At 43.5% G+C, this 72,089-nt stretch overlaps 1 protein-coding gene and 1 pseudogene across 1 annotated transcript; one reads left to right on the top strand and one right to left on the bottom strand.

The window, feature by feature from the left end:
* Positions 1-19,975: 19,975 nt before the first annotated feature.
* On the bottom strand, positions 19,976-22,920 carry Ipo11-ps1 (importin 11, pseudogene 1; annotated as a pseudogene).
* Positions 22,921-38,748: 15,828 nt separating this feature from the next.
* Positions 38,749-45,974, top strand: Serpina3m (serpin family A member 3M). The gene is given in 5 exon segments (NM_001270982.1): positions 38,749-38,833; positions 40,725-41,378; positions 43,136-43,409; positions 44,340-44,490; positions 45,448-45,974. Coding segments are annotated over 4 exon segments (1,260 nt in total). The 5' UTR covers positions 38,749-38,833; positions 40,725-40,741; the 3' UTR covers positions 45,646-45,974.
* Positions 45,975-72,089: the final 26,115 nt, after the last annotated feature.

The raw sequence follows: 72,089 nt of genomic DNA, 5'->3' as shown, positions 1-72,089 counted from the left end.
AGTGCTACCATCGATGCTGATATCCAAAGACTCCAGCAAGGGCTTGGAAGGCTTTCAACTTCCTCTCTTCCCTCGCAGAAGTGGTCCTTCAGAATCACAGAGGACTTGATCTGCTCTTTTTACAACAAGGAGGACTCTATGCAGCACTCAAAGAAGAGTGCTGCTTCTATGTAGACAAGACATGCATGGTGAAAGAGTATATGAAAAAGGTTAGAGAAGGCTTAGAAAAGAGAAAGAAAGAGAGAGAAAGATGAGAGTAGGCATCAGAATTGGTTTTCAACCTCTCCATGGCTTACCACTTTATTACCCTCCATTTTAGGACCACTAGTAGGACTGTTTTTGCTTATCTCTTTTGGCCATTGGGCCCTTAAAAGACTTACCGTCTTCATGATGTGACAAATAATGATTTAACAGTTAAACCCATACAGATTCATTATCATAGATTGACCATGGAGGATTAGGAAACACAGGATGAAAGCACTAACCCACCTTGGGCACTCACCCATCCCATCTCCACTCAACCTAAGAAAGGGCATTTTCACCCCAGGACCAAATAAGGAGAGGCTTCTCAGGCCCTCCACCTTCTTGTTGGCAGAGCCCCTTCTACCTTTGCTAAGGGATGTGAGACGAGACACTATAAGGAGATGCTTTTGTCATAAGTACAAAGCTCCTGAGCCCCCTGAGGGACAAGCCTGACTGCATGGATGACTAATGGAGATCATCTATGTTTTCTCTTCTGATGCCGTTTGTGAGACCCCTAATTAGTATTTTGCTTTTGGTTACATTGGGAACCATGATTTTCAACAAGCTCATGGCTTTTATTAAACAACTCAAGACCATTCAGGCTAGGCCTATGCAGGTCCATTGACGTCACCTTGAGATAAATGATCTCAGTGGGTTCTTTGCTACCAACCACATCCCCTGTGAGTTCAACTGGGCAGTCAATGATGGGTAAGAGAGCAACGTTCTCTGACCAATTGAGGCCTAAGAAAGGAGGGCATCCATAAGCTGCTGCCTTATCCAATGACGGGCCTAGAGAAATAAGAATGTCTTGCTCCAACCTAAGACAGACACAGTTCCTGAGGGGCTCTCTCATAGCTTGAAGTCCTGCCCAGGGTCACCTGGCCTGCCTAAGTTTTTCCTTGCCTAAGCTAGGTGTTTTCTGCTTCATGGGCCCTTGTATCTAGGCAACATACGTGGGGGTTAACACCAGCCAAGAATACTGGAGGTCAGGACTCTATCCCCACCCTAGCAAAGAGTTTTTACCACCACGGTCCTTCTAAGAAAAACGGGAGATGTTGGGAGCAGCCTCAAGACAGTGGAAGTAGCCTTCATGTTAAAAGCAATTGTATTCTAGTCTTACGTTAGATCAAAGCAACCATACCTAAGCCTGCACCTGAAGCTCTGCTTGAACTCAATAGACAGAATAAATCAGATTGTCAGGTTGCTTAGCACTGGTCGTCAGGTCACTAAGCAACCCACCCTACTGTTCCCCCTGCTGGCCAATTTACCCAGACAATATCCTGGTCATCGAGGCAGGCCCATTTTTTTGTGGTTACCTAACCCCTCCCCACATCTTGCTTATACCAGTATATCTTCTGCATGAGAAAAATTAAAAATTGTCAGCTTGATCAGACATCTTGACTTGCTGTCCGTACTTTGTGTCTCTTGTCCCCTATTCTCTCCTAGGTGGACTCCAGGATCCTGATAGACTGCCCTGTGGGACAGGGCAGGGTCCCCATTGGAGGAGTTAGAGAAAGGATTAAAGGAGTTGAAGGGGCTTGCAACCCCGTAAGAACAACAATACCAACCAATCAGAGCTCCCAGGAACTAAACCATGACTCAAAGAGTACACATGGACAGATCCATGGCTCCAGCTGCATATAGCAGTGGATGGCCTTGTTGGGCATCAATGGGAGGAAAAACCCTTGATCCTGCCAAACCTGGTACCCCCAGTGTAGGAGAATGTCAGGGAGGAGAGGCAGGAAGGGGGCATGGTTGGGTAGGGGGAAGACCCTTATAGAGGAAGGGGAGGGGGATGTAAAGGGGGCTTATGGATTGGAAACTGGGAAAGGGAATAACACTTGAAATGTAAATTAAAAATCCAATAAAAATTGTCAGGAAAAGTAGCAACATAACAAATGCAAATAAGGTTTAAATTTTACGAGTGTCACTGATTCATTTTAATATGCCAAACTTTGTGCTGAGATTTGTGGTATGGATGTTAAAACTTGCTATTATTTCCCCTTACAGCCACCATCTAAAACCAGTACAACATGAATTATAGTTGTGGGAATTTTTGCTTTTCAAACATGTGTATATTGACTCTTCTCTCAGTGGAAAGATTCTCTTATTCATCTAGCCCATTATACCTGCAAGCTGGTCAAGGTAGAGCTCCTATTTATGACTTGATTACTACTTGGTAAATTCATAAATTAATACAATTAAAATATACCCTAGTTGTGTGACAATCATTATTATATTTCTCTGAATGAATCTCTAACCCTGATACCATATATTTCACCCTTTTAATGCCAGGTTTTGACCATGTGATTTGTGTATACAAAAGTATCTTTACAGCCAGAAAAAAATAGTGTGGGCTATTTGGTTTTAATTTGCCTTATGAGAAACCTTCCTTTTGGGAAATCTACAGTACAATGTGGTCACTACATTGATTTTTTTTAGTCTACCCTTCCCAAACATAGCTGACTGAACTTATTTCTCAGTTCAACACTTTCTCGCTACAATATTTGTTTTTATCTTTTCATTTTCAGTCGATTTTGTTCAATATTTTCTAGAAACCATTATCACTTGTCATAATCTTTATTGTAATCTAAAAGTTTGTCTGTTCCCTGCTGCTCTTGATTGACTTATAAACCAAACAGATATATAAACTAATAGAATTCTAACTAAAATAAGCAATCTCATAGAGCATATGAAGCTCAAGAATAAGGAAGACCAAAGTCTTCAGTCCTTCTTAGAAGGGGGAACAAATACTAATAGGAGGTAGAAAGTGGAAGGGACTTGGGAGGAGGGGAGGAAGGGGAGGGCAAAAAGATGGCAGGATCAAGAGTGGAAGGAGGTGGGGATGATATACAGTAGGTCAGGAATTCTAACAGCTGTGTGCAATGAGGGATGGGGACCTGGTGGTAGCCATCAGAAAGTCCCAGATGCAAGGAAAACAAGAGGCTCCCAGGACCCAAAGGGAATAACTTTAGCTGAAATACCCAACAAAGGGGAGGGAGAACCTGTAGAGACCATATCCAGAGGTTAGGAAAGGAACCTGGTTAGGGTATGGGGCCACCCACATATCTCTAAATTTCTAACCAAGAATTGTTCCTGTCTAAAGGAAACACAGGGACAAAGTTTGTAGCAGGGACTGAAGGAAAAGCCACCCAGAGACTGCTTCACCTGGGGATCCATCCCATATACAGACACCAAACCCAGACACTATTGCCTATGAAAAGAAGTGCTTGCTGACAGGAGCCTGATAGAGCTGTCTCCTGAGAGCCTGTGTCAGGCTTTGCCTGACTAATACAGATGTGGATGCTGACAGCCAACCATCAGACTGAGCACAGGCACCCCAATGGAGGAGTTAGGGAAGGGAATGAAGGAGCTGAAGGGGTTTGCAACCCCATAGGAAGAACAATACCAGACAACCACAACCAGATCCCCCCTGAGTTCCCAGGGACTAAACCACCAACCAAAGAGTACACATGGGGGAGGAAACCTTGGCTCTATCTGCATATGTAGTAGAGGATGGCCTGATCTGGAATCACTGGGAAGAGAGGCCCTGGCATTCCCCTACACTGGGGCTCAATGCTCAATGCCCCAGGGTAGGGGAATGCCAGGGTCATGATGTGGAAGTGGGTGGGTTGGGAAGCACCCTCAGAGAAGCAGAGGGAGGGGGAATGAGATAGGGGTTTCTAGAGGGGAAACCAGGAAAGGGAATAACATTTGAAATGTAAATAAATAAAATATCCAATTAAAAATAAGCAATCCACTTGGTAGAAATGAAACATACATTTCAAATATCAGATGACTATGCATATGTTTTTCAAATATTGAAGAGATCAGAGAGGTCTGTCTCCTTAATGACTGTTGAGGGTCATATGGTAAGAGTTCCTTGAGAAGAGATGCTTGGCAATAGACTGATGCTGTACATTTTGTAGAGTATAATATTTCGTCTTCTGAGAGCCATGAATGACAAGCTCCATTTTCAAAAGGCCAAATGTTAATAATATTTAAGGACTTGTAGGTAAAAGCTATTAGGATAGCCTGTGCTCCTGCTGTTTGGGGACCCATATAAAGGCCAAGCTCAGGACTTTCATGGAAGAATAGGAGGAAGGATTGTGGGCCCTGAAAGGGATAGGAACTCCACATGAAGACCAACAGAGTCAACTAACCTGGACCCTTGGAGCTCTCAGAGTTGCAACCACCATCCAAACACATGGCATTCAGCTATGTATTAATCCAAAACATTTTCCACAGAAAACAGGCCAATCTGTTTGTGTAGGAGAAGACCTGACTCAGTGACTGAGTTTCTTGCTAAGAGAGAATGTAGCCATACTTTCTGGCCATGAATTTACCATGGATTTGTAGTCCTTGACCCCCAGGCATCTCCTGTCTGATGTGAGCATGGCAGTGATTCTACCTCTCCCAGAGAACTCTGTAACAGTCCTGTCCCCTCCTGGCTCCTACATCAGCACCTGGACTAGGCAAGGTCTCAGAACTTCCTCTCTGTGGAGGGTCAGAAGGAACAGGCTCTACTCACTTTCCAGGACCATAGCCCATGGCGCCTGCAACTTCCATAGCCATGGAGACATAGATAAGCAAGGAGAGATTTATACACTGCAGAAATGTCTCAGATTCAAACCTGGTGACATAAGAACAATTTCTCACTGCCCCCATCCCAAGATTCCAAGTCATAGCCAGGAATATACAGTCCTGGGAAGGCTCCTTCCTCTGTCTAGAGAACAAAGGTGTCATGGACCTTACCTGCAGAGCCAAAACCAGCTGCCAGTATCTGTTAGGTGAGTCCCGAGTATGCGTTTGTTACCTTCCTGGCGTGTTTTTTACTCCTGTACACTGATGCCCATTTTTATCTAGAGAATTATCCTTCCTCTCAGGAAATGCTAGGCCAGACATGCTGTGCTCTGTGCTTAGACTGGGAATGGGTAGACAGGATGATTTGTAGTGACAAGGACTTACAGTCTCTATCTTGCAGAACCATCTCCTGTTGGGGAAACCCCTGACAATATTCTTAGCAATAGGCCTACTGGATGTGCACATTGTAGCTTCTGTTTTGGTAATATTTCAAAAGTCAGTTTGGAATAGGTAAGTAGTCAAGGCAAAAAGATAGTGTATCTGCTGTGATCCACTTGTCACCAGGAGGAGCTGCAGCTGACCTTTGTTCTAGACTTCCCAAGTCACTTCAAAGGGAATACACACCTAAATCTTTGCTTCCTAGTTTCTTTATGAAAACTCATAGATTAATAATCACATATTGAAGGAACTGAGGTAGCAAAAGTCCATTTTGTTCTTAAGACTCCATTCTAAGTTAACTTGTCCTTAGAGAGGCATGGCCCCCTCCCTTGAGGTCTGAGAAAAATCACAAAATGTCCCTGGCAGTTGCAGAATAGACACAGAAGCTGCAGCTAGCTGATAACAACAGAGTGGGCTAAGAAAACCTAAGTCTTTCCCAGGTCAAGGTGCTCCTTTCTGATCTATACTCCCTCTTTGTGGTTAAAACGGGTATTGTAAATAATTAGCTTAAAGAACAACATTCTCTTACCTTCTCATACCAAGGCTTAGAAACCCCCACTTGCAATTCTTTTCCTTTATAAATCCCCTTCATCTATACCTGGGGGTTCACTCTCCTTCCTGTTCCATTAGGAAGGTTGGTGGCCCAACTCCAGTTTGAATAAAGACCCGGATGTGTTTACACCAAAATTGTGGTTCCTGGTGAACTCTTTGGGGTTTGTACAATCTGAGCACAACAATATCTCAATGTCGACAGGTCTTTGTCTCCATCTATATTACCATCCTTTCTGCCAAGAATGGGCACATTCTAAGTAGAAATTTGCTTTCCTCAGACTTCTGAAAGGAAGCTGCCTGTGTCTGGCAGTGGAGGAAATCGGAAAGGAGTCTGTGTCTGCAGAGACTGACTGACTGCCAAGAATTTCAGTTTAGGAGGCAGATTGGTATGTACCAATGCAGGCCCATACAGACAGAGCCTCATTACCTTATCTTGTGCTAAGTTCCGCCTCTATGGAACACCCATGTATTGCCTGCCTGTGTGTCAGAACTGACGCCTGTGACAATAGAGTCTATTAACTTAGCAGGCAATTAGCTGCAACCCAAGAGCTAAGCAGGGCAGCAGATGACATCTTGAGTCCAGAGAGAAGCTTACCCCGTGTTGATGAGGCTGCCTCTCAGGTGTCTACCCATGCCTTTTCAACTTGTCAAGAGGTGTAACTTTCTTTCTTTTGTAAAGCTGTGCTGTGTTTGTGAAACTGCTTCCGTGCTGGAACATGGAATTTGGGTATTGGACATCTGTATTCTCTGACTTTTGTCACAGAAAATGGTTCCTGAATGAAGGATCTTATTTCCTTTAGGATGAGAGCAGTGGATATTGTGTCAACAGTGGGGCGAGAGACTCTCATCAGGCAAGTATTATGTGCAAAGCCACTGTCACTAAAATGAAAGTGCTGATCCTAACAAGAAAGATTTGGGCTGGATAAACAAAGTCTAATGGTGGGTCTCTGCATATCTGAAGAGAACATCATGTCTAGAACATGTCCTGTTTTCCAGGAGGTACCCTAATATTCTCACAAAATCTGGATACTTAAGGCAGAGGCACCTAGTTTTCTGTCAATGCCTGATTCAGTTCAATGCACTCTACCATGAGGTCATATGAAATATTTTTCTCCTCTGACATTTTGCTTCTTCTCTTGCCCACTTGCATGCAAACACACACACACACACACACACACACACACACACACACGGGGGGGGGGTGAGGGAGATGTGTGAGTATGGGAGAGAGAGGGAGATGGAGAGGGGGAGGGAGGGGGAGGGAGGCGAGACAGAGAGCCTTAGTGATTTGATTCCCCAATAAAATTTTTCTTTTTAATCCATGAAGTTGCCCAGTTTGATGACATCACTGATTCCTGGCTTGCATTTGTTTCTGACCCAGGAGAGAACACTGGGCGTCTTCCACAGGGTCCCATCCACTGAAGTACCATGTGCTGGTTAGATTTATGTCAATACAGCAGAAACTATAATCAAGTTGAGAGGAAGGAATCTTAACTGAAAAATGTCTTCATAAGATCTGGTTGTAGGCAAGACTGTAGGCCATTTTCCTGATTACATTAATGAGCCAAGCACAGTCCATTTTGGGTAGTACCATTCTCGGGCTGGTGGCCCTGGGGCTTTATAAGTAAGCAGGCTGAGCAAGCCATGTGAAGCAAGGCAGTAAGCAGCACCTCCCATGGTTTCAGTATCAGCTCCTGCCTCCAGGTTTCTGTCCTTCTTCAGTTCCTGACCTGACTCCATTCCATGGTGAACATTGTGTAAGCCACGGAAACCTCTTCTTTTTCAATTTGCTTACTGGACATAGTGTTTCAGGACAGCAATAGAAACCATAACTGAGGAATCCCCCTACTCTGTCCCCTCATCTCTCCAACCCTACTTGTTTAAGTGACATTTTGTAGCTGCCTCATCTGTGTATGTCTCCCTCGTTGGATCATTAGAGCCTGTTCTCTTTCTCTATCTTTCTGGAATGTTGGATTCTATTGAACAAAAGTCCAGTGGTCCCTCAGGCAGCTCCCTGTTGCACTCCTATGTGCCCCATGCTGAGTAAAGGGATGCTGTCTCCTGTGACGCTGAGCCTCTTGCTGACAAGTCTTTCTCTTTGGAACACCCTCAGACTGAGACTCTGTCCCCACAGCACTCAGAGCTTCTTCCCTCCCTGTCTCTCAGTTCCTAGACTCATGGATTCCTTTCCACAGTGGCATTCCTTTAGACACTTTCTCATGTCTCTCCACCCTCCTCTTTCCTCCGAGGTTCTCTGCTGCCACCTTTTCAAGTTTGCCTTTCTTCTGTTTGCTCTGTCTCTGTGACTTGCTCAATCCTGGACTCTTCCCATCCCACACTGGATGCTTTCACTCCACTTGCTTGTCTCCTTAGGGCTTTTTCCCACCTCAGAACTAGAACTCCCATTAACACTCACCACCTTTGTGACTGCAATATGCCTCAGCCCCTATAAAAGTTTAACATTCTCAACAGACAGGAAATGTCATATTTGGTTATCAGGTTCTCATTGACCTGGACGCATTCTATCAAGGTGCCAACACATGGTCTGAGAGCCCACGTTCAGGCATTCTTTGGCCTCTAGTTTGTCCCTACCCACTGTGCTGCATGACATATTTACCAGGTTTACCTGGCAGAAATCTAAGATCCTTCCAAAGCCATTCAACTTGTAGTTTTTGGCTCCCCCTTCTTTTAGGCATGATCTCAGATAACATTCCCCTCCATGGTCACTAACAAAGTCTTTAATCTTCCTTGTGAATCATCAGAAGCAAAGTCCACATTGGAGCATGGGGTCTGTTTTATTAAAGCATGAATTTGTCTTTGGCTCCACTCACCCAGCCTTTAGACTCCTTTGGAAAGTTCCATCACATTCCTCTACTCTCAGTGAGACATGTCTTGGCCCTGTCATGTGCAGGAGAAATCCTACATTCTGCATTGCATGATGTGCTTCTTGTCAACCTTCTGGAAACATCTGTCCCCTCCTCCCCTTTGCTCTAATTTACCAAGTGTATCCTGCCTCAGGACCTTGGCTCTTGCTCTCAGCTCAGGAGAGCCCAGGTACTGTGTTCCTTTTCACAACTCAGTTTCTCATCCCCTTGAATTCTGGCTCATGAGGAGCTGCCTCACTTCTGCTCTTGCTGTCTCCATGGTTGTATTTCCTACATGCTCCTGAAATGCTGTGTTGATCAAGTTTTCCCAGGGAGAAGGTAATTTACAGGAAGTTACACTCCTGCCTCATGCTCTGCTTATGTTCCATAGTTTGCATCGAGTGGTTGCAGATATCCCAGCTGGTTCATGTACCCAACTTTGAGGATCTCATCCTAAGGATCCATGGCCCTGCCTCAGTTCACAAGCACTTCCCTGACTCATCACCATTTTCCACTATCATAAACTATTTCCCCTGCTATAGTGTTTCCTCTGTTTTGGTTTACATATTGCCAGAACGTGTTGTCATGTCCACATATTCCATGATGCCATTCTTTTTTTTTAATTAACTTGAGTAGTTCTTATTTACATTTTGAATGTTATTCCCTTTCCCGGTTTCCGGGCCAACATCCCCCTAACCCCTCCCCCTCTTCTTCTTTATGGGTGTTCCCCTCCCCATCCTCCCCCCATTACCGCCCTGTCCCAACAATCACGTTCACTGGAGGTTCAGTCTTAGCAGGACCAAGGGCTTCCCCTTCCACTGGTGCTCTTACTAGGCTATTCATTGCTACCTATGAGGTCAGAGTCCAGGGTCAGTCCATGTAGTCTTTAGGTAGTGGCTTAGTCCTTGGAAGCTCTGGTTGGTTGGCATTGTTGTTCATATGGGGTCTCGAGCCCCTTCAAGCTCTTCCAGTCCTTTCTCTGATTCCTTCAATGGGGGTCCTGTTCTCAGTTCAGTTTGCTGCTGGCATTCGCCTCTGTATTTGCTGTATTCTGGCTGTGTCTCTCAGGAGAGATCTACATCCGGCTCCTGTCGGCCTGCACTTCTTTGCTTCATCCATCTTGTCTAATTGGGTGGCTGTATATGTATGGGCCACCATGATGCCATTCTTGCATGTGACTTTTGACAGTCTGGAACTTTCTGGACTTCAGTTCATATCTGTGTAGGAAGTGCCAAGAGAAGCTCAGCCCTCTCAGAAGCTAAGCTTGCTGGGAGGCCTCCTGTTACCAGGGTGTCCTCCATCAAAAGGACCAGTCTGTTCCCATCTGCACATGACCATCTACCTCAGTGAATGTCCTGGTCTGTTGACAAGACTGAGGCTTCATTCTCACTATATTAACATTCATGAGCTCCTCATACACCATTCTGAATTCATTCACACATTTATACACTCATTCATTTATTGCTGCCCAGCATCCAATTCTGACCTATATGCAGAGGACAGGTGATGGGCCACAGCACATGGCCTTGATTGAGTCTTGGGTCTAGGAGGTGGAGGCAGACACATGGAGATTGTGGTGCTGTGGTACCTGCTCTGTAGCCAGGGTGATGACAGAACATCTGAAGTTGAGATTCCTATCCAATCCTTTTTCTTTTATTTCACCATGACTTCTTGGTAGTTGTTCATTGTGGATAATGCTTTCTCCAAGGGGCACAAATTTCTGAACTTCTGCTGAACCTGTACTGTGTGGCCAGGAATACTGAAAAGCTGCTCAGTTCCCCCACTGAACCCCTCCTTAAAGGGATCACCAGCAGGCAGGGGAGGAGCCATGTTAGCCTGCACCCTCCTGGCAGCATCTTGGAAGACAGTTGCTCTACATCTGTTCTAGCATTGTAGGTGTTGCAGAGCTGATGAACACTATGAACTCCTCCCGGACTGTCTCAGGCGGGTGTACCGTGGCATCCTAACGATCTGAAGACACTCTCTGGTGCTTCTGAGATAAGCCAACAGGCCTGTCTTCTACTGGTGAGCAGTGTTCTCTCCTCTGTGACCCCCAGGGTGTCCCTGTTCCGGCACCAGTTGCCCTGTCCTGCAGGGCAGTCAACCAGGGTCTGGGCTTCACCTAGGAGAGAATGGGGGACAAGAGACACAAAGAACGAACAGCAAGTCAAGAGGACTGATAAAGCTGACAATTTTTAATTTTTCTCATGCAGAAGATATACTGGTATAAGCAAGATGTGGGTAGGGGTTAGGTAACCACAAAAGAATGGACCTGGCTCAATGACCAGGATATTGTCTGAGTAAATTGGCCAACGGGGAGAACAGTAGGGTGGGTTGCTAAGCAACCTGACAACCTGATTTATTCTATCTATTCAGTTCAAGCAGAACTGCAGGTGCAGGCTTAGGTATGGTTGCTTTGATCCAACATAAAGCTATTACTTTTGATCTAACATAAGGCTAGAATACAATTGCCTTTTAACATGAAGTCTGCTCCCACCATCTTGAGGTTGCTCCCAATAGGACCCCATTCTCAGTTCAATGGTTTGCTGCTAGGATTTGCCTCTGTGTATGTCACACTCTGGCTGAGCCTCTCAGGAGACAGCTATATCAGGCTCCTGTCAGCAAGCACTTCTTGGCATCAGCAATATTGCCTAGGTTTGGTGGCTGTATATATATGGGCTGGATCACCAGGTGGGACAGACTCTGAATGGCCATTCCTTAAGTCTCTGCCCCAAACTTTGTCTCCATATCTCTTCCTATGAATATTTTTGTTCCCCAAGAAGGACTAAAGCATTCACACTTTGGTCACCCTTCTTTTTGAGCTTCATGTGGTCTGTTGATTGTATCTTCAGTATTTCAAGCTTTTGGGCTAATGTACATGTATCAGTGAGTGCATACAATGTGTGTTCTTTATTATTAGGTTACCTCACTCAGGATGATATTTTCTAGTTCCATCTATTTGCCTAAGAATTTCATGAAGTCATTATTTTTGATAGCTGAGTAGTACTCCATTGTGAAGATGTACCACATTTTTATCTATTTCTCTGTTGAATGACATCTTGATTCTTTCCAGCTTCTGGCTATAATAAGTTAGATTGCTATTAACATAGTGAAGCATGTGTCCTTGTTATATGTTGCAGCATCTTTTGGGTATATGCCCAGGAGTGGTATAGCTGGGTCCTAAGGTATTACTATGTCCAATTTTCTGAGGAACTGCCAGACTGATTTCCACAGTGGTTATACTAGCTTGTGCATTTTATGAACCATAAAAACACAGAACTTTCCCCATAAAATTTCATATACATAAAATATAGGCAAAGCAAAAATCTCCAGAACTTCCACAATGTAATTTGAATACACAGACATCAATCTAAAATTTATGAGTAATAATTTTCATTTTATTTATGGGTAATTGAAACTTCAAGTGTCCATGAGCCATTATTTTGCTTTGAATGTACTGGATCAATGTATCATAAATAAATAAAAGGAACATTAAAAATAAAAAAAAACCAACCAGACAAAAAGACAAAAGAAAACAAAAACATGGCCAAATGCTTACCCAAAGAAATGGTTGCCTCAGTCTGACAGAGGGTGAAAGTGGCTGAAGTTCATGTCTCCTCTGCAGGTATGTCTGTGTCATGAGGACATGAGGCAAAGTGCCAACACCTCCCTCCCCTCTTCCCCATTCTCCTACACTCTTCCAGTCTCCTCTCCCCTTGATCTTCCCATTGGTTCTCTCATCCTATCCACTCCTCCCCGTCCTATTGCCCTAGCCCCTCTTCCTTGCAGTGACTCAGTTCTCCTCCTCCCATAACCCATCTGTTCCCTCTTTTCACTATCCTTCCTGCCTTTTCATTCCTCTCTCATCTACTTTCCCATCTGAACTCCTGTACAGTGTGGACAAAGGCTAAACCTGGGTGGCCATGTTTACACAATCATAGGATTCAAATATGGTTCACACTACTGAGGAGTATGGATGAGTTAACCCTCGGGACATTCTCCATATCCACTCCCATAGCTGTGATAAGCCAGACACTTTTGCCAATTATGTCACTGGGCCATACAACAGGCTGCCCAGAGAGATCTAGATATTTGCTTGCCACCATACAACCACCCTGACAGGCAAATTCAAATCTGATACAGGAATCTGTCTTAGTTGAGGTTTCTATTCCTGAAACAAACATTATGACCAAGAAGCAAGTTGGGGAGAAAAGCATTTATTCAGCTTACACTTCCACATTGCTGTTCATCACCAAAGGAAGTCAGGACAGAAACTCACACAGAGTAGGAACTGGGAGGCAGGAGCTGATGTAGAGGCCACAGAGTGGTGCTGATTTCTGGCTTGCATCCCCTGGCTTGCTCAGCTTGCTTTCTTAGAGAACCCAGGACTACCAGATCAGGGATGTCACCACCCACAATGGGCCCTCCAACATTTTATCACTAATTGAGAAAATGCCTTACAGTTGGATCTCATGGATGTATTTCCTCAAGCGAAGCTTCTTTCTCTATGATTGCTTTAGCTTGTGTCAAGTTGACACACAAAACCAGTAAGTACTGTATCATAGAGTCAAACAATTTTTTTCTACCAGCCCAGAGGCCTTCCAAGCCTGAGGACATGTGGTAACCTGGCAGGGTTTAAAGGGCCTCTCCCTACTGGTCCTTCTAATAGCTATTCTTGGGGGTGACAGGCCTTTAGCATAGAGTCAGATGTCTCCAATGCTTCCTCTCAATTAATCGTCCCACTCTGAGAAACATGAACTAGATTCAGTCCAGTGCTGTGAGATTTCTTAGACATATTTTCTGGAATGAGGGGCAAATAATAGGCTTCCAATTCATCCAAGGTTCCTTCTCTGACTCTGAACTACAGGTTGGTGATAGGGGAGGGTACAAGTGCAAAGGAAGAGAGATCCCTGCCTTCTGATAGGGTTGTATGCCAATACAGAACAGAGATGAAATTACACAGGGCTTTTGCCCATCTCCATGTTTTTTGCCTCCTAACTCTGTGAGGCTGGAATGACCCTTCACCTTTCTCGATGCTTGTTTTCTTAAACGGAAAGATTCCCTTTTGCAATAGCACTTCCTCTATGTAGGGTGCTCATGATGTAGTAAAGTCATCTGAGTCTCCAAAGCACCTCCTGTGGACAGTCACAGAGGCAGGAAGGGCAACAGATCAGGATACAAGCAGACCACTCGGGAGAAGTAGGAGATGGTCAGAGCATGAGCTGGCCCTCCCTGACACAAAGAATGTTTTTCTTTCATCCTGAAGAATAGAGAAGATGGCCTTCATTGCAGCTCTGGGCTTTTGATGGTGGGGATCTGCCCTGCTGTCCTCTGTTACTCAGGTGACACACTTAGAAGGCAAACTGAAGTCCAGAAAGATGGAGACACTTGAAAACAATTGGAGAGTCTAACAATGGCCTCCATCAACATGGCCTTTGCATTCAGCCTCTACAAGGAGCTCGCTCTGAAGAACTCACATAAAGATATTGTCTTCTCCCCACTTAGCATCATAATTGCCTTGACCTCCCAGTCTCTGGTAGCAAAAGACAACACCCTGGAAGAGATTCTAGAAGATCTCAAGTTAAATCTCACAGTGACCCCTGAGGCAGATATCCACCAGGGCTTTGCATACCTCCTACACTTCCTCAGCCATCCAGAGGATCAGGTTCAGATCAGCATAGGCAATGCCCTGTTTGTTGAAAAGCACTATTCGGTAACGAATTGCCGTATTATTTCTGGGGGAGAATATTTCTCATGCTCTTAGCTTTACTGAGGTGCCTCTCACAACATCACCTAAAATATTTCTTGTAGAATAATTGTTTTTAGAGACAAATCTTCCTTGGCTAAGTTTCTCTCAGTGTCAGGGATTGATATAGGAAGCTGTGTGTAGTTTCAAAAAAGAACTAGGAGTGTTGTCTTTATAAGGTTGGGTTGCATTACATACTATCATAATAGATAGCTTCCTCATTTTTGAAATTTCTCTTTTCACATTATATAGTTTTTATATTACTTGTCAGGAGTCACTTTGTAATGTTCAACTGTATATATTTTTCTCAAGAGTGCTATTTAGGAAAAGAAATCTATCCAAGAAAGTTTTCTTGTTTTGAATGTATTCCACACTGTCTAACAACCTCATCCCTAATGATGCAGTAATCTAGCCCATTGGACATAGAGATGATGTAAAGAGTTACTTACTCATGCAAAATTATCTACACAAATAAATGGTGAAATTGTTTTACTGTTCTGACAGAACTTGACCCAAAGGGTTTCTTAAAACTCAGTTATATCCACGCTGGAGGATTTAATCTTTGAGATGCCATGTTCTCTTGTATCCATTACTGCTAATGAGTCCTGGACAGTATTTGTATCTTAGGGGAGACTGAGGAATGATATGAAGAATGACCTTAGGTATACGGTGAATTAGTAAAATGCTGTAGAATTCTGCCCCATGTAAAGGAAACCTTATCACTGACTTCGATGAAAGGCATGATCTGAGGCTTTTCTATTGCTAATGAATACTTTAGCCCCTAGGCAGACAGACATTGTCCTTAAAACAAACCATTTCTGTTGTCGTTTATTTTTTTTCAGTGTAATTGTCCAAAAGGATTTTGGACACTTTGCTTAGGTCATTTTGTAGTTTAAATTTACTCTCATTGTAGCATAAAATATTTGCTTGGACAAGTTAATTTCCATGAATTTCACCAAGTTTATACAAATATGGCCCCTTTATTTTTCTATGAAAGTATTCAAGAAGCATAACATTAATGAAGCCCTATGTAATCTATCTCGGGGAAGTCTTTCCTGTTTGTTTATAATGAATCTATTTCTTTTTTCTTTTTTTCTTTTTTATTTTTTATCTTTATTAACTTCAGTATTTCTTATTTACATTTCAATTGTCATTCCCTTTCCCAGTTTCCGGGCCAGCAAAGTTTTTTTAATTAGACAAAAAGGGTAAAATGTGGGATGATGTCATTATGCAGGTGAGGCAGGTACAAGATAGAATAAGGCCTGTTACTGGACAAGAAGGAAGGATGGGTGGGAGGAAAGTTTGAGGGAAGAGGAGGAGATGGGAAGGGGAGGAGGAAGCCATGGAAAGAACATGGAGGCTGATATTGAGATTCCACTCTGTACCTTTACAGATTGTTATGAATGTTCTTAAGGGATGGATGTGTACAGGGCTTTGTATGTTTAGGTGGGCAATTATAGCTTATCATTTGGATCAGAGGTTATTGTGTTGTGTGTTCTTTCTTGTGGTGAATTAAGTTTAAGAGAGTGTGTGGCAGCTGGGACACTAAGTCACCACAGAATTGAGATGTCTATTTCTGGCATGGTGGCAGCCTGACTTGGGAACTAGATGGGTAAAGAGATTGTTGCCAGGCTCAGAGAGAGGTCTTTGGCAGTGTGATATGGGATAGAGCAGATCAGGTGAGACACTTTGCTGACTGAGATTAAGATGTCTACCAGATATCTTGGGGCACTGTGGTGCCAGACCTAGTGGGGTGTAAAAGAAAGCAGTTTAATATAATTTTACAACAACAGGTTCTCTGAGCTTTAAGGATGTGAGGTGCTGGGCAGCCGAGGGAAGGCCCTGCTGCATGGGAAACTTTTGTGAAGTATGGAGTGGTGGGGTAGTGTAGATGCCAGGCTACACCAGAGTCCGTGAGAGTGGGGAGCAGAACTCCTGTGTGTCACTTTCAGTGTCTCCTCACTGCTGAGGAGAACTTGGCCAGCTTCAATCCCTCCTTACCAGTTCCCTAAATTTGCCCTTTCACTGTGAAGAGAAATTGAAGTATGTTTAGTTGTCATGTCATCCACTCCGTCTTTTGGGCCAAGGAGGGAATATCTGAGAGTGAGTTTAACGTCAGTAGGGCAATCTAGTGAGGTTCTGTGTCAAAACAAAAATTAAGAAGATGGCTATGCACATGGAAGCTCCCATACACATTCACAAACACAAAGAAAATCAACAATCACCTGCTCAAGGATGACTCAGGGGTAGGGTGAGTTCTTACTATGTGTCAGGCTCTGAGTTCAAGTTCCAGTGCACTCCCTCCCAAAAACAACCAATCTTAAGAGGATTGTGGACATAATTAGTCACTATATCTCAAAGGTCTGGGTCAAAAGCCTGTGTCGTCGCATGTCAAGATCCTGTGTCTTCCAACTTCAAGATCTGGTTCACAAGTGTGTCCTCCATTTCTAGATAGTAGTTCATTCCAAATGTAGTCAAGTTGACAACCAAGAGTAGTACCACAGTATATGTGCATATTTATATACAATATATAACTATATAAACCTATATATAGCTAGGTGTATAGTATATAGAAACAAATACATATATACACATGTATATATGTATATACATGCATATTACACACACATATATACATAATGCACATTCACACACACATACATACATAGATATTACTGATGGTTTCCTTGCTGTGAAGAGACACAATCACCAGGGAAAGTTTTATAAATTAAAGGGTCTAGCTTACAAGTTCAGAGGTTCAGTCCATTACCATTATGATGGGAAGCATAGCAGCATGTAGGCAGAAAGAGCCCTGGAGGAGCTGAGACTTCTATATGTCGATAGGAAGACAGACGGGGGAGGCTATCTGTACTGAACCAATATTGAGCATAAGAGGAGACCTCAAAACCAAGCTCACAGTGACACATATCCTTCAAATTACACATATGTTGTTTTTATTTTTAACATGTGATATATAATACACATATCATAGGCAAATATACATGATATGATGAATTTGCTGAGGTGTTCTTTTAGTTTTGCACAATTTTTATTTGCACAAGGGGCATTTGGCCTTAATCTTGAGCAATTAGAGGTGCGGCAAGCAGAAGGTAAAGGAAGAAATGAATAGAGGACCCTCAGAGCAAACTCGCATGTTTACCAGAGAAATGATTGAGGCTGCTGGGACTCAGGTAGACTGCGTAGGGTTGCTGGCAGGAGGAGTAGGATGAGCAGGACACCTGACATGGAGACTCCTCTCTGTTTTCAGTCAGCCTGGTCACTTTTACTCCATCCCTGGCCCCAAGCCAGCTGAGGAAGGACCAGGGATGCAGTTGCTAAGGTTTATCGCCTTCCTCAAAGTACATCCTCACTTTTCTGCATCTGAGTATCAAGCCCTACTGAGTGGTCATTTTCAATCATTAGGTCGATATAAAACCCACCATTGGTGTAATGCCCATCAGGCCAAGCTACATCCTCCCCCTAGCGGCTCCAATTGTCCAGCCACAGCTCTGATTGCCTCAACAAGGCCCTCTGAACAAGGGATATCCAAGTTAGATCTCATCCCATCCCACTCCTGCCTCCCAAGTACCCCAGAGCTTTTCCAGCTTCCCTGAATGTGCACTGCACCCTGAATACCATTGCCTAGTCCAAGGCTGCTCACCTGAGCCCTGCTGCACCAGAAACATCCATGTAAGGCCCACCTTCATGGACATCTGCTATACAAGGAACATACAGAGACGATGAGAAGGCCAGCTTAAGATCATAATCAACAAGAACAAGGACAATATGGCATTTCCAGAGAACAGCTACCCTACTACAGCAGGAACGGGATATCTTAACACAACCAAAGCCGTAGAAAATGAACGTACATCCAAACTTATAAAGATGGCAGAGGTCTTTAAAGAGGAAATGAATCGATCCCTTAAAATATAGAAAAGTGCAATTAAACAGATGAAGGAAATGAATAAAACTGTGCAAGACCTGAAAATAGAAATAGAAACAATAAAGAAAAACAATGCTGAGGGAATCCTGGCAATGGAAAACCTAGGGAAGAGAACAGGAACAACGGATGCAAGCAATGGAATACAGGCAATGGAAGAGGGAATGTCCGGTGTAGAAGATACAATAAAAGAAAGTGATACATCACTCAAAGAAAATCTTAAATCTAAATAATTCCTTACGCAAGACATCCAGGAAATCCAGGAGTCTTTGGAAAGATATAACCTAGGACACTAGGAATAGGAAAGGTAGAGGTCTAGGTCCAAAGCCTACACCAGGCATAGTCTCAACCTCTGATGCTGTCACTGTATCTCTTTGTGTCTATCTGTCTGTCTGTCTGTCTGTCTGTCTATCTATCATCTATCTAACTGTCTGTCTGTCTATCTATCTATCTATCTGTCTTTTTTTTGAGGTATCTTTGGAAAATTTAATTGGACCATATTTTCTTTCTTTGCTGAAAACATCATATATCCGTAGACATTATGGGTTCCATAGCTTACAGAGGGGTAGTGGTTTTCCCACAGTTATACACTGTACCCAAATTTCTATAGAAAGATAAGACATTTCCAATCTTGCTTTTGAGTATTTCCTAAGAGATGCTCTAAAGGTTCCTCACAATGGCGAGTAATGCAAAGTAAGGCGTCAGTTCTCCCCCTCGCATGCTTAGTGCAATGGAGGAATAGGAAGGAAGACTAGTTATGTCAGTGCTAGTACCCTGGGGGTTGCTGTTGGGTCCTCTGAGGTGCACCCATGGCACTGAAGTGCTGACGCACCCCTGCACTGAGATGGGTAAATACTGGGTAGCTTGTCACAGCCAAGCATGACTGTCACAGCGGAGGGGACTTGGGGTTATCTGGTTCTTCCTGGTGCTCCCAGGGCTACTGGCCTTCACATGTAGCAAAGAAGCCAGGGCTAGAGCCTCACCAGTGGTCTCCCACTTGGCACTACAGTACTGCGGGTTCACTTCCATGTGCCTTGCAATGTATGCACTCAAAGTAAAGTTAAAAGTGCCTTTACCAATTCCTATGTCAGACTACTAGAATGAAAATAAAAGCATTTGATTTGATGAAAACAGCTCCCTGGTGAGATACCCAGGTAGTGGGCAGCTGTCATGATGTTTGCCTATGCACAAATTTAATTCTATCATTTACACAGCATTCTCATTTCTCAAACTTGTTTCATTAGCTTAAAAAAATTAGGATAAGGCAAGTAATTCGGGTTGCTGAAAACATCTGGAACATCAACCTTCATCTTCTCGAGTGTTAAGAGCCCATGATTAAAATGTAATCAACGAGGTTCTTAACAAGGGGCAATGCAGCTACTCTCGATAAATGCACCTCTAGTAAACACAGGGCCCCTCATAAATATAAAATTAAATTCTTTTGAGGAATAGTTTTCTGACTTTAATATTTGGGATTTATACTTATTCTTTATATTTTATAGTAAAAATGTATGGTCTTGGTTTCTTTATATTCATACACAAATGACCTCCTCAGCAGGCTCACATCCGGATGGCAGGTTGGGGTATTCGGCCTCTCTCAGAGGCCACTTAGCACGCACTCTTAGAATCCCTGCAAAAAGTCCTGCAGCTGGGTGACAATCTCTGTGTCCACTGTCTCCATGAGGGACTGGAAGCCTTGCTCCCCCAGGATCTCCTGCTATGCTTTGAGCTTCTCATAGATGAACTGCTGCAGAGACACTGTGTGCACAGGGTCCTTCAGGGCCAGCATCTTTTTCCTCTTGTCTTGTTCTGTGGGTGGTTCTTCGTCTTCTGTTACCTTTGGTTCCTCATGATGAGGCATCAGCATACAATCTTTGTAAGTTCTTGTTTCAGGGTCTTCTGTCATGACATCATGAAGGGCCTCCACTGAGATATTTATAATTCCACAAAATTTATCTTGGATAACACTATTGTCAGAAGGCAGAAGAGAAAGTAAAGCCAAAGCTGAAAGTTTCTTTCTCTCGGGCTGTGTGATGTTGTCCATTCGATCAACCCACATTTCAATCACGTTTCCTAAAAGCTGGTCCATCTCCTGATTAAACTCATGTCCCATCTCATTGAGAAGTGAAGAAAAGAAACTGGCATTCTGTAGTAAGACTCGACCCATAACAGCAAGATAGATGGACATCACTACTGGATACCTCTCGCCTTCAATAACAACTCTGAAAACATAGGGTAGAATTTGTTGAAACATCTGTGGGCCTAATACTGGATTCACTTTAAGAGTATTTTCCACAACCTTGAGCGCTTGAACTTGACCTTCTGTAGTAATCTCTGGTAGCAACTCATAAAAGGACTGGCACAAACCTGCTGCATATGTCTGTAAAAATTCCGTTGATGATAAAAAGATATAGCCATTGATGATCTTAAAGCAGGTTCTGAGATTCTCTGAGCTTAATTCAAGAAGAGGTGACATGTTCTGAAATATACGAAGCAGTTCTGGTGTGACACATGGGCTGTTCTCCAATGTCACTAACCATAATTCCAGACCATCTTCCAGAAGGTAGACATGTGGAGGCTGGGAAACATTGGTACTCAGCTGGATAACTGGGAGCAGGAAAGGATACAAGTTCTTGCTGTCTGCTCCTAGTCCCTGAACAAGATGGATATGTGTTGTCAGAATAGCGCATCGTAACATGTTGTGTTCTTCACTCTGCTTCCAGAGAAGAGGGAAATACTGCACCAAACACCCTACATACGGCCGTATCTGTACATTGACTCTTTCAATCACACAGGAAAGGACGTGCAAAACATGCATCTTCGTATCGCATTCTGTAACTTGCTGCAGCAACTGAAAAAGCAGTGCGAACATGGTTTCCAGATACGGTAAAAGTTGATCTGTCCTAAATTCAAAATCATCAACAGTTAACTTCAGAGTTGTTGCTGTTTCAATTCGGACCACTAAATCCTGATCTTGAAGCAAGTTACAGATTGCTTCATACAGCCTGGGTCTCAAGTGAGACTTGAATTTCACAGAAATCCACTGACCAATGAGCCCAATCACCCTGCGTCGTAATGGCTTATACCTATTATGAGAAACTTGTAATTCTGGAAGAAGTTGGGTTTTAAACCACTGATCAAAGTCAACACTGTCAGACAGCTCAAAAGCAGCTAATCCCACAGCATTATACACAGCATCTTTGATTAACAGTGCATTCATATCTTCTACATTGGTTGGACCTTGAAGAGTTTGCATCATTTCTATAAGTACAGGACTAAGAGTTTGATTATATTCGTGGAATATATCTATAAATAATACTTCGGTGCAAGGCCTCAAACTGTATTTCCAAGAGTCTCCTCCCGTTTCTTCCACTGTAAAGCCTTCTGGATCTTCCTCCCACATAGTCAGTTCTTCTTCAGTTAATAAAAAACAATGAGAGACTAATCGCCGACATATCTCTGTCAATGTGGGATATGTGAAGAACGCCATCTTAATCTTATGGGCTTCAAGTGTTTCAGGGCTGCTATCTTCGAAATTTTTGGATGGCTTATAAGCATAATTTTTGACAATCATTTTAATAAGATTCACGCACTGGACAATGAGGCCGCTCAAATGTAACGCCTTCACCGACTTCAGTAAAAACATAGCTTACAGAGAATTCCAGTGACCTCTGAATCAGAGGAGTAAATGAAATGGGGTGCTGATCCAAGAAGTCCAAGAGCACTTTAGTGAAAAGGATGATGGTCTTCTCCAGTCTGTCTCGACACACATTGTCTGTACCTATACTCGTGCTGCACTCCAGAAACTGTTTTAGACGTTCAAATATTCCATGTAAAAAACCCATCACCTCCATATTCTTATGAGGTTCCACAAATCCATTCAGAGTTAACTTCCGCAGCACTTTTAGCGACAGTAGTGTTCGCTCTAGTGAACTCAGAACTGCAGCCTCATTGCCAGAAGAAACCTGCTGTAGGAATGTGTCCGTATGATGGTTCCACAGAGAACAGGCAAAATTATACATTCCAGAAGCTAAATCATAAAATAGCTTTCTGTCAGCAGCCAGGCGTTTGGACGCCAGTGTCTTGGTAACATGGTAGAAGGTGAGCTCTGTGCTGTCGAAGATCATCTTGGACTTTAACAGACTCTACCAGAGTGGGGATGAGCTCGGGCCACTGCCTAGGGCAGTCTAACCAAGCAACTTTCGCAATCAGCACTGCAATCTGGGTTGCAATCTGGTTTATTGGTTCATTAAAGTTGGTGATGAGCCCTGCTCCCAATGTTGACTTTTCTTCTTCTGAGAGAGCATGAGGTGCTACACGTCTCCAGTAACGATCAATCCCATGTTTAAAATAGAATACAGCAAGCCACCTTACATTTATATCAAGGGTGTGATTCGTAAAAATATTCAGCAACACTGAGTAGAAACCTGGCTGTGTCTCCCACCGTTTCAACCGCTCCTCGGCTGGCTTTAAGACAGCAGTATCCTGACTGGTGGCCTGTGTTAAGACCTGAAGAACTACAGAGCTGGCACTATTGAGATCCATGGAAGCCGCGTGCTGCCGTCCGGAACCACCCGGCCCACCCTATTCCACTTGTTCACACGAAGCGGCGTTGGTTGCTTCCGCGCCCCCACACTCCTAATCCATACAATGACGCCTACTGATGCCGAAAACGGCTTCTAGGAACGAGCCATCTTCCATGTCACCACTCCAAACGACGAGGGCGCACTAAAATTTCTATCTATCTGTCTATCATCTATTTATCCATCTGTCTGTCTATCTATCTATCATCTATCCATCCATCCATCCATCCATCCATCCATCCATCCATCCATCCATCCATCTCCTTTCAAATCAGGCTGAGGCACCAAAGTTGCCTGCCACAATGATCTTTGGCATGGTGCTAATAGGCAAAGCCTCTGGAATTTCAAGCAAGCCCTCGATTAAATGCTGTCTTTCATAAGACTTGCCTTGGTCATAGTGTCTTTTCATAGCATCAGAACAGTGGCTAAGAAAAAAAAAACTTTGACAATTTGCACAAAAACAAGGGATTTGTTGTTGCTGATAAGTTGATCCCAGATTCTTTGGAAAAATTGACAAAGGAAAGTAATAAGCTACATGATAATATTAACCAACACAAAGCACCTCAGGATAAGGTGAGGGATAACAATTCACTTGATAATAAAGTCAGCTGGCTTCAGATGTGAACCAATAGTCTATGGTTCTCTAAATGTATGTTAGGAGAGAATCTTCTCTCAAGTGGCCACAGAGCTCACATTGCAGAAAATCAAACTGAGGTTCTTTTTATTATTATTATTATTAACTTGAGTATTTCTTATATACATTTCGCGTGTTATTCCCTTTCCTGGTTTCCGGGCAAACATCCCCCTCCCCCCTCCCCTTCCTTATGGGTGTTCCCCTCCCAACCCTCCCCCCATTGCCGCCCTCCCCCCATAGTCTAGTTCACTGGGGGTTCAGTCTTAGCAGGACCCAGGGCTTCCCCTTCCACTGGTGCTCTTACTAGGATATTCATTGCTACATATGGGGTCAGAGTCCAGGGTCAGTCCATGTATAGTCTTTAGGTAGTGGCTTAGTCCCTGGAAGCTCTGGTTGCTTGGCATTGTTGTACATATGGGGTCGCGAGCCCCTTCAAGCTCTTCCAGTTCTTTCTCTGATTCCTTCAATGGGGGACCTATTCTCAGTTCAGTGGTTTGCTGCTGGCATTCGCCTCTGTATTTGCTGTATTCTGGCTGTGTCTCTCAGGAGCAATCTACATCCGGCTCCTGTCAGTCTGCACTTCTTTGCTTCATCCATCTTGTCTAATTGGGTGGCTGTATATGTATGGGCCACATGTGGGGAAGGCTCTGAATGGGTGTTCCTTCAGTCTCTGTTTTAATCTTTGCCTCTCCCTTCCCTGCCAAGGGTATTCTTTTTCCTCATTTAAAGAAGGAGTGAAGCATTTACATTTTGATCATCCGTCTTGAGTTTCGTTTGTTCTAGGGATCTAGGGTAATTTAAGCATTTGGGCTAATAGCCAATTATCAATGAGTGCATACCATGTATGTCTTTCTGTGATTGGGTTAGCTCACTCAGGATGATATTTTCCAGTTCCAACCATTTGCCTACGAATTTCATAAACTCGTTTTTTTTGATAGCTGAATAATATTCCATTGTGCAGATGTACCACATTTTCTGTATCCATTCCTCTGTTGAAGGGCATCTGGGTTCTTTCCAGTTTCTGGCTATTATAAATAAGGCTGCGATGAACATAGTGGAGCACGTGTCTCTTTTATATGTTGAGGCATCTTTTGGGTATATGCCCAAGAGTTCCTCAGGCAGTTCAATGTCCAATTTTCTGAGGAACCTCCAGACTGATTTCCAGAATGGTTTTACCAGTCTGCAATCCCACCAACAATGGAGGAGTGTTCCTCTTTCTCCACATCCTCGCCAGCATCTGCTGTCACCTGAGTTTTTGATCTTAGCCATTCTCACTGGTGTGAGGTGAAATCTCAGGGTTGTTTTGATTTGCATTTCCCTTATGACTAAAGATGTTGAACATTTCTTTAGGTGTTTCTCAGCCATTCGGCATTCCTCAGCTGTGAATTCTTTGTTTAGCTCTGAACCCCATTTTTAATAGGGTTATTTGTTTCCCTGCGGTCTAACTTCTTGAGTTCTTTGTATATTTTGGATATAAGGCCTCTATCTGTTGTAGGATTGGTAAAGATCGTTTCCCAATCTGTTGGTTGCCGTTTTGTCCTAACCACAGTGTCCTTTGCCTTACAGAAGCTTTGCAGTTTTATGAGATCCCATTTGTCGATTCTTGATCTCAGAGCGTAAGCCATTGGTGTTTTGTTCAGGAAATTTTTTCCAGTGCCCATGTGTTCCAGATGCTTCCCTAGTTTTTCTTCTATTAGTTTGAGTGTGTCTGGTTTCATGTGGAGGTCCTTGATCCACTTGGACTTAAGCTTTGTACAGGGTGATAAGCATGGATCGATCTGCATTCTTCTACATGCTGACCTCCAGTTGAACCAGCACCATTTGCTGAAAATGCTATCTTTTTTCCATTGGATGGTTTTGGCTCCTTTGTCAAAAATCAAGTGACCATAGGTGTGTGAGTTCATTTCTGGGTCTTCAATTCTATTCCATTGGTCTATTTGTCTGTCTCTGTACCAATACCATGCAGTTTTTATCACTATTGCTCTGTAATACTGCTTGAGTTCAGGGATAGTGATTCCCCCTGAAGTCCTTTTATTGTTGAGGATAGCTTTAGCTATCCTGGGTTTTTTGTTATTCCAGATGAATTTGCAAATTGTTCTGTCTAACTCTTTGAAGAATTGGATTGGTATTTTGATGGGGATTGCATTGAATCTGTAGATTGCTTTTGGTAAAATGGCCATTTTTACTATATTAATCCTGCCAATCCATGAGCATGGGAGATCTTTCCATCTTCTGAGGTCTTCTTCAATTTCTTTCCTCAGTGTCTTGAAGTTCTTATTGTACAGATCTTTTACTTGCTTGGTTAAAGTCACACCGAGGTACTTTATATTATTTGGGTCTATTATGAAGGGTGTCGTTTCCCTAATTTCTTTCTCGGCTTGTTTCTCTTTTGTATAGAGGAAGGCAACTGATTTATTTGAGTTAATTTTATACCCAGCCACTTTGCTGAAGTTGTTTATCAGCTTTAGTAGTTCTCTGGTGGAACTTTTGGGATCACTTAAATATACTATCATATCATCTGCAAATAGTGATCTTTTGACCTCTTCTTTTCCGATCTGTATCCCCTTGATCTCCTTTTGTTGTCTGATTGCTCTGGCTAGAACTTCAAGAACTATATTGAATAAGTAGGGAGAGAGTGGGCAGCCTTGTCTAGTCCCTGATTTTAGTGGGATTGCTTCAAGTTTCTCTCCATTTAGTTTAATGTTAGCAACTGGTTTGCTGTATATGGCTTTTACTATGTTTAGGTATGGGCCTTGAATTCCTATTCTTTCCAGGACTTTTATCATGAAGGGGTGTTGAATTTTGTCAAATGCTTTCTCAGCATCTAATGAAATGATCATGTGGTTTTGTTCTTTCAGTTTGTTTATATAATGGATCACGTTGATGGTTTTCCGTATATTAAACCATCCCTGCATGCCTGGGATGAAGCCTACTTGATCATGGTGGATGATTGTTTTGATGTGCTCTTGAATTCGGTTTGCCAGAATTTTATTGAGTATTTTTGCGTCGATATTCATAAGGGAAATTGGTCTGAAGTTCTCTTTCTTTGTTGTGTCTTTGTGTGGTTTAGGTATAAGAGTAATTGTGGCTTCGTAGAAGGTATTCGGTAGTGATCCATCTGTTTCAATTTTGTGGATTAGTTTGGATAATATTGGTATGAGGTCTTCTATGAAGGTTTGTTAGAATTCTGCACTAAACCCGTCTGGACCTGGGCTCTTTTTGGTTGGGAAACCTTTAATGACTGCTTCTATTTCCTTAGGAGTTATGGGGTTGTTTAACTGGTTTATCTGTTCCTGATTTAACTTCGATACCTGGTATCTGTCTAGGAAATTGTCCATTTCCTGAAGATTTTCAAGTTTTGTTGAATATAGGTTTTTATAGTAAGATCTGATGATTTTTTGAATTTCCTCTGAATCTGTAGTTATGTCTCCCTTTTCATTTCTGATTTTGTTAATTTGGACGCACTCTCTGTGTCCTCTTGTTAGTCTGGCTAAGGGTTTATCTATCTTGTTGATTTTCTCAAAGAACCAACTTTTGGTTCTGTTGATTCTTTCTATGGTCCTTTTTGTTTCTACTTGGTTGATTTCAGCTCTGAGTTTGATTATTTCCTGTCTTCTACTCCTCCCGGGTGTATTTGCTTCTTTTTGTTCTAGAGCTTTTAGGTGTGCTGTCAAGCTGCTGACATATGCTCTTTCCTGTTTCTTTCTGCAGGCACTCAGCACTATGAGTTTTCCTCTTAGCACAGCTTTCATTGTGTCCCATAAGTTTGGGTATGTTGTACCTTCATTTTCATTAAATTTTAAAAAGTTTTTAATTTCTTTCTTTATTTCTTCCTTGACCAGGTTATCATTGAGTAGAGCATTGTTCAATTTCCACATATATGTGGGCGTTCTTCCCTTATTGTTATTGAAGACCAGCTTTAGCCCGTGGTGGTCCGATAGCACGCATGGGATTATTTCTATCTTTCTGTACCTGTTGAGGCCCGTTTTTTTGACCAATTATATGGTCAATTTTGGAGAAAGTACCATGAGGAGCTGAGAAGAAGGTATATCCTTTTGCTTTAGGATAGAATGTTCTATAAATATCCGTTAAGTCCATTTGGCTCATGACTTCTCTTAGTCTGTCGACATCACTGTTTAATTTCTGTTTCCATGATCTGTCCATTGATGAGAGTGGGGTGTTGAAATCTCCCACTATTATTGTGTAAGGTGCAATGTGTGTTTTGAGCTTTAGTAAGCTTTCTTTTACGTATCTAGGTGCCCTTGTATTTGGGGCATAGATATTTAGGATTGAGAGTTCATCTTGGTGGATTTTTCCTTTGATGAATATGAAGTGTCCTTCCTTATCTTTTTTGATGACTTTCAGTTGAAAATTGATTTTATTTGATATTAGAATGGCTACTCCAGCTTGCTTCTTCTGACCATTTGCTTGGAAAGTTGTTTTCCAGCCTTTCACTCTGAGGTAGTGTCTGTCTTTGTCTCTGAGGTGTGTTTCCTGTAGGCAGAAGAATGCAGGGTCCTCGTTGCATATCCAGTTTCTTAATCTATTTCTTTTTATTGGGGAGTTGAGGCCATTGATGTTGAGAGATATTAAGGAATAGTGATTATTGTTTCCCGTTATATTCATATTTGGATGTGAGGTTATGTTTGTGTGCTTTTCTTCTCTTTGTTTTGTTGCCAAGACGATTAGTTTCTTGCTTCTTCTAGGGTATAGCTTGCCTCCTTATCTTGGGCTTTACCATTTATTATCCTTTGTAGTGTGGGATTTGTAGAAAGATATTGTTCTGCTGCAAGAAAGCTGCCTGGTGAGCTCGGGACACACGAAGGCAGAATTCCTCTAGGACCGGGCACGTCCTGTGTTTACCGGAAGTCCCACACCCGCGGATCCCGGCCCGCAGCAGCTCTCTGCTCCCAGACCCCCTGAGAGAAAGACCCAACCGCCTGGTCAGGTGGGCACTCCTGAGGCTGCAGAGCGGAAGAGACCACCAACACTGCCCACCCCTGCCCACATCCCTGGCCCAAGAGGAATCTGTGTAAGGCCTCTGGACTCCCGTGGGGGAGGGCCCAGGAGCGGCAGGACCCCTGCCTGAGACACCGCCGGAACCTGAAGGAAACAGACCGGATAAACAGTTCTCTGCACCCAAATCCCATGGGAGTGAGAGCTAAACCTTCAGAGAGGCAGACAAGCCTGGGAAACCAGAAGAGACTGCTCTCTGCACACACATCTCAGACGCCAGAGGAAAACGCCAAAGGCCATCTGGAACCCTGGTGCACTGAAGCTCCCGGAAGAGGCGGCGCATATCTTCCTGGTTGCTGCCGCTGCAGAGAGCCTGTGGGTAGCACACCACGAGCGAACTTGAGCCTCGGGACCACAGGTAAGACCAACTTTTCTGCTGCAAGAAAGCTGCCTGGTGAACTCAAGACACAGGCCCACAGGAACAGCTGAAGACCTGTAGAGAGGAAAAACTACACGCCCGAAAGCAGAACACTCTGTCCCCATAACTGACTGAAAGAGAGGAAAACAGGTCTACAGCACTCCTGACACACAGGCTTATAGGACAGTCTAGCCACTGTCAGAAATAGCAGAACAAAGTAACACTAGAGATAATCTGATGGCGAGAGGCAAGCGCAGGAACCCAAGCAACAGGAACCAAGACTACATGGCATCATCGGAGCCCAGTTCTCCCACCAAAACAAACATGGAATATCCAAACACACCAGAAAAGCAAGATCTAGTTTCAAAATCATATTTGATCATGATGCTGGAGGACTTCAAGAAAGACATGAAGAACTCCCTTAGGGAAACACAGGAAAACATTAATAAATAAGTAGAAGCCTACAGAGAGGAATCGCAAAAATCCCTGAAAGAATCGCAAAAATCCCTGAAAGAATTCCAGGAAAACACAATCAAACAGTTGAAGGAATTAAAAATGGAAATAGAAGCAATCAAGAAAGAACACATGGAAACAACCCTGGATATAGAAAACCAAAAGAAGAGACAAGGAGCTGTAGAAACAAGCTTCACCAACAGAATACAAGAGATGAAAGAGAGAATCTCAGGAGCAGAAGATTCCATAGAAATCATTGACTCAACTGTCAAAGATAATGTAAAGCAGAAAAAGCTACTGGTCCAAAACATACAGGAAATCCAGGACTCAATGAGAAGATCAAACCTAAGGATAATAGGTATAGAAGAGAGTGAAGACTCCCAGCTCAAAGGACCAGTAAATATCTTCAACAAAATCATAGAAGAAAACTTCCCTAACCTAAAAAAAGAGATACCCATAGACATACAAGAAGCCTACAGAACTCCAAATAGATTGGACCAGAAAAGAAACACCTCCCGTCACATAATTGTCAAAACACCAAACGCACAAAATAAAGAAAGAATATTAAAAGCAGTAAGGGAAAAAGGTCAAGTAACATATAAAGGCAAACCTATCAGAGTCACACCAGACTTCTCACCAGAAACTATGAAGGCCAGAAGATCCTGGACTGATGTCATACAGACCCTAAGAGAACACAAATGCCAGCCCAGTTTACTGTATCCTGCAAAACTCTCAATTAACATAGATGGAGAAACCAAGATATTCCATGACAAAACCAAACTGAGGTTCTTTTTTTTTTAAATTTAGAGAATACTTTATTAGTTTTTGTAATCAAACCCATGTAGATAAGACCTTACATATTTAATACAGTGTGTTACCCCTGTACAAATGGAAAAAACTTAAGTTCAACATTTCTAGACCAATATGGCTGTTAATTTCTGTACAGTGCCAACTCAACACAGTAAACGGGGATACTTTTTTCCAAAGTTGACAGCACAGCTAATGTTTCAAAAAATTCTAATTATATATCTGTATATATATATTTATATTTATATAAAAAGACCAATAATAGCAGTGTGTTATGCATCAACAGCAGCAACAGCTTTTCCAGGTTCTGCAGTCATCTGAAAAAACTGTAGAGACATCCAGCACACTCCACTAAAAAAAAAAAAAGTAAAAAAACAAATCCCAAGAAAACAGCACAGTTCTGTTACTCTTGTGGTACCTGGCACCATTTTTTTTTAATTAGCTTCTCAATTATCATCTGGAAAGAAAACATTCTGAGCAACATCATTAAAAACAGCTCTGATAAAGCACGGTCACTACTACGCATCATAAAGCAGGTACAAGCTATTTTACATCCACAGAGGTATGATACAGTACTGTCCTACATCTATAATACTAGAGGATACAATTTAAAAGGCATTATTTGAGACTTGATTCTACTTTTCCAGCAGAGGGCCCAAAGGATGGTGTGACACAGCTTTGTAAAGAAACATACTCTAGACAGGATTTCCTTTCACTAGTGGCACAGTTCTAAGGATTCATTCTCTCCATGAATGTCAGCTAAAACCGTTATTAAAAAAATGAAATATCCCTAGAACAAAACCGTATAACCACCGGATTCACATGAAGATGACCTAGTGGAGACAAGCTGGACCTCACCTTACCAACAAGCTATCAAATCTGTTATGTTTAAACAGTGAGACCTCCAAGGAAGGAGATGCCAAGTAGTGCTTCAAAGCTTTGGACCACAATCAAACACAGCATCCTTTTCAACAGAAGCAGAAGCTCATCTGAATATGCTCAAGGATGCTGACATCAACATTTAATCATCTCCTCACTCATCCAGGAAGAAGGGGAGATCAGTTACTACTGTACTTTATTGTGTTCAACCAAATCACCATGTTACAAAAATAGCAAGCTGCCATAATAAAAAATAAGGCTCCTCTATCCAGCACCAGATAGCATCATTTTACTTTCAAGCCTAGAAATTGCACACTTGTATATAAACCAACCGAAGATGAGGATTGAGAGTTCATCTTGGTGGATTTTTCCTTTGATGAATATGAAGTGTCCTTCCTTATCTTTTTTGATGACTTTTAATTGAAAATTGATTTTATTTGATATTAGAATGGCTACTCCAGCTTGCTTCTTCTGACCATTTGCTTGGAAAGTTGTTTTCCAGCCTTTCACTCTGAGGTAGTGTCTGTCTTTATCTCTGAGGTGTGTTTCCTGTAGGCAGCAGAATGCAGGGTCCTCATTGCGTATCCAGTTTGTTAATCTATGTGTTTTTATTGGGGAGTTGAGGCCATTGATGATGAGAGATATTAAGGAATAGTGATTATTGCTTCCTGTTATATTCATATTTGGATGTGAGGTTATGTTTGTGTGCTTTTCTTCTCTTTGTTTTGTTGCCAAGATGATTAGTTTCTTGCTTCTTCTAGGGTATAGCTTGCCTCCTTATGTTGGGCTTTACCCTTTATTATCCTTTGTAGTGCTGGATTTGTAGAAAGATATTGTGTAAATTTGGTTTTGTCATGGAATATCTTGGTTTCTCCATCTATGTTAATTGAGAGTTTTGCAGGATACAGTAACCTGGGCTGGCATTTGTGTTCTCTTAGGGTCTGTATGACATCTGTCCAGGATCTTCTGGCCTTCATAGTTTCTGGCAAAAAGTCTGGTGTGATTCTGATAGGTCTGCCTTTATATGTTACTTGACCTTTTTCCCTTACTGCTTTTAATATTCTTTCTTTATTTTGTGCGTTTGGTGTTTTGACAATTATGTGACGGAGGTGTTTCTTTTCTGGTCCCATCTATTTGGAGTTCTGTAGGCTTCTTGTATGCCTATGGGTATCTCTTTTTTTTAGGTTAGGGAAGTTTTCTTCTATGATTTTGTTGAAGATATTTACTGGTCCTTTGAGCTGGGAGTCTTCACTCTCTTCTATACCTATTATCCTTAGGTTTGATCTTCTCATTGAGTCCTGGATTTCCTGTATGTTTTGGACCAGTAGCTTTTTCTGCTTTACATTATCTTTGACAGTTGAGTCAATGATTTCTATGGAATCTTCTGCTCCCGAGATTCTCTCTTCCATCTCTTGTATTCTGTTGGTGAAGCTTGTATCTACAGCTCCTTGTCTTTTCTTTTGATTTTCTATGTCCAGGGTCATTTCCATGTGTTCTTTCTTGATTGCTTCTATTTCCATTTTTAATTCCTTCAACTGTTTGATTGTGTTTTCCTGGAATTCTTTCAGGGATTTTTGCGATTCCTCTCTGTAGGCTTCTACTTGTTCTCTAAGGGAGTTCTTTATGTCTTTCTTGAAGTCCTCCAGCATCATGATCAAATATGATTTTGAAACTAGATCTTGCTTTTCTGGTGTGTTTGGATATTCCGTGTTTGCTTTGGTGGGAGAATTGGGCTCCGATGATGCCATGTAGTCTTGGTTTCTGTTGCTTGGGTTCCTGTGCTTGCCTCTCGCATCAGATTATCTCTAGTGTTACTTTGTTCTGCTATTTCTGACCGTGGCTAGACTGTCCTATAAGCCTGTGTGTCAGGAGTGCTGTAGACCTGTTTTCCTGTTTTCTTTCAGCCAGTTATGGGGACAGAGTGTTCTGCTTTCGGGTGTGTAGTTTTTCCTCTCTACAGGTCTTCAGCTGTTCCTGTGGGCCTGTGTCTTGAGTTCACCAGGCAGGTTTCTTGCAGGGGAAAAGTTGGTCCTACCTGTGGTTCCAAGGCTCAAGTTTGCTCGTGGGGTACTGCCTAAGTCCTCTCCTCGGCGGCAGCAACCGGGAAGATCTGCGCCGCTCTTTCCGGGAGCCTCCGTGCACCAGGGTTCCAGATGACGTTTGGTGTTTTCCTCTGGCATCTGGATGTGCACAGAGTGCAGTCTCTTCTGGTTTCCCAGGCGTGTCTGCCTCTCTGAAGTTTCAGCTCTCCCTCCCACGGGATTTGGGTGCAGAGAACTGTTTATCCGGTCTGTTTCCTTCAGGTTCTGGCGGTGTCTCAGGCGCAGGGGTCCTGCCGCTCCTGGGCCCTCCCCTACGGGAACCCAGAGGCCTTATACAGTTGCCTCTTGGGCCAGGGATGTGGGCAGGGGTGGGCAGTGTTGGTGGTCTCCTCCGCTCTGCAGCCTCAGGAGTGCCCACCTGATCAGGCGGTGAGGTCTCTCTCCCATGGGGTTTGGGAGCAGAGACCAAACTGAGGTTCTTAATATAAGGTTGGCTAAACAACAATGAAAATTCAAGTCCCAGACTCAAAGGGAATCAACAGTTAATGTAAGGTCATCAATTGGTAAAGAATGGGATCCTGTGATATAGGATGGAGATTCCAGAGGATCCTATTGAAACTAAGAACTTTGAACTCTAAGATTCTCAAAACGCTAACTCATCTAAGTTAATCTCTCCACGACCACCTAAAAATATTGCCTTTTATACTTTTGACTGAGGAAATTATTCCTTCTCTGTGAAATACCAGAGGTGATTTTCCTTTCACGGCTAACTTTTAATCAGAAAAAAAGTATCCTCGCCTGGCATATTTCAGTTTAAAAAAAAATTAGCCACAATCAGAGTGATCAAATTGAGAACCAGGTTTAGTATATTTATAGATTTTTTTTTTCAAATGGTGTATTTGATGCGTTAGGTCTTGGCTTTCATTTTGGCTGATGATGCTGTCTGTCTGTGGAATTTCATGGCCTGGGTGGTTCTTCCATGATGGTGCAAGTTGTGCTAAGGTCAGGGGCCTCCTATGTAGTTGGGTCCAAGTAAAGAATACTAGTCCAGAGCTCATTGAGTTTGCTAGTTGTCTTAGTCAAGGTTTCCATTATTGTGATGAAACACTAGGACCAAAAAGTGAGTTGGAGAGGAAGGAGATTATTTATCGTACATTTCTATATTACTGTTCATTACAGAAGGAAGTCAGGACAGGACTCAATCAGGACAGGAACCTGGAGGCAAGAGTTGATGCAGAAGCTATAGAGGGGTGCTGCTTCCTTCCTTTCTCCATACGTCCTGCTCAGCCTGATTTCTTATAGATTGTAGAACCACTGTACCCTCCACCATCAATCAGCAATTAAGAAAATTCTCGACATGCTTGCCTACAGCCAGATCTTATCAAAACATTTTCTTAATTGAGGTTCTCTCTTTCTGATGAATCTATCTTGTGTCAAGTTAACAAAATATAGCCAAGGTATCAATTCAGAGAAGCAGAAGGCTGGGAAATGTGTGTAGGAACATATTTTAAGAGTGTGAGTAATGATGGAAGGATCATAAAACAGGATAAGGTTGAGGTTATTGATATGGGCTCAGTTACTGGACATTCTCTTTTATTTTAGAAACTCATATATTTTCTACACGGGTGTCATTCAAAAATATGGCTCACTGAAGCATTTGTCTAAAGAACCACTACTGAAAGAAGTTTGGAGAAGCCTGGTAATCCACGGCTTAGTGTTGATGAAGGGCTCTTAAGACTGAAGAAATTGCAATGCTAGAGTGGACATGCTGTGTAAAACCCAATCCTTCACAGTGGGAATGTTCAGAAGAGATGTTCTTCATTAATTTCGTAATACAGGAAATGGTGAGAGGAACACCACCACATTTGAAGGACTTGGTTTTCACCATTCCCTGTGACAGATCTGGGGTTTGGAGACACTGCTGCTCAGTTGGATGAATTCAGTGCAATGAGTTTTATTGGACCCTGATGTAGCAGGAGCCAAGGGGATGAACTGAATCAGCAAAGGCAAGATGATCGTGATTTTCAAAATGGGCAGCCAAGACAAAGTAATGTCCTATGATCTAAGCATAATGGGCAGAACAGGCATAATAATTTTTATGATGGCATGACTCATACCTATCATTGTTATTGCCTAATTATTCTTGCTGTTTCTAACCATGCAATATATAAAAAAACATTTGTGTTGGATCTGTGTAAATAGAAAAATTCTCAAACACTTGAAAGCCTCCATTGAATAGTGACAAAATTGAGTCTAGGACTGTGAACCATTTTCCAGAGTTGAGCCAGTTAGCAGGTGGAGATCTAGAGCCCTGACTGAAAGGACAACCAGGTTCTCTTGAGGAAGGACTTTGATAAAACATCTTAGAGTTTTAGCGTTCACTTTTCCCAGGTCGTCACAAAAGGGACCTTCAGATTTTAAAAAGGGCAAATGCACACTTGGGACAAGAGACAATTACTTTCCTGGGTTCTAAATTGACAGTCATTCCAAAAGAACCCAAGAAACACTGTGGTCCTCCAGAAAAAGCAGTGACTTAGTAAGGTCAGATGATTAGTGGAATTTTGACTAAAACCCAAATCAGAGTTGATCCCTAAAGTTATCCCTTAGCTATTTTCCTGGTCCCAGAACATAGTTGGAATGAAGATATTTTGAAACTGTCAGAATTCTCACAATGAACCCCTGACCTGTGGAGTGGGGGCTACAAAGGTTAGAAAGGCTAAGTAAAAGCTTTTACATTTGCCTGTCAGGGAATATAGTGAATCAAGTTGAGTGTCTCAGGGTTAGTGTTAGTTGTCCTATTTGGGCTCTAGCACATTCCTTACTGGAATGGTTACACTGCCCATCTACCAAGTGATGTATAGAGGTGCTGACTTTCTATAGGGCTGGGGCAGGAGAAGGCTCTTCAACAGTTTCAGGACCGAGGGAAGGCTGTTCCCAAATGGATTCAGGTTAAGGGTATTTTGAGTGCTTGTGAGAAAACTCCAAGAAAACAAGACAAGTGTTTGTCAAAGAACACAGAATTGTTCTTGGATTATGCTTGAATGCCCTGCCCAGATAGAATTGACAGGAAGGAGTTTCCTTCTGACTAGTCATTACAGCCAACTATTGTCCTTGGTTTATATGCCTCCATGGAAAACCATGGGTTTTCTTGTTTGTTTGTTTTTTGTTTTGTTTTGTTTTGTTTTAAACCACTTATGGCTTGTCCTCATGGTTGAACACTTACTGAGGTGACTGTGTGTAACCATCGAGTATAAACTGACTAATAGTCTTAAGAAAGTAAGCAATTGCATGAGACTTTATTCTTCATTTTTAGGCTCCCTTCTCCCAGGTTGCAGCACCAACTAGAGCAGTGACAGGATCCTTAACTACCATATGATCTGAGATGCCCATCATGATCTAATTGTTGTTTGACCAACCAAGATTTCTACTCCATTGACAGTGCTGTCTGCGCCAACCATACACCTAGAGCTCCATGACATGTACTCTATGATCCGTCAACTGAGGCAGAGTATATCAAGGCCTGTTTTACTGATGTTTCTGCAAGTTATGTAAGCAGCAACCAGCCATTGACAGGTGGAGCATGGCAACTCTTTTAGGGAAAACCCCAAAGACAGCAGCACAGGGGCATCTTCTTGTTTGGTAGAACCTCAGGCAGTACTCGTGGTTATGCATTTTGCTTTGAAAGATACGTGGTCAGATGTGCAATTCTTCACTGATTCATGGATATTGCCAATAGGTTATCAACGACTTTGCCAAGAGCATGTTTAGAAATCTAATGAGAAAGAAATCTGGTGAATAAGTATGAGGGGAGAGCTCTCCAGATGGGAGAATGATGTGAAGATACTTGTGTGCCACGTACGTGCTCATCCAATGTGTCTTCAGCTGAGAAAGAGTTCAATAACCAAGTAGATAGAATGGACCATTCTGGTGACATTCAGCCTCTCTTCCCAGCCATCTCTATCATGGCCAATAGGTCAATGAACAAGGTGGTTATGGTGACAATGATCAAGGTTACCTAGGGGCTTGATAACATGGACTGCTATTCAGGAAGTCTGACCAAGACACTTGGGCGAGCATCCCACAAGCATCGTGTCTAGCTGTATGGTCATGGGGAAATAAATAAGCTTCCCTGTGTTTCAGTTTCCTCTTCCATTAAATGGATTGATAACAGCATATAGGACAGAGGACCATCACTGGAATCAAAGAGTATGAGTGACAATCTCTTTGTTCCTGTTGTCACTAGAGGGAACCCCTGCCAACAGGAGCTAAGGGAACACTGCCTGGGCATTTTATGTTCAGGTGTATGTTTATTCATCCTTTGGTCCTACCTCTTCATTTTGATTGGTGGTAGTCATTGTTTTGTGTGAGGTTGTTCAGCTAGGAACTTAGAGAGAGGATATCACTCTGCCCTGAGTAGGAATGGTAGGGAGAGTGGAGCTGCTCTGACCCATGGGGTCCATGCATCTGCAGGAGTTTGGGCTCCAACAATGTTACATGTGAGTAGGGTCAGCAATCCAGCAAAAGACACTGGGTGACAGAGCCCATGGCCTGGAAGAGGGAAAGAATGAGGCAGGACCTGGTCACCAGGAAGTCATAAACATTGGAAATAGAGTCAGTACAGCATAGTTGCTGCAGATCCTGAACTTTGAAACTGTGATTCAAATCAAATTTGCTTTGCTCTGTGGGTTATCCCAGATCATCAGACAATTCCACTGATCAACACGTCTGTCTTCTTGCCAATGCCATGGAGTTTTATCACAATTGATCTGTCCTCTAAATTGAAATCAGGGATGGTAGTAACTCCAGAAGTTATTTTATTGTACAAGATCTTTATAGCTATACTAGGTGTTTGGTTTTTTTCCACATGAAGTGGAGAACTGCTTTTCAAGGCCTGTAAAGAGTTGTGTTGGAATTTTAAAGAGATGGCTTTGAATCTGTAGATAGCCTTTGGTAAAATGGCCATTTTTACTAGGTTAATCCTACCAATCCATGAGCATAGGAGATCTTACCATATTCTGATATATACCTCAATTTCTTTCTTCAAAGACTTGAAGTTCTTGTCCTGCATGATATTTCCTGGCTTGGTTGGAGTTAAATAAAGATATTTTATTGTATGTGTTTCTATTGTGAAGAATGTTGTTTCTGTAATTTCTTCTTAGCCTGTTTAATATTTCTATAAAGGAGTGCTACTGGTTTGTTTGTTTGTTTGTTTGTTGTTTGTTTAGTTAGTTAGTTCTTATCTTTCCTCTTTGGAATGACATAGACAATCAAGAACAAATGTCAGTTGCAGCCCTCCCTGGAGACAGTTAGGGCATAGGTCCTGTACTTTTCTTTTGCTTCTGACTTCTTCCCCTTTCCACACTGACTTTGAACTACTTAAAAAATGTAAGATGTGACTAGGAGATCCAGTGGGCTTGTGGAGAACAAAAGTGGTAATTTTCACATCAGGATATAGTTCTGATAGAAGCTATGAATCCATGTTACCAGAAATCATCCCGTCTGCCCATTGGTAATCTGAACACAGAGCACAGGTTGTCCATGCCAGCATTTCCTAAGAGGAGGGAGGAGCCCTTGGTGTGGATAAATAGGCATCACTGTGCGCTGGGTATAACAACACACCAGGCAAGGGAAAACCTTGAACATCAGGAGTCGGCAATCATAGAGGCTGGCAGCTGGCTGGTGTCAGCTCTTCAGGTAATGCCCAGGATTACTGCCTAGAGGAACAGAAGGAACATTCCCAGGCCTGTGTGGTACTGGCTATGGCCTGCAACCTATGTTTATGGGGATGGGGAAAGGGCTTTGGTTGAGATACTGGGTTAGAATCAATGAACATTTCTGGGGTTCATGAAATCTTCTCTCTGTTTCTCTGGGCTATGGAAGATGCAGATGTTGTGGTCTATGCTTATGAAGAGTAAACGGACCCTGCTCCTCTGACTCCAAAGGGAGTTTTGAGAGCTTGTTGGCTTGCCTGCTGCTGCCATTGCTAGGGTGACACAGGACTGTTGCAGAGTCACTCTAGGGGAGGTGGCAGCTTTGCCATGATCACATAATAGAGGAGATGCCTGGGGGATTAGGACCCCACTTCCTGCCTAGATCCCAGATGCCATAGCAAGGACAGGGTCTTCACACTCAACTAGGAAAGCAAAGAAGAGTCAGTCACTGAACCAAGTCTCCTGTTGTACAAACCCAGTAGCCTCTTATCTCTGTAAATAATTTTGGCACGACATATTGTTTAATGTTTTTCCAAAGAAATGGTTGCATCAGTCTGAAAATAAAGCACAGAGTAAGTGGGGCCAAGGTCCCTGGCTCATCCTCAGGCATGTCACAGCAATGGGGACAAGTGGATTAGTGCCAACACATCCTCCTTTGCTCCCTCTTCCTTTTGCTCCCTCCTATTTTATTTCTCTCTCCCTCCTCCTATTCCACTGCCCCTTCCTTCAACTTTCTCTCCCTCTCCCTCCTCCTATCTCCCTGACCTTCCTTTTCCCATTTCTCTCCTTTTCTACAAAGTTCTTTTCTCCCCTCTCTCCCTTCTCTTATCTCTGTTCTGCCCTCCCTCCTCTCTCCTTCTCCTTCTCTCCCCTCCCCAATATCCTCTTCCCTTTCTCCTCTCTCCATGGCTGCCTCTTTCTCTCATTTATTTACCATCCGCCATCGCCTTTGCACACCTGAACACATGATCAGAGGTTAAAGGTAGATATTCAGGATTACCATAATTGCAAGCTATCAACTGAAGTACATTATAATATCAGTGACCCCCTGCTCTGGGTGTATAAAGAGGACATGGATCCCTAGACATTCCATACAGCCACTCCCAATGCCTACAATAAGCTAGCCACTTACCACTAATGTAACCTGGACCCCTCACCAAGCTGTACAGAGAGCTGTACACACCCATTTACTAACTACCACATAGCTGTCCTGACAGCCAACATGAAATCTGGTTCAGGTGTGGGAGAGTCTGATACCACTGCTGCTTCTTCCCACCAGCAGGCCTTCTAAATCTGAGGTACAAAGCACCATGTGGTTCTCTTGCAGGGTGGAGAGAACCTTTCCCTTTGTGTCCTTCCATTTACAGGTCCTCAAGGGTCCAGGATTTCCACACTACACCAAATATCTCTCCAGCTTCCTCTTAACTAACCCTTACCTAACCCTAACTTCAAGCATAAAATGAACTTAAGATTTCCCAGATTTTTCATTGAAGGGCTAAGAAAGGACCTGTGATAAAAAATGCTCCGAGGTTCCTGAGTTCTGTCGAAGGAGGTGGCTCAAGTGCAAAGTGCAGACAGGGGTCATGCCCATCCCCTGCTCCTATTCTGGCTTGCTCTGTCACCATAACCTGTAACTTCAAATCTCTGAATCTTGGTTCTCCGCTATGAAAATTGGCTACAGCATAGCACACCCTTTGTGGTAGTAGGGAGCACATGATGTGGTAATGCCATCTGAGTCTCCAGACCATTTCATGTGGGCAGTCACAGAGGCAGGAAGGGCAGCAGAGCAGGGCACAATACCCACTAGGTGGGAGGACTAGAAGATGATCAGAGCACTAGCTGGTCCTCCCAGGCTCAATGAAGTTTTTTTTAAGCCTTCAGGACAGAGAAGATGGCCTTCATTGCAGCTTTGGGGCTCCTGATGGCTGGGATCTGCCCTGCTGTCCTTGGCTTCCCAGATGGCACACTGGGAAATGACACTCTACTCCATAAAGATCAAGACAAGGGGACACAACTGGACAGTCTCACATTGGAGTCCATCAACACTGACTTTGCCTTCAGCCTTTACAAGATGCTGGCTTTGAAGAATCCAGATAAAAATGTTGTCTTCTCCCCACTTAGCATCTCAGCTGCCTTGGCCATTGTGTCCCTGGGAGCAAAGGGCAACACCCTGGAAGAGATTCTAGAAGTTCTCAGGTTCAATCTCACAGAGAGCTATGAGACAGACATCCACCAGGGCTTTGGGCACCTCCTCCAGAGGCTCAGTCAGCCAGGGGACCAGGTAAAGATCATCACAGGCAATGCTCTGTTTATTGATAAGAACCTTCAGGTCCTGGCAGAGTTCCAGGAGAAGACAAGGGCTCTGTACCAGGTTGAGGCCTTCACAGCTGACTTCCAGCAGCCTCGTGTGACCGAAAAGCTCATCAATGACTATGTGAGAAATCAGACCCAGGGGAAGATCCAGAAACTGGTCTCAGGCCTGAAAGAGAGGACATCCATGGTGCTGGTGAACTACCTCCTCTTTAGAGGTAAGAGTGGTCACTGCCTGGGGAGTAGAGGGAGAGGATCCTGGTTTTGTGCCTGTGCTATACGATGATCTCTGGAAAGGAGGTGCTCAAAGCCTTGGAGATATGGGTGCCTAACTTCTTGTTACTCACAAGCCTCCTCTTCTGAGGTGTTTCTGGACAATGGTTGTGTTTCCTGGTACATGCTCAAGAGAAGTCGTGAGCTTTCAGTCTACAAGGGATGGCTACTCAATATGACTTAAACTTACATACAAGCAGAATGTCATACCTCATATGTCCAGTCAGAAGTCATGGCTACTCCCTGCAGAGGCAGATTCCCTCAGGATTCCCACTGCAGGCATTTCTAGTATGTTCCAATAGTAGATGTCCATAACTGCTAGGGAGTCTCTGACTCTAGGAGGATCCAGATGGTCCTGGGACTAATTGATCATAAGGAGCCTAGAAACAGAAATTAGAACATGGAAGGTAGCATATCCCTCAATTAATGAAGAACCCCATGGGCAGTTACTGTGCCGTACTTCTCCCCTGAGCCTTTTCTATAATGAACTTGTCATGGGCATGGAGAAGCAGGAACTGGGTAAAAGCCACTAGAGATGTAGTGGTGTGGGCCAGGCAGTGTTCTGTGCTTAGTGTCAGATTGCTTTGTGTAATTTTGCTTTTGTAAAATAAATACCCACTTCGCATGAAAAGTCAGGATTCCCAAGACACATTCCTGAGCCAAAGAGTCTGATGAGATTTGGGTGCAAGATAGATAGAAAATCCCACACCAACAACATCCTGCTTAATACAGACCAGGGAGCAAGGTGACCACCCTGAAATTTGTGCCTGACAGAAGTCATAATGTGACCAGATCTGGAGTGAATAGATTAAAGTTAGTCCAGGTTAGAGTAGTGTGGTCTGGGGCTATAGATAGAAAATCAAGATGACAGTGGAGAGAAATATAGGATAGGAGGACAGGAGGACAGAAGACATAAGATAAGAGAATAGAGAACAGGAGGACAAGATGTCTATAAATTTCCTGTGGAAGGGGATGGTGGAAGCATAGTGACAGCCTGAAGGGTTAGATTAGAGGACATGTCTCTCTCAACTCTCCCCAGGACACTGGCTCAAATGCTGCTAAGTGTGAGTTGGGATGTATGTTTAGACTGTGAGAAGCCAAGACCAAGAAATTTTTCCACTATCAAGTTCTACAATGCACACTGGGAGAGGGGGTATAAACTAGACATTTGGATAACCCTGAGCTGGTAATTGGGACTTGTGGAGACTGCCATAGCCAATGTGTGAGATGAGGACTTCTTACCAATGCTTTTGCCACAATCTATCGGATTATGAACTGCTCACAATATAGGAGAACACAGTCTCTGCTCTTCTCCTTCCCCTAAAACTTATCCTATAAGTCATTGTCTTCTAGAAGGACTACAGACTCACAACTCTCCCCAGGCTCCAGGCTCCAGGCTCACCACCTTCACTGTCTCTCTCTTGCACACTCCACCACACATCCCTGACTGTGTCAGGAGTCCAGGTAGCCGGGGTGAGGTTTTGAGGTTCCCCTGTCCAAACTATGCTTGGAGACAATGCTCATAGTGAGCAGCTTGATCAACTACCAAGTTTTATCCAATTCTGCACATGTCACACTAAGGGATAGTCTGAGTGACTGAAGATGGGTGAATGGTAGTCTCAGCTCAAAAGCTGAGGATAGATGGAGAGGAGGTGGAGTGTTTGTCCTGTGGATATAACATGATCATTTGCCTCATTTTTAGGCAAATGGAAGGTGCCCTTTGACCCTGATTACACATTTGAGTCTGAGTTCTACGTGGATGAGAAGAGGTCTGTGAAGGTGTCCATGATGAAAATTGAGGAACTGACTACACCTTACTTCCGGGATGAGTAGCTGTCCTGCTCTGTGCTGGAACTGAAGTACACAGGAAATTCCAGTGCCCTGTTCATCCTCCCTGACAAGGGCAGGATGCAGCAAGTGGAAGCCAGCTTGCAACCAGAGACCCTGAAGAAGTGGAAGGACTCTCTGAGGCCCAGGTGCATGTCCTCAAGACCCAAAACTGGCCTGGATCCCTGTCCTGCTGTTGCCTGATGGCCAGTGACCCTATGCCTCATTGTCACAGTAGTGTCCTATGTAAGAGTAGAGAGTCCCCAGGGGACAGATGGACTTGGGTTTCATTTCCCTCTGCTGACTATGTGTTCCAGGTAATGAGTTGCTGTCAATTTTGTTGTTCACAAGATGATATCAGCTAGAACAGGGAACTGAGGTTTCCTCCCTCTAGCAGACTCTAAGTCACAGGGAGTCTAGAATGAGGTGGAAGGCAGGGGGGGATTGTGGTTCACAGGAGATGAGTTCAGAGAATGAGTTCCGCCCTGTGGAGACATTTTATCCTCTCAGTATGCATCATTCACTATACACAGACTAAGATTTGAAGACCTACTATGTGCCATCTTTTATAGACTCTGAAAATATATCAGAGACTGAAACACAAATGTACCCTTAGGCCTCCTCTTGTAACTGAGGAAGAAAGAATATCGAAATGAAAATTAAGTTAATCATTGTTTACTAGGTTAAAATGTGAGAAAATATGAAGTTAAGAAGGGGTATATCCAAGGATAAGGAATGCAGGAGTCTGATGCAATGTCCACTTTTAAATAGAAGGGCTGTAGAAGATGTTTTAGGGTTGTTGCACCAGGGGAGGATTCCATTTGTAGATCCAGAAGGAAATCATTCCCAGTAAAGGAACATCTAGGATCAAGTCAGGTTACCTGTCTACTAGTCACACTCTCAGTCACTGATGAATAATTAATGCATCAGGAAGAGCAAAGTCCTGTGGACTAGGCATGGGTGGAAAGTGGACTTCACTCCAGGGACAGGGCTGTCTGTGGAGAGAAGCCCCAGGGACAAGGGGTACTGATGGGGACATTGAATACAGGGACTCTTACATTGTTATTTTTTATTCTCAGGAAGATAGATGAGCTCTACCTGCCCAGGTTATCCATTTCCACTGACTATAGCCTGGAGGAGGTCCTTCCAGAGCTGGGCATTAGGGATGTCTTCTCTCAGCAAGCTGATCTGAGTAGGATCACAGGGGCCAAGGACCTGAATGTCTCTCAGGTAAGACAAGAAACACACAGTGCTTTGCCTTGGGGACTAAATGTGGATGGTGAAGGTCATACGAGCATGTGGGGGTGGTACATGTGTGAGGACATCTGTGTTTTTGAGGTTCCTTAACAAATGTCCATCCATTACTCCCTGTACCTAAGCTCATCTAGGAGACCATTGAGGAAAGAGACTATAGTTTCTTTATAGAACTATGGATACCAACCTCTGCTGCACTGCAGGGCTGCACACAATACACTGCAGGATCACCCAGAATACACTGCAGAACCACCCACAATACATTGCAGGACCACCCACAATGCACTACAAACCAAATCCCTTCAAGCTTCTGCTCCTTTAATGCAGTGCTGAGACAGTACTCCTTGACCAGCACACAGAATATTAACAGTAAAAGTAATAACCAGGATCTATGGCAATTCTGATGAAAACCCCAAGAATAGGAGAGGAGATGCCTTAGACTCTCATACTACATCCTTAGCTTCACACCCTGTTCGTGCCCAAGTTCTGTCCAGTGCCCACCCAGACCCCTGGGCTCAGATATGTTCCAGCAAGACATGGCAGTTTGGGAATGTGCAGCCTTGCCCTCTGCATTAATTGTGTATGTCCCAAGGAGGCTGAAATGGGAGGGATGCTGAATCCTCCACTGGCTGCCAACACTCTGGCTGTTCCCTCTGAAGATGTTGGGAAGCTGCCTGTGAGGAAACTCCTGCCACTGCCTACTGCCATCCTTCAGTTTGTAGTGGGTTTGAGGGCAGCACAGATTCAGACACTGAGCAGTCCAGGGCATGTCTCGTCTTATACCCTGAACAAAGATTTGAGAAATCCATGGTTAGAACTCACACAAGGAACAAAGAAACTCACCAGCAGAAGAGACCAACACTCACTGTTTGTTCCAGACCCCTCTCCTGCCCTCTCTGGTGTCCATTGAGTGGTGTGTTTATCTCCCCACAGGTGGTCCACAAGGTTGTGCTGGATGTGAATGAGACAGGCACAGAAGCAGCTGCTGCCACAGGAGCCAATTTGGTCCCACGTAGTGGAAGGCCACCTATGATTGTGTGGTTCAACAGGCCATTCCTGATAGCTGTCTCTCACACACATGGTCAGACTATCCTCTTTATGGCCAAAGTCATTAACCCCGTGGGAGCCTAAAGCTCCCCAAGATCTAATAGTTCTGCCCAGGTCCATGAGACCGAGCCTGCATGTGGATCTCTGTGTACAACCCAACCTTCAAACTCTGATTGGCTGTTGCAAAGTTGGCTTAGACAGTGACATTGACTATCTCTGTGGCTCCCAGACATTCAGGAGCGTTTGGCTATAATGTCAGGTTCTCAGGCCCCTTGGGAGCATCTGCACATGTTTCTGAACCCGGAATCTGTCTTTTTTCTTCTTCCCTTGTGACTCCTCTTTCTGTGTTCATACCCCAAACCTAGCCACTGTCAAGTACACCCAGTCCCAATAAAGGCTTTGAGCACATCTGCTTTCAGTCTCCACAGTCTTGATGGAAACAGACTGGCCTCTGAGCCAACCCATGAGAATCAGGCCCAGGACTGAGAGGGGAAACTGCTGCACTGAATGCCATTCTAGCATCTGAGAACCTGGTGCCATGCTCTTAGGTTATGCTTTCCCCTCTACAGGCAATGCCACTCAGTGCCCCTTGCAGTTTCCCCTGACACTGCCCACATCTGGCACAGTGTTGGAGCTCTAACTCCTGCAGCAGCAAGGGGCCTGTGGGTCAGACCAGATCCTCTCTCCCTAACACTCCTCCTACTCAGGGCCAAGTGGTAACCTCTCTAAGTTTGCAGCTGACCAACCTCAGAGAAAAGATGAACACCACAAACCAAAATGAAAAGATAGGACCAAAGGGTCAATAAGCATACACCTGCACAGAAAGTGCCCAGGCAGTGTTTGCTTAGCTCCTGTTGGAAGGGGTTGGCTCTAGTAACAACAGGGACAAAGAGATTGTCAGCCATACTCTGTGACTCCTGTGATGGCCCTCTGACCTACACGCTATTAATAGGCCCTTTATGAATGAGGAAACTGAGGCCCAGAACAGCATAGTCATCTCCTTGTGACCACATTATGGGTGTTGTGACACTCTTCCAAATTTTGTGATGCCAGAGGAACAGTCTCACCCAAGTTGTGGCTGTGTTCATGAGGCTTCACTGTGGCAGGTAGGTGGATGAGGAAACAGGGCTCTGATACTTACCAGAGATCAACCAAATAGTCAGTGGATCAGGTGACATCTCTGCTGAGGTGAATGTGAGGGACATAAGAAGGTGCTCAGATAACCACAGAGAATATTTTTGGGCAGGGCAAAACATAATGAAGCCATTTTTGAAAGGAAGTGGTTCTGGGACAACAGAGTAGAGTGATTGTAGAGCAGGAGAGCTAGGAGTGACAGCAGAGTGGCCAAGAGCCTGGCTCCTTGAGGATTCTGAAATAATTTGGAGCCACTGGGAGTATTGCAAGGGTTAGACAGTGTTTCTCACTTGGCAAGAAGTTACAATGCAGAGAACTGAGTTGTGAGAGGTGAGGAGTAGCATCGAGGACAGTCTAGTGGAACATCAGAACACAGCTGGAGTAGAGAGTAATGATTCAGCTCAGGTGGTAAGCTGGTTTGCTCTTCATGGAGGAGGAGAGGAGGCCAAGGTGCATTTGGGTTGAGGCACCTGCTGTCCATGGAGAATCCTCTGGGCTTGGAAACACAACCACTGGTCTACATGGTCAGGGACAACTATACAGTCAAGATTTGCTTGAGTCTTAAGGCTCCTGAGAACACCCATTGAGCAGTGACCATGAGGTCATCAGAGAATTGAAGCCTGGTGGGCCACACTCAGGACTCTAGTCCCCAGTTAATTCTCAGGTACCCTTTTCTGATGGCCATGAGATGAGAGAAGAGGACTCATCAATTGAAACAATCAAATGTCCCAGCAGACTTCCCAAAGTGTCTGTTAGGCATCATCCTGAAACTGGGACACCACATGCACTCCATGAGTGCTGACTAGCCCCAGCTTTATCCCTCCATCCATCCTGGATCCAACTCAGGTGTCTGAAGAGCCTGATGCTGGATGCATCTCCTTATGCTGGTGTGATGGTTCTGGAACTTGTGACCAAATCTGTGTCCATCTCTTCTGAAGTCTGGGACCTAAATATCAGGGATTACTTCTCCTCATTCCCTGAGTACTGAGGGTTTCTGCTCTCTTGTCCTTCAACTATTTCCTTGGTGATGAACCCTCTTCAGGGAGAGCCCCAGTGTGAACTCTCATTATTTGTTTTACAACCTCTTGGAATGTGCCCTGGTAGGAGAAAATCTGGTTACCATCTAAAAGCAGTTAACTGGTGACACATGGGAGACTGACAGGGGTCTCATTGCAGCTTTGACTCTCAGAAAAGGACCTAGTAGCAGTTCTACCATAAAAGAACTCAATAATCACTGATATGATTTTAGGAATTCTTACAGGATCATCATTAAGAAGTCATCTATTTGTCTATGTAGCATCACTACAGGGCAGTACATCTGCTCAAAAGGGGTGAGCTAATACTTGGTGATTGTTATATATGTTTAATAATAACAGGAAAAGCATATTAATAACAGGAATCTTTCCTAAATGAATTCTCTTAGACTTTTGTACAAGAGCAATTCTGTCACAGTAATCTGAAGCAGACCATCTCAAGAAGATCACCTGATAGTTATTTGGTTGTCCTATTATGGCTCCTGACAGATGTCCAGGATGGGTTATGAACCCAACTTTGAGGATCTCATCCTGATGATTCATGCCCCTGCCTCAAATCACAGGCATTTCCCTGACCTATGTCCATCTCCCACTATAATAAATTAATTCCCCTCTAGTAGTGGTATCTCCATGTTGGAGTTACTTATGGCCAGACCTTGTCATGCCAACACATCTCCTGATGTCACAGTTCCATGTGACCTTTGGCAGTCTGGAACTTTCTGACTCTAATTCATATCTGTGTAGGAAGAGACCAGAGAAGTTCATCTGGAAGCTGAACTTGCCAGGAAACCTCTTGTCATCAGAGCCTCCTCTATGAATTGGACCTGTCTGTTTTTTTCTGTGCATGGCCATCTGCCTTACTGCATGTCCTGTCTTGCTGATAAGACTGAGACTTCATTCTCACTATATTAACATTCATATGCTCCTGGACGCCTCTTTTATTAATATAGTATTAAATACACTCATTCATTGCTGCTCTGCATCGGGATCTCATATGTGTGCAGGGGATAGGATAGGCCACGTGTTATAGCTGCTGGCTATGGGTCTCAGGCCTGGGAGGTGTGAACAGAAGGACGGAATTGACGGTGTGGTAGCTTCTGTGTAGCCAGGCTGATGACTGACCATCTCACGTCTAGTGTTCTGCCAAGCACTTATGTTCTCCTACTTTCATGTGTCTTGTTGGGAAGGACTCTGGTTGTAGACACTGCATTCTCCAACGTTCCCAAATTTTAGAACCTTTCAGCCAAACCTGCCTTCTGGAGTAATGTCCAGCGAAAAGCTGCTCAGTTCCCCACTGAGCCCCTCCTTAAATGGATGGTCAGCTGTCATGGAAGGTGGCAAGGTAGCCTGCAACTTCCTGGCAGCATTTTTCCTAGCGGTTGTCATACATCACTTTCTTTTATGTATATAAACATTTTTATTTGCTTTACTGTCACTTGCCTAAAACCATATAGCTACTCATCCACAATTTTTTCTTATTTCAAGTTACTAAAAAAATAACTAGTTTTCTCAAATGTAAGATGGTTTATAACACTAAATCATTGTTAACACAAAATGGATAAATGTGATAATGATGATCTGACACATTGAATTGATGGGCTGTGATTGTCCTTTCCTAGTTATAATTACCCACAGCAGGCATCCACATTGTCTCCTCTACACTGAATTCTATGCTTCTATGCTTATAAATGTGTTTATAAGATTGAAATATAAAATTAAATAAAATTTACATATACATCAGATTTAAATATATGTATAAAGACTTTAATTGTACAGATTATCCATGTCGTGAAAATGAAGTATTTGTCCTATTGCGTGCTTCATGCTATTGTATCATACAATTCAGATGCATTAAAGATCCTTAGTCATACTTCCAGAGGTTCTGCCAAACTTCTCTTGGTTGTAACATAGTATTTAATTTGTCTTGGGTTTTTTTTTCTTGTATGACCTGTTGGTGATGATACTGAGAATGCACCCATTCTAACTTTTATTTTACCCCATTTGAAAAGAAGTCCTCTTATACCTCAAAGCAGCCACCAGAGTATATACTCATTGGACCATTACATTCTGTAATGTGGTCCTCACTGAGCTAATGAAGAAGCACAGTGGAGACAGCTGCTTGTTGGCTTGTCACTGAATTCTCTCATGTGTAACACAGGTCCAGCAAATATCAAATCGGAATGATTTAAGCCCCTGGATAAATACATTGACTGAAAATTTTCACTGTGGTATGTTCAGGTTTTGTCTAGAGCAAACATTCTCCAGTATTCTGGATAGAAAGATGTTGGCCCCTTTCCATGAGAGAGCTGTGGAGAAGGGCTGGAAGCCTCATTTTCTGCAGATCTGGAAAAGGCAGAATGGCAGGGCAGTCACTGCTGAAGAGCCTAGATATAGGAGCACTGTAGAGAGTTATTTCAGGATGATGGCTGTAACCACTGGAAACATTTGCTGATGCTCTCAGAACCCATAACAGGTGATTCCTGGGGGATGTATCAGCAGCCATGTAGTACAGCCAACAATGATCTCATCTGCTTGCCAACAGCTGCTACAAGAAAAGTGACTTCTCTTCCTAATGTTACGATGTCTCATTGCCACAATCTATCTTTTTTTAAAAAGCATCTTAAAAGAGAGTTACATTACTTTCTAGTATTGGAGGTGGCAAAGGGCTGAACAGCATTTTGTAAGGGAAAGGCAAATGCCTGCGTCCTGAAAGAAGAGGGCAGAGGCGTGGAGGGTAGAGAGCTCCAGCAGGCTACCCTGAGGAGGATCCTTTCTGCTGAGATGTGTAGAAGAAGGAAAGATGGAGGACCTTCCAAGGATGTGGGCAAATGCTGGAGATCACTGGGAAGGGTGAAGGGTGAACCTGCATCACTGCTCCCTCCTCCACTACCTATGGTGAACAGCTGGGGAGCATGAGTAGTTTTGGTACATGGTATGTTTTTGAGGAGAGGGAGGGAAGGAGGCGCTTTACCCTTCACCTCTCTCTCTCTCTCTCTCTCCCTCCCTCCCTCCCTCCCTCTCTCTCTCTCCCTCTCCCTCTCCCTCTCCCTCTCTCTCTCTCTCCTTCCCTCCCTCCTTCCCTCCCTCCCTCTCTCCGAGTTAGCACCCGTGCATGTGTCTGATAGACTGTTTCATGATGATCTGGTCCCTTGTTCAATTGAAGTGAATATTTTAAATAAACTTTGCAAGGTTCTGAAAAGACTCAGCAGGTAAGCATGGCTATACACACAGGTTTGTTTGCAGAAGAATGATGGCAGGCTGGACTTCTACGAGTGCAGAGGTTGAGCAGAACCCACACCTGACTCAGAGTCAAGAGCACAAAGATGCTGAGGATGGCAGCCCTGCCCTGCCCCTTCCTATGACAGCTGGGGAACCTGGGTACTTTTGGAACAGGGTGAGTGGTCAGGGTGAGGCAGATTAATACACTCTTCATTCTTCTGCTCCAGGGTGCCATGAAGATTGCATCTAGGGACACACACATCCTGAGCCACAACTGACACCCTCTTCTTGTTTCCCTCTGTGCAGTGCATGCTGTGGATGCCTGCTGCTCATTCCTGGGTCAGAGCCGCCTGAGTAACTGCTCTTTGCTTCACAGAGCTCTGTGAATGTTAAAAGCATGTTCTAATGGCTCATCCACACCAGGTCTGGTGTTTTTAACACTGTGATGGGGGATACTTATCAACCTAGTGATTGAAAAGTACCAGTGAGTAGGACTTGGCACTCAGATACAGAAAAGTGAGTATGTACTTTGATGAAGAGGAAAAACCTCAGCGACAGCAGCCCTGGTCCTTCCTGGGCTGGCATCTAGTCAGAGATATAGTAAATATGTGTGTTGAATACTCGCAGAGAGAAGTCTGTGAGCCAGGCTTCCTTTACCAGCCTTCTTGCTGTCATTTTATGTGCATCATGCCATGCAATGTACACAGACGTATATCACTTCATATGCACTTATCACATCGTATGACAGCACCTCATTAGGTTGTCCTGGCTGAGCTTAAACTCACTCTCAGATATTTCTTCCTTGGCCCCAGATAGAATGTTTCAAAAGATACTAAAACTTCCATTTCACCTTACTATGAAAGGGCAAAACCAGGTAACTGGCAAGGAGGGACTACATATGGCCAAGTCCTCCTCAGCAGGCCTGGGAGTGACAGACAGGAGCTCTGCTCCCCACTCCCACAGATTCTGGGTGGAGCCTGGTATCCCTGACTCCATACTTCAGGAAAGTTCCCACTGAAGTTGTGCTTTTCCTCTGCTACTCGGCCCCTCACATCCTTAAAGCTTCCTCAGGTCTCACACATCATTCCTGCCTGGGCCTTGGGTAGTCAACTTACCTAGCCACCTACAACATGATTTTCCAATGCCTTACTTCAGACTGCTTTAGTCACCTTTGAACAGTTTCCATACTCACTGATGAGTCACCCCACCCTCCCCTCCCAATAACTCCCCACAAACATGAGAACACTCTGTATATACATGAATTCCCATGTTGGATATCACATGTCTATGGGTCACATCTTACAGGCCCTACTGTGTGTGGTTCTTTCCCTGTGAGCATGTTGGCAGGCTCACACACAGGGCGGCAGGAAATGGCATCACTCTCATTTGTCTAATGCAGTAATAGTGTGTGACCTGAGCAAGCTCTGCTCACCCATTCATGTGTTGGTGGACACTTGTGTCACAAGCCCTTTGCTGAGAAGAAGCATGGTGGATGCTGGCTGTAGTGCCTGCCATGTTCTTGCTTCCTGTTCCTCTGAGTACCTGCCTACACTGCGATTGCTGCATCAACCTTGCCAAAAGTGCTGCATCATTCTCCATTTCTACTGCCGTACCAGAAAGGCTGAGCTAATCACAAATCATCTAGAAAGACAATGCTCCGCATTGGCTTGATTTTTAATTAGTTTCTGATGTGACTGAAGAGACCATGGAAAAATGAGGGTGGAAAAAAGCCAGAAGCTCAATGGTTCCTATTATTACTGTCATTACTATTCCTTTTTTTCCTTTCAATTTTTTATTGGATATTTTTATTTACATATCAAATGTTAGACCCTTTCCCCACATATCCAATCTCCCCTCCCCCTTCTTCTATGAGGGTGTTCCCTCACCCAACCATGCCCCCTTCCTGCCTCTCCTCCATGACATTCCCTTACACTGGGGGGGTGCTGCTTTGTCTGGACCAAGGGCTTCTCCTACAATTGATGCCCAACAAGGCCATCCTCTGCTACATATGCAGCTAGAGTGATGGGTCTGTCCATGTGTACTCTTTGGGTGGTGGTTTAGTCCCTGGGAGCTCTACTTGGTTGGTATTGTTGTTCTTATGGGGTTGCAAATCCCTTCAGGTCCTTCAATTCTTTCTCTAACTCCCCCAATGGGGACCCTGTTCTCAGTTCAATGGTTGGCTGCAAGACTCTGCCTCTGTATTTGACATGCTCTGGCAGAGCCTCTCAGGAGACAGCTATATCAGGCTCCTGTCAGTATGCACTTCTTGGCATCAGCAATATTGTCTGAATTTTGTGACTGTATGTGTATGGGGTGGGTCCCCAGGTGGGGCAGTCTCTGGATGGCCTTTCCTTCAGTCTCTGTTCCAAACTATGTCTCCATATTTCCTCCTATGAATATTTTTGTTCCCCCTTCTAAGAAGGAGTGAAGCATCCACACTTCAGTCATCCTTCTTCTTGTACTTCATGTGGTCTATGGATTGTATTTTAGATAATCTGAGTTTTGGGCTAATATCCACTTATCAGTGAGTTCATACCATGTGTGATTTTTGTGATTATGTTACCTCACTCTAGTTCCATCCATTTGCCTATGAACTTCATGAAATCATTGTTTTTAATAGCTAAGTAGTACTCCATTGTGGAAATGTACAATTTGTGTATCCGTTCCTCCGTTGAGGGACAACTGGGTTCTTTCCGGCTTACTGCCATTCCTATTCCTATGGCCCCCATTGTGCTCCATGGTAGATATTCTCTGACCATTGATGTGTGAGTGGGCACGTGAAAGCACCTCTGTCATGTAGTTTGCTCAACATCACAAGATGATCAGTTGTCAGACTATGATTATAGCTGGTGAGCCTCTGACAGAAGCAAGGAAGGGAAAGACACATGCTGTTTTTGAGAACCTCATATCATTGCATCTCACGGCTACTTCCTGTTGATAACTTTGTCCAAAATGGATGTTCAGCATGTAGAAACCCCTAAGCCATGCATGACGTGATCAAGTGTTGAGACTTAGGGAACTGCAGTTTCCATGGACATATCTTCCCCTCCACCATCTGCCACCTCTACAACTCCCTGAGTCTCTCACTTTAGAGGGTTCTTCTCCTAGACAATATTTGATTGTTAAGAGGATGAGAAGCCTAGACCTCAGGGAATGAGGAGAAATGAACTCTGATATCCAGATCCTACGCTCAAATAATAGGTGAACTGAGACTTTGGACACAAGTTCCAGAACCAGATCAGAGGCTGCATTATATTGGGCTCCTTAGAGAGCTGGGCTGAAGGCAGAATGAATGGAGGATACAGCTTGATCATGTCAATATTGATAGAGTGCATGTGTGGTCAAGCTCTCAGCCTTAACTGACAGTTAGACACATTGTCATTGTGGGGACACTTGGGTACTTTCAATAGATTGCTCCCTTCTTCTCTCACCTCATGGTCTGATGTGTGGTGTTATCAGTACTCAGTAGGAAAGGAATCTTGTGTGTATGATTCTCTGCTGACCACAAGTCCACCTGTCACTGTGTATTCTTGGGAGTCTTGAGGCTTAAGTGTACTTCAACCTTGATGGACACCTTTCCCTCTGCCTGCTAATGTCTGGCCATGTTTTCAGGCTCACAGGATTCTCCATGGACACCCAGCATTCCAAGCAAATGCTCCTTGGCCCCCTCTCCTCCTCTATGTAAGCACTAAACTGGCTCAGCACCTGAGCTGAACCACCCATTCTTCTCTCCAGGTGTGCCCTGAGGCTCACTGACATTGCCCTCAATGACAATTCCCACCACCCAACCCTGTCCATTTTTCTGCACTGTAGCTACTCATAGCTACATTTACAAGATAGGAACAGTGATTAACCATTCACCCCTGCAAAGGTCCCCATAGCTCTGACTGTTTGGGGGATCACACAGGACCAAGCTCTTTGCCATCTAGTGTTTGTGTTGCTCTTGCAAAACCAACATCATCTCAGATTCAAAGAAATGACTCCATTGCTTTTTGCCCTTCACAAAATTTCCTTCCTGGTCATCAGATCAACTTTTCCTCCTCTTGCTCTTCCTCCTCCTGCTCCTCCTCCTCCTCCCCAGCTGACCTCAGCACATAGTTCCTCTTCTGTTCCTAGGTCTCTCTGTGTCCTCTCTGTGAAGTATCAAGAATCTTGTCTTATCATCTACCTGCCAACCACAAGTGTGATGCCACTGGATTGGATACCCTGCTTGGTAAAGTTTGTCCCTCTTGCATCAGGGAACTTTGAAAACCATAGTGTCCAGCTGTGTGCCATGAGGAAACAACAAAGCTATTGCATTCATCAGTTTCCTCATTTATAAAATGGACTAATAATGTAGATCACAGAATCAGAGAGTGTGTATGACAATCTCTATGTCCCTGTTGTCACCAGAGCCCAACCCCTGCCAACAGAAATGAGTGGACACTGTCTGGACACGTTCTGTTCAGGTAGACATGTATTGATCCTACCCTTTCATTTTGGGTGATGAAGGTGGAGGTTTCCAACTGTCCTGTGAGGTTGGTCATCTGGGAACTGAGAGAAAGGCAACTACTCTACTCTGATTAGGAATGCTAGCAGGAAAGGAACTGGTGTGAGCATCAGGCCCCATGAATCTCAGAAGTGAGGGCTCCAATAGTGTGGAGAGGGTCAGCAGATCCTGCAAGGGTCAGTGTGCGGGACAGACTGTAGTAGGGAGACAATGGTGGAACCAAGGGTTCCAGATGCTGCAAATAGACTGAGGGCAGTAAGTTCCCATCTTATTCCTTAGCCTGTTGTGCATATGGGTTGACCTCTAAGCTTGCATAGGTCTACCAAGTTTGCAGAAATGAAAGGCACACATGAGCAGAACATATCTGGGCAATGGGCCTACCTGTTGGGCCTAGGCTTTTTGTAAGGTAGACAAGTGGGAGTAAACACAGAAGAGGAAGAAAGGCAGAGTTCAGGCTCAGGAATATGAGCTAGTGTTGCCAAAAGAACTGGGAGCCTGACACAGACCATCTATATGCTCCTGTGATATGAGACTAGTGAAGTCAGTCGAGGTCACTGTTCAATTACAAACATGCCGCAGCCAATGGTCGGATGAAAGCCAAAATGCACATAGGCACTCCATCTATTAACTTGGAAAGAAGCCCTACTACCTCCGATGTTCTAGTTTTCTAAAGGGTTGACAACCTTGCCCATCAAACGAATAAGCACAGAATCTGGGTCTAAAATAAAGTACAGGAATTGCCCCTCAATGCTAACACATATAGGTTTAATTTTAGCAGACAGTATGTCATAATTTAATCTGGAGATGGCATCTGCTTCTGTGCCTGCCTCAGCCATGTCCACCACAGCCATGCGGACCATCTGTGGGAGAGAAACACATCACTCACTAAAAACCAAGGTACAGAGGTCTGGAGCAAGCAGGGAGTGCTGGCCTCATCTGCTAGTGAATCTTGGTTCCTTCCTTGAGCTTTGACCCTGGTTTTCCCAAGTCTCTGCTCAGGGTGTGAGATGAGACATGCCCTGGGTCTGCTCAGAGTCAGAAACGGTGCTGCTCTCCAGTTACTACAACAGGAGGATAGGAATGGGCAATGACAAATGTTTCCCCACAGGCAGCCTCCCAACATCCCTACTGGGAACAGGCAGTGTGCTGGCAGTCAGTGCAGGTTTTTGTTGAGGTTTATTCTTTTTCTAGCTATTGTTATGCTAAGTAAAGGTCCCCAGGACCTGGTTGTTCCAGAGATGAGAAGTGTCTGCACTTAGATGCTAAGTGACAGTGACCTGGTCCCCAGGTCATTTCTGATTGGAAAATAAAGATACCAACAGCCAATAGCCGACCAGAAGAGACATAATTGGTGTATAGGTTCTCTGGCAGGGGTCCAAGGTGAACCACAGGGAAGAAGTGCAGAAGGAGGAAGGAGGAGGAAACCACATGGGTTCACAATGAAGAAAATGTGGCCCTGGGAGCTGTCTAATTTGAATTTAGTGAAGCCCACACATGCAACACAGTATAGTAAAACTTGGGGTATCAATATGAAAGTAGATTCTAATAGTGTAAAGCCTAGGCCACTGACCAGCTTTGTGGTGTTTCAGGCACATATGAAGGTTGTTTATGTCTTTCATTGGGGAACTTAAACAGCTAAAACAGGGTGAAACCTCTGGCTATGATTAAATAATGTCTACAAAATATTGGTGTCTCGGCATCTGACAAAAATTTACTTAAAAATTAATTTGTGATTCTCCAAGGCAAAATATATGCTGGAGGACAAGGAGGCAGAGGGAATTGGTTTCATAGCAAGGCCAAGTGGTTCTTTTCCCAAGCGGCAAGGGGTCAGGACTAGGACAATATATGTGCTAAATTTTTGGGCTCATGGCTTAAGATAGAACACAGCTGTGTCCCAGGCAGACCCAGACGGCATACTGGGTGGCAGGCTCAGACTCCAGCTGAGGCCTTTTTGGGTGCTTCTAAGGTGCCTCTGAGATGCTAGGAGCCAGAGTGCAGAGAGAAAGGGTACATGACTCCTACAATCAATAACAAAATCAAGACAACAACAACAAAAACAAAGAAGGAAAAGGTATGGAGAATGAATGGAGATGTAAGGTGTCAATGCTATTAGAAATTTCTGGGTTCTTAGAAAGTAGGCGCCACAGAAATACTGGGACTGCTTAGCCTAGCACATGACACATATCTTGGCCTGAAAATACGTTTATACAGTAAGTAGAAGGGAATTTGACTGAACTAAAATATGGGAAGGATATTAATTCACTTTCTATAAAGAGAGAAGGATGTATGTATGTTTATCAAGAGAGATATTAATCTCCAAAAAATAAGGAAAAATAAAATATGATATACGTGTTTTAAGGAAATAAGGGAGATTTCATTAGATACTGAGGAAGGATTTGACAAAATTCAACACTCCTTCATGATAAAAGTCCTGGAAAGAATTCAAGGCCCATACCTAAACTTGGTAAAAGCCATATACAGCAAACTAGTAGCTATCATTAAACTAAATGGAGAGAAACTTGAAGCAATCCCACTAAAATCAGGGACTAGACAAGGCTGACCACTCTCTCCCTACTTATTCAATATAGTTCTTGAAGTTCTAGTCAGAGCAATCACACAACAAAAGGAGGTCAAGGGGATACAGATCGGAAAAGAAGAAGTCAAAATACCACTATTTCCAGATGATATGACAGTATATTTAAATAATCCCAAAAGTTCCACCAGAGAACTACTAAACCTGATAAAAACCCTTCAGCAAAGTGGCTGGGTATAAAATTAACTCAAATAAATCAGTAGCCTTCCTCTACACAAAAGAGAAACAAGCCAAGAAAGAAATTAGGGAAACTACACCCTTCATAATAGTCCCAAATAGTATAAAATACCTCGGTGTGACTTTAACCAAGCAAGTGAAAGATCTGTATGATAAGAACTTCAAGCTGCTGAAGAAGGAAATTGAAGAAGATCTCAGAAGATGGAAAGATCTCCCATGCTCATGGATTGGCAGGATTAATATAGTAAAAATGGCCATTTTACCAAAAGTGATCTACAGATTCAATGCAATCCCCATCAAAACACCAATCAAATTCTTCAAAGAGTTAGACAGAACAATTTGCAAATTCATCTGGAATAACAAAAAACCCAGGATAGCTAAAACTATCCTCAACAATAAAAGGACTTCAGGGGGAATCACTATCCCTGAACTCAAGCAGTATTACAGAGCAATAGTGATAAAAACTGCATGGTATTGGTACAGAGACAGACAGATAGACCAGAATTGAAGACCCAGAAATGAACCCACACACCTATGGGCACTTGATTTTTGACAAAGGAGCCAAAACCATCCAATGGAAAAAAGATAGCATTTTCAGCAAATGATGCTGGTTCAAATGGAGGTCAGCATGTAGAAGAATGCAGATTGATCCATGCTTATCACCCTGTACAAAGCTTAAGTCCAAGTGGATCGAGGACCTCCACATCAAACCAGATACACTCAAACTAACAGAAGAAAAAGTGGGGAAGCATCTCAAACACATGGGCACTGGAGAAAATTTCCTGAACAAAACACCAATGGCTTATGCTCTAAGATCAAGAATCAACAAATGGGATCTCAAAAAACTGCAAAGCTTTTGTAAGGCAAAGGACACTGTTGTTAGGACAAAACAGCAAGCAACAGATTGGGAAAAGATCTTTACCAATCCTACAACTGATAGACGGCTTATATCCAAAATATACAAAGAACTCAAGAAGTTAGACCACAGGGAGACAAATAACCCTATTAAAACATGGGGTTCAGAGCTAAACAAAGAATTCACAGCTGAGGAATGCCAAATGGCTGAGAATCACCTAAAGAAATGTTCAACATCTTTAGTCAGAAGAGAAATGCAAATCAAAACAACCCTGAGATTTCACCTCACACCAGTGAGAATGGCTATGATCAAAAACTCAGGTAACAGCAAATGCTAGCAAGGGTGTGGAGAAAGAGGAACACTCCTCCATTGTTGGTGGGATTGCAGACTGGTACAACCATTCTGGAAATCAGTCTGGAGGTTCCTCAAAAAATTGGACATTGAACTACCTGAAGACCCAGCTATTCTTCTCTTGGGCATATACCCAAAAGATGCCCCAACATATAACAAAGACACATGCTCTACTATGTTCATAGCAGCCTTATTTATAATAGCCAGAAGCTGGAAAGAACCCAGATGCCCTTCAACAGAGGAACGAATACAGAAATTGTGGTACATCTACACAATGGAATATTACCCAGCTATCAAAAACAATGACTTTATGAAATTCATAGGCAAATGGATGGAACTGGAAAATATCCTGAGTGAGGTAACCCAATCACAGAAAAACACACATGGTATGCATTCATTGATAAGTGGCTATTAGCCCAAATGCTCGAATTACCCTAGATGCACAGAACACGTGAAACTCAAGAAGGATGACCAAAATGCGAATGCTTCACTCCTTCTTTAAAAGGGGAACAAGAATACCCTTGGCAGGAAATAGGGAGGCAAAGTTTAGAACAGAGGCAGAAAGAACACCCATTCAGAGCCTGCCCCACATGTGGCCCATACATATACAACCACCAAACTAGATAAGATGGATGAAGCAAAGAAGTGCAGGCCGACAGGAACCGGATGCAGATCTCTCCCGAGAAACATAGCCAGAATACAGCAAATACATAGGCAAATGCCATCATTAAACCACGGAACTGAGAACAGGACCCCAGTTGAAGGAATCAGAGAAAGGACTGAAAGAGCTTGAAAGGGCTTGAGACCCCATATGAACAACAATGCCAAGCAACCAGAGCTTCCAGGGACTAAGCCACTACCCAAAGACTATACATGGACTGACCCTGGGCTCCAACCTCATAGGTAGCAATGAACAGCCTAGTAAGAGCACCAGTGGAAGGGGAAACCCTTGGTTCTGCCAATACTGAACACCTGGTGAACGTGATTGTTGGGGGTAGGGCGGTAATGGGGGGAAGATGGGCAGGGGAACACCCATAGAGAAGGGGAGGGGTTGGGTGATGCTGACCCGGAAACCGGGAAAGGGAATAACAATCGAAATGTAAATAAGAAATTCCCAATTTAATAAAGATGAAAAAGAGGAAATAAGGGAGAAATTCATTGAAATCAATTAATGTCCCTTCTGGTTTACTGCCTGGAGCTGACCCTGTGCCACAGCTCTCTGTGCCCGGATCCTGCCAGGAGAGAGCCGGACTCCCAGGAGTGCTGACACAGCAGAGAACACACGTGAGACCACCACTTCTGCTCAGATACGTGGTTTGGGAGGAACCTGCCCACAGCCCATGAAACACAGGAACAGAGGAGCAGTCAGGGACAGGATCCCTCCAGTTTCTGTCTGTGCATGGAGCTGGCCCTATGCCACAGCTCTCAGTACCCAAGTCCCAGAAATGCTGACACACAGGCTTACAGGAGGGTCAAGCTACTGTCAAAGATAGCAAGACCAGCTAACACCAGAGTTAACCAGAGGTCAAGAGGCAAGTGCAAGAACTTAAGCAATAGGAACCAAGGACACTCAACATCATCAGAACCCAGTTCTCCCACCACAGCAAGTCCTGGGTACCCAAACAAACTAGAAAAGCAAGATTTTGATTTAAAATCACATCTCATGATGATAATAGAGGACTTTAAGAAGGACATAAATGACTCCTTTAAAGAAATGCAGGACAACAAATGTAAATAGGTAGAAGCCTTTAAAGAGGAAAAACAAAAATCATTTTAAGGGATAATTTACAAATAATTAGGGTTTTAGACAGGGAGGAAACTCAATAGGGAGCTTAGACTCAGGAATCTCTCTTCCCTTTCCACTTCTCTGTCCTTTTTTCTTAGATAAAGGAAAGAGTGTTGAAAAGAAAAATGGAGAATGTTGTAATATTATAGGAAATTAGAGAAATAGGGATGGATTATTAAATTACTCTTTTGTTTTCATCTTTATTAACTTGGGTATTTCTTATTTACATTTTGATTGTTATTCCCTTTCCTGGTTTTTGGGCCAACATCCCCTTAACCCCTCTCTCTCCCCTTCTCTATGGGTGTTCCCCTCCCTATCCTCCCCCCATTACCTCCCTCCCCCAACAATCACGTTCACTGGGGGTTCAGTCTTTAAATTACTTTTAAACAAAGTACTTTATAGCCAAAATCTTATATTGGCAGACATGTTTATATTTTGATGCAAAATTGAAGTTTTATTTTCTTATATTAGTACAGAATTTGTATATTGATTGAGATTTGGTTGGTATAAATTTTTGTTTAGTGATAAAATATTTAAAATTGGTACTCTTTGTCATTGTGCCTATGCAACTCATTTAAAACAACAAGGTTTAATCCTGCTCTTTTAAAACTGCTATCAACTTTTTAAAATAATTAAGTAATGATGCAGGTTAAGAGTCAGATAGTCAAAATCATGGTCATATTAGGTTCTAATTAAATTACAATAAATTTTTTCAAGGTTATTTAAAAGCAAATAGTTAAAAATAATCACTGTTTAGCAATTCAGTTATGTAATATATCAGTAGATGGTCTTAAAAAGCATTAGAGCTCCACAGAATATGACATTTAATGTTATTTCATTATTCAAAGATCTTTTGATTATGAGTCATGTCTGCTCCTGACAATACCCCTGTTTTATTTCCAAGAAGGTGATGAGCATCAGTATCCCCATGTGGAGTTGCTTCAATCATAGGAACCTAGCCACTGGGCAAGAAATGCCCTAATTTTATTGGCAGATAGAATGCTTTTAGAAAAGGACAAACAGATGCAGAATGGTAAATTGCTAAGCTCTGCCAAAACAGGGTAAGATAGTCCTTCAAAATTTCACATCTTTCAGAGGTTCTGAGCCAGAGGCTGAAGATAGATATTCTAATGTTATAAGTAATGTTGGAGTCTGTCCAGGAAGTCATTAACAATTGTTTAAATTTGGGAAGCCACATCCCCACATACTCAAATATATATTACTGTCTTAAATCTCTGATGGGATATAAGACTAACAATAGTATCACAATTGAACTTAAGTTGTTTAGCCTTAAAGAATGTGTTCTAGATTTAAAGGGATGTTTTTCATATGGTAAAAGAAAGTTAAAATCAAGTATGATTTAGGTACAGAATTGTAAACTCATTAAGTTAAAGTAGATGGTAAAATATTTTATGTAAATCATCAAATTTAATGAGCTGGACATTGTAAGTGTATAGCATACCTTATAATTTGAATAATTATTATAACTGTACTCAATTTACATCTGAGAGAAAAGATTTTTTATTAGACTAAAAAGGGGAATTGTTGAGATTTGGGCTTTTGCTATCTATTTTAATGCTGAGTGGTGGGCTCCCAAGACCTCATTTTCCCAGGAACAAGATACACAGATGCTACATAACCCTGTCCCCAAATTATTTCTGATTGGTAAATAAAGATACCAACAACCAATAGCTGGGCAGTAGAGACATAGGTGGTATTTAGGTTTCCCAGGCTTGGATTCTGAACAGAACCACGAGGAGAAAGAATTGCAGGTAGATGAAGAAAAAGCTGCTATGGGATAGTAGTCAAGAGACCATGGCTTAGAGATCTGTCCAATTAAGAGCAGCACAGTTGAGTTAAGACTTAAGAACAACACAGATAAAACATAGCAAGTAGTAACTCAGGGGATCGATAGGATTCTAATAGTGTAGAGGTTAGGCCACTCCCTACTTATTATGCTGTTTAAGGCTTATTGAAAATATAAAAGTTGTATATGTCTTTCATCCAGGAACTTAAATAGATAGGTGGAGTAGAAACCTTGGCTGGGATTAAATAATTTCTACAACAAGTTTCAGCATCTCTCCTGCTTCAACCTCTTTGTGCTATGCACTAGCATTGCATAGGGCATGGCTTCATATTTCCAGACTACCATGTACATGATACAGATCTCAGGCAAGGCTCTAAGTGGGCACTGGACAGAACACTAGTCATCAACTGACTGTGCATCTAAGAATGTGGTATGAGAGTATAAGGGCATCTTCTCTCCTATTATCCAGTTTCTTCATCAGAATTGCCATTGATCCATTGTTATTATCTTTATTTCCACTATTGTGTGTGATGGTCAAGTAGTAATGGCTGAGCACTGCATTGAAGAAGCGGAGGCCCTGCAGTGGATTGTAGGAAGCCCTGCACAGGTTGGGACTCATGTCGTCTAAAACCAAGCACAGGCACTTTGCCCACCATTGACTTCTGAATGAGTTCAAGTCCTGAGGGTAAAGAGCAATTGACTGTACACTCTGAGAAGGAGCCTAACCTCTTTGCCTCCAGCTATCACTACCTATATCCGCACCTCCCCCTCCTCTGTGTTTCACAAAGGACACTCCCCCTACCTGAAAGCCTTAAAAGCTGTAACATTCACCCCAATAAACGAGACCTTGACAACAGAACTTTTGCTTGGTCTCCTTCTTCTCTTCACCCCCATTTTGGCCCACAGGTAGAAAGCCTCTTCGGGACCCTGAATAACTGGGTCCCCGCTGGTGGGGACAGGAGACATCTGTCTCAGTGTCAAAGCCCTGTCACCCTTCAGATCAGCTATTATAAGAACCAATAGGGAGAGGACCTTTCAACCCTGCCAGGGTACCACATGGCCTCAGGCTTGGAAGGCCTCCTGACATAACAAAAACAAATGTTATTTGTGATTTCTGATGCCTATACCAGATTTCAATTAGTCTGTCAGGGTGGCTGTGTGATAGTAAGAAAATATTTAGACCTCCCTGGGCAGCCCGTTGTGTAGCCCAGTGACATAATTGGCAAAGGTGTCTTCCTCGTCACAGGTATAGGAGTGGACGTGGAGCATTTCCAGAAGGCTTTGTTCATACTCCCCCGCTTCGGTAGTGAATACAGTTGAATCCTGTGATCATGGTAAACATGGCTACCCTACTGTACCATTTGTGCATGCTGTTCAGAAGTTCCAATGGGGAAGTAGATGAGAAGAATGGAAAGGCAAGTAAGGATAGAGAAGAGAGAGGATAAGATGGGTTATGGGAGGAGGAGGAGTGGGGAAGTGCAAGGAAGAGTGGGCAGGGCATTAGGAGGAGGAGGAGGGGATAGGATGAGGGGACCATGGGGCAGATGGAGGGGAGAGAAGACTGGAAGAGTGTATGAGAATGGGGAGTAGGGGAGGGAGGCGATGGAGCTTTGCCTCGTGTTCCCTGGGGCAGTGACACGCCTGCAGAGGAGAAGGCGTTCCAGCCAACTTCACCATCTATCAAACTGATTTAACCATTTCTTTGGAAAATTATTTGGCCATGCCTTTGTTGTTTCTTTGTTCTTTTTCTGTTTTTATTTTTAGTGTTTATTTTATTTAATTATGATGATCTGATCTAATCCATACAAAGTGAAATACCCACTCATGAACAATTTCATGCATCAACTTTCTATAAATTAAATAAACATTATTACTCATAAATTTTATATTACTGTCATCATCTTAGAGCCATGGATGACAAGCTCCATTTTCAAAAGGCCAAATGTTAATAGTATTTAAGGATTTGTAGGTAAATCTTTTGGGATAGACTGTGCTCCAGTTTTTAGGGGACCCACTTGAAGACCAAGCTCAGAACTTTTATGGAAGAATAGGAGGAAGGCTTATGGGCCCTGAATGAGACAGGAACGCAAAAGAAGACCAACAGAATCAACTAACCTGGACACTTTGGGGCTCTCAGAGTTGCAAACACCAACCAAACAACATACACAAGCTGCACTTAGGCCTCCTTGTACATATGTAGTAGTCAGCCCTGTTTCAATCCAAAATGATTTCCACAGAAAACAGGCCAGTCTGTTTGTGTAGGAGAAGACCTGGCTCAGTAGCTGAGCTGTTGTCTTCTCTTCTTGCTAGGAGAGACTATAGTCCTTTTTCTTGGCCATAGAATTACCAGGGAATTGTGGTTCCTGACCCAAAGGCATCTCCTGTCTGATGTGAGCATGGTAGTAATGCCACTTCTCCCACAAAGACTCTATAACAGTCCTGTCCCCTCCTGCTCCCACATTATTGCCTTGGCTAGGCAATATCTCAAAACTTTCCTCCTGTGGAGAGTCAGAAGGAACAGGCTCCATTCTCTTTCCAGGAGCATAGACCATGGCACCTGCAACTTCCATAGCAATGGAGACCCATACAAGTGAGGAGAGCTTTATGCATCACAGAAATGTCCTGGATTCAAACCCAGTGACCTAATAACAAGTTCTCACTGCCCCCAAAGCAAGGTTCCAGGTTATAGCCAGTACTACACAGTCTGGAGGTGGTTCTTTCCCTTATCAACACAGTGAATGTTTCATGGGTCTTACCTGCAGAATCAAAGTTAGCTGACAGTAACTGTAAGGTGAGTCCTGATGTGCCAGTTTTCTGTCTTCCTGGCATGTTTTTAATTCATGCACACTGATGCCCATTTATATCTTGGTACTCCTCCTCCCTCCTCTTAGGAAATACTGGTTCAGACAAGCTGTGCTCTGTGCTCAGACTGGGAATGGAAGATAGGATGATTTTTGGTGACAAGGACTTATAGGCTCCTTCTTGCAAAACCAGCTCCTGGTGAGAAAATCTCTAACAGTCTTCAAAACAATAGTGGATGTCCTCATTGTGGCTTCTATTTTGTAATAGTTCAAAGATCAGTCTGGAACAGCTGAGCAGTGGAAGCAAAAAGACAGGGCACCAGTCCTGCCCCACTTGTCATCAGGAAGAGCTGTATTTGACCTTTGTTCTGAGTGTTCCAAGTCACTTCAAAAAAATATGTCCATGCTCCTTGGCTTCTTTATGGAAAAGCACAGATCAATAATCACATGTCTAGATGCTAACAGGTCTTTGTTTGCATCTATATTACCATCCTTTCTGCCAGGAATGGCACATTCTAAGTAGAAACATGCTCTCCACAGATTTATGAAGGGAATCTGCATGTGTCTGGCAGTGGAAGAAATCTGAAAGGAGTCTGTGTCTGCAAAGACTGACTGATGATAATTTCAGTTCTGTAGAGAATGGAACCTTTCAGGTCCATACAGAGGCCCATTACCTTATCTTGTGCCAAGTTCTGTCTCTATGGGACACCCATGCATTGCCTCCCTATGTGTCAGAACTGATGCCTGTAACAATAGAATGTATTAACTTAGCAGGCAATTAGCTGCAACTGGAGAGCTATGCTTGGCAGCAGATGACATCTTGAGCCTAGAGAGAAGCTTCCCCCATGTTGATGCACCTGCCTCTCTCAGGTATCCATCCATCCCTCTTAAAATTGCCTTCATCTGTGCCATTCTCTCTTTTGTAAAACTGTAATAAAGCTTTTGTGAAACTGCTTTCATGTTGAGACATGGAAGTTGGGAGTTCTGTCACATGAGATGGCTTCAGAATGAAATGTCTCTTACTCTCTTTAGGATGTGAGTTGTGGATTTCATGTAAACAGTAGAGTGAGGGACTCAGCTGCATGTGTTTGGTCCACAGCTGCTGTCCCCTAAATAGAAGTGCCATATCGGTTTGAGCAGGATAAACAATGTCTAATGGTATCTGTGTTCCAGAAAAGAACATCATTTTTGGCACATTCCTGTTTTCCATGAGGCACCCTAACATTCCCAAAAAGTCTGCTACTTCAGGCAGGGGCACCTAATTCTCCTTCAGTGTAGACAGCCTCAATCAGCTCAAAGCACCCTACCCTGCTGTCATATAAAATCCATTCTTTCACACATTTTTCCTCTTCTCCTGCATAGATAGATAGATAGATAGATAGATAGATAGATAGATAGATAGATAGATAGATAGATAGATAGATAGATGGATGGATAGATGGATACATAGATAGATACATAGTTAGAGAGTATTGGCAATTTGATTCCCCAATAAATTTTTCTTTTTACCCAAAAAGTTGTCTAGTTTGATGACATCATTGATTCCTGGTTTGCATTTGATTCTGAAACCAGGAGAGAACACTGGGCACATTTCACAGGGCCCCATCCATCCTAACTGAACTGAATTGCCAATTTATACACTTCCCTGGCCAGATCACTTAGTTTGGCTTCCTGCTGTGGCCCACCATATTAAACCTCCCTTTCAGAGTTAGACTTTCCAGCTGGTTTTCTCCTCCACTCTGCTGGCTAGAGGTATGTCAACTCAACACAAAATATGGTCAAGTTGATAGGAAGGAATCTTAACTGACAAATGCCTGCAAAAGAGCTGGTTGCAGGCAAGCCTGTAGGGCATATTCTTAATTATATTAATGTAGAGAGCTCAGCCCATTGTGGAAGGTTCCATCCTGGTGCTGGTGGTCCTGGGTTCTATAAGAAATCAGGCTGAGGAAGCCATATGAAGCAATCCAGTAAGTAACTGATATATTTTGAAATGTTGTGCCATGATGCATCCACACCTACAGTACCAGCCATAAGTTATGTCTAGTATAAAGTAAAGTTTATTTTGATGCATGAAGATGTGGGTAAAAAGGGAGTGTGGGAAAGAAAAAGGACATAGAGGAAGGGTGTCAAAGGATGTGAGCACATGCTGGAGGTCACAGGACAGTGTGAGCCTGTATCATTGTCCCCACCTCACCTGCATCTCCTGCCTATGGTGCCAAGCTGGAGGGCACAGGTAGTTTTGGTACAGGGTATGTTTTTCAGGAGAGAGAAGTAAGGAAGAAGAGAGGGAAGGGGACCTATACCCCTTCACATCACTCTATATATACATTTCTGTCCTGTCTCTGACTGTATACTGTCTGTCTGTCTGTCTGTCTGTCTCTGTCTCTGTCTCTCTATCTCCTCTCTCTGTCTCTGTCTGTCTCTCTGTCTCTCCCTCCCCCCTCTCTCTCTCTCTCTGTGTGTGTGTGTGTGTGTGTGTGTGTGTGTGTGTGTGTGTGTGTACAGGAGTATGAGTTGTGGTGGACTACGTCCTGATCAGTTGTCTGGGCTGTCCAAGAATCACATCCCCATTGAAGTGAATGTTTTCTATCAACCTCCCAAGGAGGTAAAATGTCTCAACAGTCAGCATGGCCCTGACACAGATGTTTGTCCACAGGGAGGCAATGAAATGCTAGGCTGCTGCATGTACAGAGGGTGAGTGGAGGCTACACATGAATGAGAGTCTACAGCACAAATATCCACATGACAGTAGCCCTGCCTTACCTTTCATTGAACAGCTGGGGAGCAAGGTACTTTTAGAAAAGGGTGAGTGTACAGGATGAGGCACCAAACAATCACTTATTTCCTCTTTAATACACTCTAGAGACTCAGTTTCTCCTCCTGACTCCTATCTGCTCCAAGATGACATGAAGGTCATAGTGACACACACATCCTGAGTCACTAGAAAATGCAGGAAGCTAATCTCTTATGGTTTCCCTTTCTGCCCAGCACACTGTAGAAGAATGTTGCTCATTCCTGAGACTGACAAGACTTGTCTCTAGAGAGTCTTGTGGCTGTTCAACATGTCCTGCCTGCCCATCCCTGTGGGATCCGGTGCTTTTAACACTGTGATGGCAGGGTGCATATCAATCTAATGATGGAGGATGACAGTCAGCTGGACCTGACACTTGGATGCTGAACACTCAGTTTGTGCTTTAAGGGAGAGGATAAGCCTTAGCAACTGCATCCCTGGTCCTTCCTCAGCTTTCCAGGGAACCAGGGAAGGAGTAAAAGTGACCTAACTGACTAAGGGCAGAGAGGAGTCTGTGAGCCAGGTGTCCTTCCTTGGCCACCTGCTGTTGTTTTATTTGCATGCTATTCTTCCTACCCTTCCTGGCCACAGGACCATGAAGTCTGCCTAAGTGACAACAGCCTCAGTTCTTTCTCTGTGAACATATGGGTTTACTATGAGGGTCCTAGACCCATTGCTTCCTTCAAGTTATGCTTGTTCTACCTTGAAGGGCTCAATTTCATAGCCAAATGTTCGTTGTTCACAAAAACTTGTGCAAGACTAGAAAGAACATGAACCCTGTTACCTATATGTGTGTGTATGCGTATGTATGCATGTAGATAGATAGATAGATATACAAAAAACAAATATATCTATGTATACACACACACACACACACACACACACACACACACACACACACGCACACACACACATTTGAATTCAGAGCCTGAAGCATAGCCAGAAAATGCCCTACCACCATCCTTGACTAGGTAATTAATGTGTATCTATGTGTTTGTTAGTGTGTATGTATGCTTCCATTTTCAGAGTCTGTTTCTTTCATTTTGTTTTCACACAGTGCCTCATTAGGTTGCCTTTAAACTCACCCTCAGATATTTCTCCTCATATCGTTAAAGCTCAGAGATTCTCCCTTGGGTCTCACATGTCATTCCTGCTTGCGCTGGTTTTCCAGTATCTAGATTCAAGCAATGTTAGTGACCACTCAACAGATTGCATACTCATTGATGAATTATCCCACCCTCTCCTCCCAATAGGTACTGACAACCTTTAGAACACTCTGTATGTTCATGAATTCCACTTTTCTGGATATCACAGGTCTATGGGTCATATCACACAGGCTCTACTGTGTGTGGCTCTTTCCCTGTGAGCATGTTGGCAGGCTCACACACAGGGCAGCAGGAAATGGCTTCTCTCTCATTTGTCGAATGCAGTAATAGTGTGTGGCCTAAGCAAGCTCTGCTCGTCCATTCACCTGTTGGGGGACACTTGAGTCACACCACTTTGTGACTACGAAGAAGCATGGTAGACGCTGGTTGCAGTGCCTGCCATATCCTTGCTTCTTGTTCCTCTGAGTACCTGTCCACAGTGCAGTTGCTGCATCACCCTTGCCAAAAACACTGCACCATTTTCCATTTCTACTGCTGTCCAGGAAGGCTTTGGATTCTAGCCCTGCAAGACTGGGCTAACCACACAATACCTGTGTGTACATCATATGGCTGCATTTTTGAATCAGTTCCTATGATGTAGCTGCAAGGGTTGGGGTAGGGTGAGGGAGGAAATGGCAGTTAGGATGCTGATGGTTATTATCACTATTGTCAGCACTGATTCTCCCTTTGTCATAGTGCTACAGGACAGATATTCTCTGATGATTGATGTGAGGACATGAGTCCTTGGCAATGACCTGTCAGGTAGTTGGGGTAAAGCCTCAAGGTGACTATATGTCAGAGTTTGATTAGTCCTGGTGGGTCACGAGAAAGAAGTAAGAAAAACAAGTGACATGATGTGCTTGAGACCCCACCCCTCAGCTGATTCCTTTTGTTGAATTTAAAGAAATAGATAGTCAGCATCTAGAAACCACCGAGTCATGCTGGAAGTTCTTAGGCATTGAACTTCACTGAACAGCAATGTTTGCAGGAACCTATCTTTCTCCTCCACAGTCTATCACCTCTATTGCACACTGGGTCTCTCTCCACCTGGAGGCTTCTTCACCAAGGTAATATTCAGTTGCCAAGAAACATGAACAGTGTCAGCACCCTAGGAATGAGGAGAAATAAACCCTGATACCTATGTTCAAGACTCCCTTAAGAGATGGACTCAGACTTTGACTACAAGTTTCACACCCACCGCATGGGCAGCATGAGATTTATTCAACCATAGGCTCCTTAGATACCTTGTTAGAGGCCCAAATGGATGGAAGGAAAGAGCTGAGTCATGTCATTTCTCATGGAGTGTATGTGGTATCCAGCTCAGGGCCTTGACTGACAGGCACATTTTCATTGTGGAAACACTTGGCTGCTATCAATAGATGGTCCCTTCTTCTCTCATGCCATGGTCCTATGTGTGGCACCTCAGTGCTAACTGGGAAGGGATCCTGTGTATGTAATTCTCTGCTGACCACAGGTCCACCTGTCACTGTATGTTCTCAGGAGCCTTGAGGCTCAGATGTGTCTCAACCTAATGGACAGTTAGCCCTCTGCCTACAGGCCTCTGTCTGTGTTTCTAGGCTCACAGGATTCTCCATGGATATCCAGCACTCCACACAAATTCACCTTGGGCTCCTGTCCTCCTCTATCTAGGAGCTAACCTGCCTCAGCCCTTGAGCTGTATCAGCCACTCTCTGTCCAGATTTATTTCTGATGTTCCCTGAAGCTTCCCTCGGTGACAATCCACATGACCTCTGTTTCACCACGTTCTCTGCATTGTAGCCACACATGTTGCATTCCTAAAACAGGAGCAGTGGTTGACCCCTGCAAAGTTCCTTGTGGCTCTGAGACAATAGAGGATCTCACATGGTCAGGCTCTTTACCATCTAGTTTCTTCTCTGTGTTTTTCCTAAATGGACCTTGTCTCGGATTCTAAGAAATGGCGGCTTTATTGTTCTTTGCTCTGAAAAAATTACTCTTTTGGGTCATCTGAATACCATCACCACCTCCTCCTCCTCACCATCACCACCACCATCATCATCACCACCATCACCACCACCCCAGAGTTCACCTTCTAAACCCAGGTCTCTTTGTGTGCTCTCTGTGAACCATCCAGAGTCTTGTCACCACTATTGTGACAACTCAGGACCAGACTCTTTCCTTGGTTAAGGTTGTCCCTGTGGCATCAGGAAACTTGGAATACCATAGTATCTAGCTGTGATTCATAGAGAAATGGCTGAGCTTCTTGGTGGCTCAGTTTCCTCATCCATAAAAGGGACTCATAATGGCATGTGAGCCACAGGAGTCACAGAGTGCAAGTGACAATCTCCATGTCCCTGTTGTCAGTT

The sequence above is a fragment of the Rattus norvegicus genome, chromosome 6 (assembly GCF_021556685.1).
Source record: "Rattus norvegicus strain SHRSP/BbbUtx chromosome 6, alternate assembly SHRSP_T2T, whole genome shotgun sequence".
Lineage (NCBI taxonomy): Eukaryota > Metazoa > Chordata > Mammalia > Rodentia > Muridae > Rattus > Rattus norvegicus.
This window is presented reverse-complemented; position numbering and strand designations above follow the sequence as displayed.